Here is a 72,089-nt window from a genome sequence, read left to right as displayed (position 1 = left end):
AGATACCATATGTTATATCATAAAACACAATATCTCTTATTCAGTTCCAGGATCTCCATCATGGTATCGTGAGAATTTAAAAGATTTATGATGCATGGTAAAGTCATTTGGTTTACCTAACTTCTTCTTAACCCTAACATGTATATTAGTTCTTGCTCTTTAGTTAAAGTTGTATTTTCTATTTGTTTAATCTCGTATACATGTATTATTGGATCGTCTTTATTCTCTCCTAGAGTTTTATTATTGGTCTGTTTTTCTATAAAATTGTTTGATGTTAAATGTTCTTCTAGATTATGTGTGGGATGCATTTGAAGTATTTGATTTGTAATTTGTTATCTAGATACATCGATAAATAGATGTAATTGAAAATAATCTTCAATTAGATTCTATATGCCTTATTCATTCTTTATCATTTGTCGAATTTGTTGAGTTCAATAGCACCATCCAACCGCCGATTACACAATGTGTAGGCCGCTTTCATCGATGCTCCAAAGCCCTAATCCTGCATTCCAAAATCATCAAATCATGAAGTGATTAGCACCATACGACAATGTTAGAATACAATCCAAGCCTCTAATTAGGCAAATGTCAAAGAATAAGCACAAAATGTTAGAGCACTTAGTATAAATTTGGTGTGTATGTTAGCAAAAATTAGTGAAATTAACAAGGGGTTAGTATGAAATTAGAGTGTGTAGGCACACAATTAGCAAGATATGGTAGCAAATTAGGGGAAATTGAACACATTGCTTCATGCACACACATCCAAAATCCCCAAAACCATAACCACACAAGGAGAATTAATGAGAAAACCATTTGATTATGTCATAATTACACTAGTGTAGACCATCGTTCTCTGACAATGGCACCAAATGTTGGGGGTACCATCGTAGCATAACTCTAATGACCAACAATAATTGTCAATCCAGAGGGATGAGCTGTCCGGCTACAGCATGGAAACACTCTCCTATTAGTGAGCTAATCATGGCAGCACGAATGGCAACTCTATGGAGCGGGCTTCTCGGCCTATGGAGGAACTAAGCCACAAAGATTGGAAATCTCCACATCCACTTATTTTCACCTCAAATCAACCCAATCACACACACTAATGATCGCAAGATGCACACATCACTAATCATATCATGCGATACACTAATCACAAGCGCACACACATAGATGCATTGAGCATACGCACTCCAATCAAACCTACATGCACACACAAAGAATTCCAAATACCAGTAGGTGGTACGGTATCAACACCAACCATACCAATTTAGGCACCACGCCTCTTTGATGCCAAGCAAAGCCAAGGCAAGATCCCCGACGCGTTAGCCGTGTAGGTCATTCAACCCCGGACGCAATAACCATGTAGATGAGCCTAACAAAAAAGAAGACCTAGGCAACACCCCCGATCTAGCAAAATCGTAGGTCAGTGACCCTTTTGTCTAAGGCTAAGCGATATAGGTGATCCTAGTGTTGTAGCGATGCTGCACAAACAATCTTTTCCAAGCAATCAGATTGTAGAGGGTCTCTACCCTTACATGTCCACCATAAACCATCAAAATCACTTCATGATCTAATCCAAAGCCATAATCCATAATCCAATCACATCACATGGGTGAGCACTCTACCCAACTCAGGGTGATGCACATCCATTCCTGCAAGACCACTTTAGCTCATAACAAGGTTGCAAAAATTTCGGCAGCATGACCATATCCACACACAAAATCCAAGAGCCACAGTGACTTCCACAATCAAAATCACAACCATAATCCATGAGGGATCTCATCACTTGACCATAAACCACATTCCATATTGAACCAATCCCACACCTGGAGTTTGACATATCCACTGCAATCAAACTGAGCCCACACACATAGCCCTTAAGACATGACCCTTTTATGCATAAAATAACTCCGATCAGTGACTAAACATGATATCAAAGTCAAATTTTGACAATATCCAATCATGCATAAGTGATGCACTATGATTGCACTTCACCCCCCTAGCACATAGAGCTAGTTTTGACCTAAAAAGGGTGAAAAGCAACATACACATACACATGAGGCATCCACATCCACCCATGGGGTTTCATACATCATATGATATCATTCCATCAACATAAACATGATGCAAAACAACTCTCACACTTAGGTCGATCATAAACCATAACTTCACATATATGTAAAAAACAACTGTTTTCTATTTTTGGATGCACGCATAACACGCAAATGAAAGTGTTTGAACTCAAACCTATGCACCAAGATTAGATTCATAATATAAACTAACACCTTATTACATCACTTTGCCCATATGATACTCATGCAACAAATGGTAACACAAAAAGAAATCCACTTTATTCATATCTGTTCGTCCGATTCGGGATGACTAATCACATACCCCCATATATATTTATGGTCATCAAACACATGAAATCAACTTATCAAAACAAACCATAAATCATATATAATGAGCTTGTCAACTCATGACGTCATATGGTACCCCCCCTCGATAGCACCCTTACATGCGTAGGTAAACCCGGTTATGCAATCGTTAATAACTCGCATCCACGAAGTGATATCGGAGACCTAAATAAATTTATCATCAAGTTTAATCAAGATTTTTAGTTGGCTAAGTGGGTTTTCTCATTTGATGGATCTATATAGTGGTTCCTCCAAGGAGCCTGGGTCCAAAATTTTCATTGTGTAGTGGGCAACAAGCAGTTTTTTTACCATAACTCTTAGCTCATACGGAGTTTTCACATGACACCTAAGAGAGAAAATGTTTTAAATGATGTGTTTTATCTCCGGTTTAAAGAGTTCGACATGATTCATAACGGTTTGTGAGTTATGATCAAAACAATGTTCCGTGACATAAAACAAAAAGCGCTTTTTAAGTACACACATGACCATAAACACATCGTGTGCATAAATCAATGTGCTAAACATGATAAAATAAACATGGAGAAACGTCATACACACTAGGAAAGTCCACACATGCACTCGTATATGAAAAAGCAACCATCGAGAAGGTAGCTACTCAGAAAAACGATGGAGAGAGAGAGAGAGAGAGAGAGAGATGATGGCTATGGAGTTTAGAGCTTCTCGCCATACTTTAGGATTGATTAGGGTCTGTTGAAAGGCTTATTTCTTTGCCGCAAGAGAGTGGTGATGAGAGCTATGTAGAGGTTTTCACCACGAAAGCTGTAGGAGAGCACGTACACCGTGAAAAGAGAGAGGATATGTTAAGCAAGTAGAGAGAGATTATTATTCTTCTTCTTCTTCCCACGAACGAGAGAGAAGAACTTATGGACATGGTGATGAAGAGCTTGCACCACTCCGTATAATACGTACGTATCACCATGCGATAGTAGACGTAGCTGTCGGCACTGAAAACTAAGGACTCTAGGCTACTTTTATTGGCTCCTAGCTGGTCCAAAGTGATCCTAAAGGCAACAAGGGCGCCCCCTCTCAGCCAGGATTATCTCATGCTTTTTAAGAAAAGACTCCAGTCTTTTCTAGAAACGTGGCACAACTTTTGGTGGTCAACTATGGCCTTCACCCTTCAATTTTTGCAGTAGAAATTGATTAATTGAATGGTATCCGGGCAACTAATGTCGCCGTGACTAAACTATGTTGCATCATGATGCCCAACAAATTATGACTTTCCCGTACTGCCCGACGTATTTACAGGTCACCTTTTTATAAAAATAAGTTCCGTAAAAATTCCGTTTAATCACATATTTTCTCTGGGTGGTCGTTTTTAAATCCGGCAGAGACAAAAAATAATATTTTTATGTTTAAGTCATCCTAAAAAGCACGTTGATTTTTGAAAATGCTGAAAAGTACGAAAAGCTAAAAATAGCATAAAAAGCACACAAAAAAACATTAAAATTTTCTAAAATTGAACCACGGGCCGGGGTTCCCCTTGTCCACCGGAACAAGAAAGCGGATTCGCTTTTCACTAAAAAGCATTAAAAATCATGAAAAGCTAAAAATAACGTGAAAAGCGCTCAAAAAGCAGATTTTACGAAATTGAATCATAGCTTCCCATGTAGATTAAGGATCTAGATTAAGGATCCAGCCCTGGTTTTTGCAAAAAAGCATCGAAAAGCACAAAAAGTATGAAAAAGCTTCTAAAAAACGGAATTTTTTCAAAATTGAACCAAACATCTTGTTGACCTACTTGAACATGAAAACAACTTTGCTTTTCACATTAGAACCTTACAACACTGCCAAAGAAACACTCTTAACCAAAATGTGACGAACGGATATTGGAATCTATTTTTCTTATTTTTAAAAGAGACCCAAAAATTGGGGATCTTACAACAAGCCAATAAAGAATGTTAGCCCTTTTGCAGTTGCATGCTAACTCCCTTTGAGAACTGATATGGAACTTTCATGCTTTTGCAAATTTGGCTGAACAAAAAGACTAAATCATCATAACCTCCTTGTGCAAGTTTGCATGTGCCATGGAATGTTCATGCTTTTGCAAACTTGTTAGAACAAAAAAATTTAAGAATCGTAACCACACAATTGTTAAAAGAAAACCCTCTAAAATATATGTCACAGCAATGCATGCTTGCAATAGTGGATGTACAAATCACAACCCAAAAAACCTAGATTGCATATATTCTACTCAACTAGTTCTTCATTATGAGTGGAAACATTGCATAACTATTTGTAGTAGTTTTGCATATCTATAAAACAAAATTTCCCAACTTGTTTAGGACCAAGCGCTCACACTAATCTTTCCCTCTTCTAATCCCCATCATTCAAAAACTTAAAGATTCCAAAAAATTCAAAAAAAAACTAAGTTTAGTGTAATCCCACTTACAAATGGTGGGAATACACTAAACCTACATAGCGGAGTCCTACTGATATGATTTCATGACCTTACATAGTGCAAGGAAACTCTAAAGAAAAGGAAATTCTAAAAGAAAGGTAATGGAGAAGAAATGCGCTTGAGTATTTCTTTTATATGGAGATGAACAGTCTTTTGACTTTCCATTTTAATGGGCTTTTCATTTCCTATGACTTTTCATTTTCATGGGGCTTTTCGTTTCCTATACTTACCCTTCCTTCATTTATGCATTTGAAATGTTTTGAAAGGATTCTTTTTTTTTTTGAGATTTGGGGGGGGGGGGGGGGGGGGGGGGGGGGGGGCTATTCCCCATCATTCAAAAATAATATATCATCCCTTTGTTGGTAACATGGCATGCCACAATGACCACTAATTGCCAACAAACCCATCACTCAGTAATCTCTAATCCTCCTCCTCATTTCAATACCATTGCAACATCTCTCTATGTAGCACCTACAAAACCATGCTCATTTGTAGACCCCTATGAAACACCGTAATTCTTGCAGGACGTGCATTCTAAATCAACATTTAAGAATATTCATTTCAAACATCAAAAGGATATAAGTCACCAATGATGGAAAACATGAAACATTTCAAGCATCAAAAGGAGGTAAGTCACCAAACATCAAAAGGATATAAGTCACCAATGATGCAAAAGATGAAAGACCTAATCAAATATCTATACTTGTCCATGAGCAAGTAAGAGTATTTTTACTCCAAAAACACCGACATCTTACAGAGAACACACTACTTATTGAGCAACAACATTTGTTGCAACTAACACTGTTTTGTTGGAGCCTCAACACTATGAAAAATGTTGTCCTTGAATATGTAGATGTTAACAAAAATCATATTGCAAAGCTGATTTTCACCCATTCAATTCTACACCTCTTACTTGGAATAGTCTCAACATTTAAAAAGCGCTACTAGGTACCATCTCTATCCCTAACAACCATGATGGGAAACTCCTATACCCAGAGAGGAGTCTTGTCTCAACATATGCCCATTGGCTCTCTCAAAGTAGATTCATGCTGTTGTACAGGCTCAAGTGGTGAGCAAAAGCATATATCCCTTTTAGAATCGGCACGCATACACTACATGTATCCTATAATGACATGCACTACTCCACGATACATCATGCTAGTGTCGTTCATCATATGATTGACAATCCCAACTGCAAACGCTCCCACTACAGTTGTTATGTTGGGTCTTGACACTAAGAGGTTGTACATGAGAGTTTTGAAGGCTGAAAACAAATGCGTAATCTCTGCCAAAATATTTATAGCAATTGCATCAATGCCATGTGCAATGACCTCTACCAATCGATCCATGGTAGGAATCTCAAATCTCACTACATCATCATCAGAACTAGTCATGTATGGGTGCACCAATCTTGACTCCAGGGTAGTCGTCATTCTCATCATCCATAGGGATTGTATCCACATGTCCTAACATCACTATATCATCCTCTAGAATGAGCATGTCAAAAAAATCAAAATCGCTTATCTTTGTGGTATTATGCATCTTTGTTCTAAGAGGATGAAGTTGTTGTATCTTGCTAGAGCATGGCCGCTCCAAGTCTATAGCAACAAACACGTTGTGCAAAGCAATCCAAAGATCTGCAAAAGAGACTCGTCTTGTCCCTCGCTGACATGTCTGCAACACAATCAAGACTATGTCGTCTGATACATCAACTACATGCATAGGGTAGACCAAGCCACTCTGGGATCCTCTCACAATGACTAGTGAATCGCAATGCATTTGGAAGAACTACTCTCTAAGAAATATCTGCCTTACACTATCTCATCGAGCTTAAAATTTGTCTCAATTGAGGAACATATCGCACATGATGAAGTGTGTATGATACATCGTTGGGCAATGATAAGCATATGTCTCCTATGCCCTCTATGTCACATGTTGAACCATCAACAAGCCACACACAACCAAGTCTCCCTCTATAAAAACTACTAACCCACTCACGACATGGTGTGACGTGGAAAGCAGTCTCAAGTATACTGAAGGTGAAAAGTCAACCACTATGTGAGAGAGGTAAGAAGCCTCAAAAAAATTTGACAAAGTTTTCCCTGTATGAGGAGCATAAAATCAACTCAAATCTCAGCCATAAAACCACATCCAAGATTCCAAAGTGGGAGATGATCTTGACCACTACAAAGTGACCACAATATCTATCAACCAAAAGTAAGTAAATCTCGACCACAAATATCTCTAAAAAAGGACTCAAAATTATAAACTAGTAAACACTACTCAATGCCAATGAGTAGAAATGTAAAAAATGTCTCTACAATGTTACATACAATGGCAATCCACATTCAAAATACATCAATGAAGTGTCCACACATAACAAGCATCAAAGGGGTACAATCTAGAAGATTATATCAAAGTGATGCTCTCAAGACAACTCACTGGCACTCAAAAGTGCAAGCCAACATGCATGAACAATGGACATAAACCATGGGCCAGAGGCATTTGGATGCCCATCATTTGTACACACACCTTACTCTTTACTAGATAGAATCATAAGGGGCTCTCTCACATATTGTGGTAAGCAACTCCACCCACATCCTATGTGTTTTGCTTCTCTCTCTCCACATATGCACCGCATTTGTGTACTCAAAACAATATGAAAATTGCTGCCAATGACCATAAACCAAAGCATTTAATCGATGCCAAAGTGTCTTGTGAAAACCTTGCCATGAATTATGTGTCTACAAGGTCCAAAATCCAACAAGTCTATGCATAAAGATTAGAGAACAAAATCTCTTAAAAACCGCAAAGAGCATACATCAACACCATATCGGAATTGCTATCAAAAAATCTCCAAAACCTCAAAGAAGAGCACAAGTATGTCTATGTGAGCAAATAGAAATGCATGCCAATTAGATGAGTTTGGAGACATTTTGTATGCCAGACTCTATGAAAGAAGCTCCACCTGTAGTGTTGATGTAGAAGACTCCACCTTCAAAGGTGTGTGTACAAATGATGGGCGGTCAGATGCCTTTGGTTCATCCGACCAAGGTAAGAGGCACATGGCCTTTACCCCAACAAATAGTAATGCATTCACTTCTTGAGGTTCTTCTATGAGTAGCAGGTCATCTATGTCTCCAGTGCCTATGCTAACAACAACTCATCTAGGGATTATGTTGAAAAAGGCGAGAAGAAGATGTATTTTCAGTATTGCAAGGCTAATAATCACTTGAGCAAGAAATGTTCTAAGTTGAAGGCCAAAGAAGCCAAGAAGAAAGAGGCCGGATCTTCTACTAGTAGAACAGTTGCAAAATCTTCTGTAAGCGGAGATTGTGATGTTGATGTAGATGCAGAATGGGCATTTAGTGTAGTGTGCTTATGATCCTTCTATCCACGATGCATGTATGTTAATTGCTATAGAGTCACATGTTTGCTTCATGATAGTGGTGCTACAAAGCATGTTACTTTATGTCATAACTTGTTTACCTCTCTCAAGGCCATCCCTCATGGGAATACAGCTGAATATAGTCACTTGCGCCACCAATGCCTCTTATTTGGTCAAGAAGGTTGGAAAGATTGTGCTAATTGTTGCAACTGTTAGTTATTTCACACTTGTTGATGCACTTTATGTACCGAGGATATAATAAAACTTTTTTCTCTATCTACACTTGCAAGACTTGGTCTTGTGCTCAAATTTATGGATCATAGATGTACAATTCATGATCTCAGCTTTGGTGATGAAATTGTTGCATCTTGCATTTTGTATCATGGTTATACAAGCTCACTTTATATCACAAAAGTGGGGAGAATTTTGCAAATGTAGTTGTAGATTCAAAGGGTATTTCAGATGTAGGACTTTGGCATGCACGTTTTGGGCGTTTGAATTTTGCCTGTTTTTTGTGTTTGCAAAAATCTGACATTGCATTATGATAAATATGGACATTACGTGGACCATATAAGAATACCTAACTTAAAGGGATTAAGTCTAATATTGTGTATGGTTAAGGGGACATGTGCATTCATTAGGCTACTTTTTCATAGGCTTCTTTGGCATTTTTTAAGGCCCAAGTAGGGGGTGGAGCTAAGAAGTCATTTTCTCTCTTTACCTTTTCAGAGTGATGGGAGAAAATGTGGGATGGCATTAACTCCCCACAATCAACTTCTTCCCAAGTCTTAAATATGCGTGGAAAATAGACTTTTTGAGTTGTTTTTTCTACATTTACACACTCTAAGTCAGCAAATGGAATGGCTTATGATACATAAAAAAGCTTGGTGCGTTGTGTCTAAGACCATGGGTACATTTACTCTCCATATGTGGAGTAAATCCCAAAACGAAGGTTGTGTTGGGAATTGCAATTATGGCAAAAACGTTAGTGAGCCATTCATAATGTGATTAGTAGATCAATCACAAAAGAGATTAGAGGGAGAGGTTGACACTAACACAATTAGCAAATCATGATTAGACTGATATGAAAATGGTGGATACAAAGTAGGCTAGAGTGATGGGTAGAGCATGGATGTGATATTAGATACAAAGTGTAGCTTAAGCTTCTTTTATAGACTTGGGAGAGGGCATCCAATGACGTAATCAGTGATATCAAATGTGTAGGCTTCTAAACTAGAGGCGGTTCTCACTTGTGGTGGTGAAGATGTGTCACACACCCCAACTCTCTCTCTCTCTCTCTCTCTCTCTCTCTCTCTCTCTCTCTCTCTCTCTCTTTTCTCAGAGCTTGCCTGACCTTAGCTTATGCATGAATTTGTCTTTATCAACCTTCTTCAATGTATCTTGCACATTGGTGCTTCAAATCCATGGTTATTGGAGGTGGATAATCTCACCATAATGTATATTTCCACATATTTTAGTTCAAGCTGGATAGAAATATTTGAAAAATAGTACAACATATATTAAAAAAATTGTTTATTGTACAAATTGAAAAGGCAGACTCTAAAACTAAGTCAAGGCACAAGGTAGACTCATATGATGTTGGTTGAGTGGTCTCATGACAAAGGCCCAAGTTGTTAAGAATAACGTGACTCTCGTAAGGCAGCACAAAACTCTCCTCAAGCTCCCACTACATCAAGAACCACCATGCTAACATGAGGGTAGCTCTAGTAAGGGGCCAATCACTCTTTCCTAACATGGGGACACCCCTAGCTGTGATTGTTTATGTGATAAGTCACCCCCATCAGCACACTATGTCATAAAATGGATGCAAGAATTTTGATGGCACAACCCCTTATAAACTCTTCATAGATGTTTCATTTATAAGTTAATGAGAAGAAAGTTGTATTGTTTATTGTTGTGCAAGAGCACTCTAGCTCTGCCTTATTTTGAGCTTTTTGATAACGTAAATTAGATTTGTAAACTTTTTAAGAGAAACATTACTTTTTGTTGGCAATATTGTACATTAAAAAACATGATAGAGTAGAGGCCAATCTATAAATGATATCTAAGTAATAAACCTCAGTGAAATTCCCATCGTGCACTCGTGGAATCAAAAATAATCATCACGTTGTTGAAATAGTATGTTGCTTGACCACCACAAAGTAAGATCCCATTTTCATTAATATGAGGCCTTTGATTTTTGTTGTCGTGGTGGCCCCACAAATACAAGTGTTTGATGCATATTTGCGAGTAAATTTTACATAAATATGCCCCAAAATCAAAGAAAAACTCATTATGTGCTGCATTCATAGCTCACTCAAGAAAACAAGTGCTACGATGAATTGCAGGCAATGCAGCGACTATGATTTGATGGGCAGTATCATGTTATTGACGAGGCTACTAGTATAATCTCTGATCACACACTAAATATCTATGTCCAAAACCCTTGGGGATTCCCAAGGCCTGAGTTCCTTGGTGTCCAAAGTCTACTGCAATTGTACCCTATCTAGCCATTTGGAGCTTCCTTGTGGCTAGGGAATTTTTTGCAACATCTCCAAGCCTTGACTAGGCAATCGCAGTAGAATTTTGGTGAGCTTTTGACCAGGCAATCACAGTAGACTTTGAACATCCAAGGATCACAAGGTGAGGGATTCTCCAAGGGATTTGGGCATAGCTATTTGGTATCTGATTAGAGCTCCTATAAGCCAGCTCATCAAGACATAATATTCCCCATCAACGCAAAGCCTTTGATATGTTTCACACCTATGATATATATTTTTTTGTTTCAATCTACTATACATATATCAACTACCTAGAAACCATACATATATCAACTACCTGTTTCAATCTACTATACATATATCAACTACCTGGAAACCAGACCTCATCTCCACACTTATCAAGTTGAACTTAGTCTACCCAAAAACTTTATCCTTACAAGACTTTCTTTCTCTTCAATTGTAAGCAACATTTTTCCGTTGCACTTAAACCGATATGAAGGGCACCACCAAGATAGTCCACGTATACATTTTATACTAGAATGAACAATGGCAAGCCCACAACTGAGAAATTGTTTTGAGCCACCAAGTTTTGGTCTTGTGGGTGAAGGAGCAAAATGACTTCTGTGTACAGGCGATGGAGATTCAAAAACCCAGGAAGGAGAGAGCGTGAGAGGGAGGTCGACACAGGTAATTTTAGTCATGTGTTATGTGCATACATTTCAATTTTATTCCTTATTATTTGAGGGTACATGTTATAAGGGTCACTTAAGTGACCCTAGGGGTGGTTCACACCCAAAGTATAAGTGAGTATAATAATATACATGAGAGAGGTGGCCAAAGGGCCTTTAGACCCAACAACCTCCCACTTAAAGGCCCAATATGGTACCTTTAAGTAATCCCACTAAGTGTAAGCAATGATGATGTTGTGTCTTAGAAACACAACTAGTGAGAACATCTACATGGTTATCATGTGTTCTAACCTTTGTTAGTGTGACAAGACCATCATCCAAAACCTATCGTATAAAATGGTACCGAACATCTATGTGTTTGGTATGAGCATGGAACATGGCATTCTTAGCCAGGCATATGTCACTCTGACTATCACAACCAAGCACTAGAGCATGTGCTGGAAGACCAAAAGTCCTCACAAGACAACCAAGCCAAATGGATTCTTTTGAAGCTTCTATGACTAAAATATATTCAACCTCTATAGCGCTCAGTGCAACAATCTTGTGCAATCTTGAACACCAAGAAATGCTCCACCAGCTAAGGTAAAGATATAACCCCTCATAGATTTCCGAGTGTCAAGATCCCCTGCCATGTCCAAATTATAGAATCCCCACACTGACAACGTACCCTTTCCATAACATATGCATGTGTCATGTGCTCGTCCTGTGTACCTTTCAAGTACCTGAAAATTCTCTTCACTGCCTCCCAATGTGGTTTGCTAGGATTGGACATAAACCTGCTAACAACTCCCAATGCATAAGCAATGTCCGCAGCAACCATGACATACATCAAAGAACCACAGGCTGATGCATAAGGAATTATTTTCATAGCATGGAAAATTGCATCATCTTTTGGGCAATCATGTTTGCTAAGCTTTATGTGTGGTGGTAAAGGCACACCAAGAGGCTAGCATCAGCCATAATAAACCTCTCAAGCACTTTCTTGATGTACTTGTCTTGAGAAAGGAATAAAAGACGCTGTTGGAATTAGGGTTGCAGGAAAACAAACACAGCTTGGAGAAGATGAAGGAAGCTCAAGGCACATAATAGAGAGTGTATTACTTAGTGTGCACTGAAAAGATAGATAGCCCTAGAGTGATGGGCGTATATACAATGCACGGGAGAATAAACCTTCTAAAGAGGGAAAAAATGCCCCGGTGGTCCTAGTGTGTTCACACACATCGCTACCACATGTATATGGTAACAAATCCCCCCCGGAGTGATGCCGTGAACCAGAGCTGGCACATGAGTAAAGGGAAGGGCCATGCCCTGAGGACATGATCAGTCCACAAAGGGGAGTAAGCTCAAAGCCTTGCAAAAAGCTTCAAGCTCCTCATGATACGATGCCTTTGTGAAAAGATTTGCAAGGTTGTCCTATGTTGGCACATACGCCAAGTTGATCTCCCCTGCTGAGAGCCTCTCCTTGACATAGTGGTAATGCACCTCGATGTGCTTTGTGCAAGCATGAAAAATTGGGTTCCTCGCAACTGCCAATGCGCTCTGACTATCACTGTAGATAATGTTGGCAGTGTCCTGTCCAATACCCAAATCAGTCATAAGGCGTATGAGCCATACACACTCAATCGTAGCTGTGAAGACTACCCTGTATTCAGCCTCACAACTAGAAGTGGCCACAGTAGGTTGCTTCTTGCTCAACCATGATATACATGAACTGCCAAGCATGAAACAAAAACCACTAGTGTGCACTCGCATGTCAAAACAACCAGCCCAATCTGAGTCCAAAAAAGCATGTAAGTGTGGCGCCAATGATCCCTCCTTGGGATAAAACAAGCCAAGATGTAAAGTGCCACTAAGGTAGCGGAAATCCTCTTAACAGCCTGCCAATGCTTAAACCTTGGACTGTGCATAAATTTGGTGACATGTGAGACTGCAAACTGAATATCTGGCCTCGTGTTGCATACATAAATGAGGCATCCAACAACAGTTTGGTAAAGAGTGACATCTGCAGGATCACCAGCATCATGAAGACTCAATTTTAAACTTGTTTCCATGGGAGTGGCAATAGGTTTGCAATCCTCAAGTCCAAACATACATAGCAATGTTGCTATGTAACTTTTATGACACAAGGCAATACCATAATCACACTGCTTAAACTGTATACCCAAGTAATGATGCAACATCCCCAAATCTTTCATCTTGAAAGTAGCATCCAAATCAGTCTTAAATTCAGCAATATGTCTCTCATTTGGTCCAGTGATCAGCAAATCATCTACATAAAGAACCACAATGAGAAGTACATCACCCTCATGCTTTACATACAATGTGCTTTCTGTTATTCTGTTATTACAAAAGCCTCATTTGACCAAATGAGTGTTAGCTTTCTCATACCAAGCACGAGGAGATTGCTTCAACCCATACAAAGCCTTCTTATATCTACACACTTTGTCCTCTTGTCCTTTCTTGACAAAACCGCGAGGCTGCGTTACATAAACTTCCTCAAATATGTCACCATTCAAGAAAGCAGTAACAATGTCAGATTGATGTACATCCCAACCAATCCAATGTACATAGAAAATGCACAATAGTCATATGACAAGTGGGAGCAAAAGTCTCTTCATAATATATGCCTTTTTGCTATACATAACCCTTTGCAACAAATCAAGCCTTATGGCGATCAATCTCACCATCCGGCTTGCGTTTCAACTTGTAAACCCACTTCGTACCAATGGCCTTTTTGCCAGGAGGCAAATCACATAAAGTCCATGAGTCATTTTCTATAAGTGCATCGTATTTTGATTGCATGGCAGCTATCCAACTTTTTGGATTCTGTGCTTCATCAAAAGACAGCGGTTTCTCAGCATCATGTAAGCTAGACACAGCCAAAGCATAACAATTTGATGCATAAGATGCATGGCCAGAGCCTGAACGAGTACGACTAGACAAAGATGCATCCAATTTATTGTCGCACAATGTATGCACCAACCATTTTACCTCTAGCTTGCTCATTTTCAGCCCTTTCCTCATCAAGTACATCATGTATATCTACATCAGTAATAGGCTGATCTGTAACATTTTTGGAAACCCCCATAAGCTACATAGTTGCCTCGTTGGAATTTACATTCAAAATTCCACCACTGAAAAGAGGCAACAAAGTGTCATAAATGTCCTTTGAGCTTACATTACTGCCTCTAGTACATGACAGCAAGGGCTGAACAGAATCTTCCATAAACACTACATCCCGTTAAACCAGAATACACTTTGTTTGCGGATGATACAACCTGTAACCTTTGCTTTAATCACTATAACAAAAAAAAAAACATTTGATAGCCTTATCATTCAATTATCTGCATTGTGTTTGTGGCACCAAAGCATATGTCAAACAGCCAAAAACACGCATGTGCTCAATAGAAGGCTTTCTATCATGCCATGCTTCATATGGAGTAATAGCTGCAAAGCTTTCGTAGGACACCTGTTAAGTACATAAGTGGCACAGATGATGTCCTCAAGCCAGAAAGAATGTAGCAAAGCTTAACTTTTGACCATACATCGTGCCATTTTCGTAAGTGACCTGTTTTTCCTCTCAACAACACCATTTTGTTGAGGCATATAAGGCACTATACATTGGTGTTTTATCTCACCACTAGCCAAAAAAGCATTAAATTCATGAGAGAAATACTCCCCCCCTCGATCGGAACAGAGGGTGCCCATGGTACATTATAAGACATTTTTAGTTATAGCCAGAAATTGTTTGAAGGACATAAAAACTTTAGACTTCGCTTTAAGCGGAAATACCCATGCATTCATGGAGTAATCATCAATGAAAGTCACGAAGTAAAGGTAATTTCCCAAGGATGGAGTTTGCATGGCCCACAAACATCACTATGCATAAGCTGCAACCTGGATCTGGCCCTAGCTGAACCATCCTTTGGAAACTTAGAATGCTGCATCTTACCCAAAATACAGCCTTCACAAACATGTTTGATAGGAGCTTCAAGAGGCGGCAAAGAAGCAACCATATCAGATCATGCAAATGCAGCAAACGCAAAAAAATTCAGATGCCCAAAACGTGCATGCCACAGTTTTGCATCTGAAACAGCCCTTGAATCTGCAACTACATTTGCTAAATTTTGTCCATGCTTGTCATACAAAGTGAGCTTATATAGCCCACGACACAAAAGGCCAGATGCAACAATTTCATCACCAAAACTGGGATCATGAACTGTACATCTGTCATCCATAAATTTGACTACAAGTCCAAGTCTAGCAAGTGCAAATACAAACAAAATATTCTTCTTGATCCCAGGTACATAAAGTGCATCAACAAGTGTGAAAGCACTACCATTTGCAGCAGTAAGCACAATCTTTCCAACTCCCTGAACCGGATAAGAGGCATTGTTGGCACAAATGACTGAATTCCCATGAGGGACAGACTCGAGAGAGGTGAAGAATTCATGATGTGAGGTAATGTGCTTTGTAGCACCACTGTCAAAATACCACACATGTGAATCTGCATCAACTGACATGCATGCATCATGGACAGCAGGATTGTAAGTGCACTTTGCACTAAAAGCCCATTCTGCATCAACATCAACATCACAGTCTCCTTTACAGAAGACTCAACAATGGCTGCATTTGTAGTGGAACCAGCATTTGCAGTGGAACTACCCTCTTTCTTCTTAGCCTCTTTGGCCTTCAGTTTAGGACACTGCTTGATCAAGTGATCATTAGCTTTAAAATAATGGCAGCGCATCTTCTTTTTGCCCTTATCATCAGAATTTCCAGACGAATTGCTACCAGCAGAAGCATTAGGAACATGTGCTTTTCCACTCACAAAAGAACCATAAGAAGTGGCTGCATTACTGTTACCACCCTTTCTTTGAGAATCAATAAAAGCCTGTTCAATTGCATGTTGTCTAGTCCTGTTTTTTATGGAAAGTTACTCTTGGAACAACAATATGCACAATGCATCAAAATTGACACTTCAGGATTTCCTTGGGTCATAATTCTCCAAGTACTAGCAAAAGTATGGTAAGAATCTAGTAAGGCATCAAGAACAGTATGTACAAGGGAAATGTTTGAAATGACTTCAGCTACAGAAATAAGTTGCTCAGTGATATTCTTGACACCATCAAGGAAAGTGTCCATATCATCTTCCTCGTGCATAATCTTCGACTCCAGCTCTTTACGCTTCAATGCAGTTTTTACCTCATTGCGGCTTGCATAAAGACCAGCCAGAATATCCCAACCCTGTTTTGCACATTTTTGCTGAACGAATGTGAGGAGTAATGGTGTGTTTCACAGACAATGCAATCAAGGCATGAGTCTGCGCATCCTTTACATCCCAAGGAGCTTGTTCTACCGTAGGCAAAACAACTCTAACAACAGCAATCCTTGCAGCAAGACCTGCAAAAGCAAGACCTGCAACATCCTCAACATCGCGTACATCCTCAGAACTAGAACGTACATCAATGCCCTGCACAATATTCCAAACGCCCTTTGACACAAGAACATGTTGCATCATGTAAGCCAACATAGGGTAATTGTCCCCATCCAATCTGTCCTCAACAACAAACATCTTGAACACTTCTGTGTTGTTGTCAGCCATGGTAAATGATGCACCTGATGTGAAAACTGCTCGAAAAGAGGATAAACGAAGCCGGAACAACACGTGCTATATAACACAAACCGTAGAATACTGTAAGGGGCTTGTTATGCAGAAAACGACACTTACGAAATTTCTGCACAAAATGGCAAAATAGCATGTGCAGTACTGCATGTAGTGGAAACAGAGGCCAAAATGAGCCCGAATAAAAAATTTGAGGAGACTCCGCTCTACGAGCTTTCCCAAAAAATTTGTTGACCTGCAAACGCTTGCCAAAGCTCACTGAAATTGGAGAAAGTGAGTAGGCGTATGCTGGAGCTGCTAGCAACTAAGCCTGGGAGGATGCAACCTGCTTTGATACCAATTGTTGGAATTAGGGTTGCAAGAAAACACACACAGCTTGGAGAAGACGAAGGAATCTCAAGGCACACAATAGAGAGTGTATTACTTAGTGTGCAATGAAAAGATAGATAGCCCTAGAGTGATGGGCGTGTATACAATGCACGGGGGGAAAAACCTCCTAAAGAGCGAAAAAATGTCCCGACGGTCACATCACTACCACATGTATATGGTAACAGACACTTCTTTCTATCCCTTGCAATGCGCATACCCAAAAAGATGCACCCAAATATTTTATAGAGAAAGCTGAATTCAGCTCCTTTTTCAAAGCATTCAAAGTTTCCTTATGCTTGCTTGCAATTAGCATATCATCCACATATAGGACTAGCACAATAAGACTATCATCATGAGCCTTTTTAGTGTAAAGGCAGTGATCTGCATGACTGCGTTTGAACCCATGGTTAAGCATAAAAGTATCAAACTTCTTGTACCACTGTCTAGGGGCTTGTTTTAGCCCATACGAGCTACGTTTTAGTTTGCATACCAAACGGTCTTTCCCTGGAATGGCAAAGCCCTCAGGCTACTGCATGTACACCTCCTCATCCAAGTCACCATGTAGGAAAGCAGTGATCACATCTATTTGATTTAACTCCAAATCCAAGATAGAACATAAAGCAAACAAAACACAGAGCGTAGTCATCTTCACCACATGTGAAAAGATTTCTTGGAATTCTATACCTTACTTTTGTGCATAACCCTTGGCAACCAAACGTGCTTTGTACTTGGGTTTGTCATATACACATTTGACCTTATAAACCCACTTGTTAGGAATATCTTTCCTACCTTTGGGCAAAGGCACAAGCTCCCATGTATTATTTGCATACAATGATTGCATCTGAGATTGCATAGCAAGCTCCCACTTACTTTTGTCTTAACAAGATTGTGCCTCTTTGAATGTAAGAGACTCACCCTCATCAGTCAATAAAATAAAATCCATAGATGGTCGAAACCTCTCTAATTGCCTTCTAAATGTGTAGACCTTCTCAGCCAATCATCTACATTGACCGGCAATGGGTCTACATTATACGAAATGTACACACTATCAATTGGCGGTTGATTTTCAGCATTACCTCGTCGATGCAATTCATTTTCAACAAGTTGGTCCTGTCATATAATCCCATTTTATGCACCTATTTCCTGCCCATTCTCTTATGGCTGTTGCTCAATGGGTTGTTGCTCATTTTCAACATTAAAAGAGATCAAATTTTCAGCCAAAGGTGGCTTTATGGTTGGCCGATCATGCTGAAACTTGATGTCAATGTCTAATGTGTAGCATTTTGCAGCAATCTAACCTCATTAAAAACTATGTCTTCGATGCGTATTGTCTTCTTGTACAGAGGTATCCAAACTCGATAACCCATCTCTCTGTCATCTCCATATCCCATGAAGATGCCCTTGATAGATTTCATGTCAACTTTGGTCCTCTGATAAAAAAAGTACACGCACAAATGCATCGCAGCCAAAGACTCGTAAATGGTCATCTGAAGCCGGTTTGCCAGACCAAACCTCTTTAGGGATGCCATTATCTAACACACGATTTGAAGAGAGATTGTGCACATGAAATGCAGTATTAAGAGCCTCTCTCCAAAACTATTGAGGGAGATTAGATGTGGACAACATGCATCTCACTCTCTCACAGATCGTGCAATTATATATTTCAGCCACACCATTAGACGATGGATTGTAAGGGGCTGTCAATTCCCTCTTAATACCATGCATCTCACAAAATCTATTGAACTCCTGTGATACATACTCTCCCCCATTATCTCTGTCATGATAGCTTTTAATTTAAGTCCATTTTGTGTGGTCACAAATGCATGAAATTTCTTAAATGAGTTAAGCGCATCACTTTTACTCTTTAGTACATACACCCATGTCTTTCTACTGTGATCATCAAACAATGAAAGACACAAACTACCGTGCACCTCCATGTGAATTTGCGGGCATAGTGCAAACATCAGAATGTACTAAATCAAGAATATGTAATTTGCGAGCGACATAGAGGAATAAGAAAACTTCACTCGCTTTCCATAGATAGAATCGTTACAAAAGTCACGACTAGGGCCTTTTACATCAAATTTCCCCAAAGAGAAGAGAACATTAAGCCCTTTTTCACTCATGTGGCTAAGTCTTTTGTGCCAAAGCTCCTTGTGAGAGTGAACTTCAGCCACAACGAAAAACTTGCCAGGTAATGCCTTGCAATGTAAGTAATAAAGAGTTCTATTCTCGCTGCCCTTTACAATCAGCATTGAACCTTTAAGAACTTTCCAAGAGCCACCACAAAACATAGTGCAATAACTCTTGACATCTAGCTACCCAGCTGAAAGTACACTTTTCTTGATGCCAAGTACATACCTAACATCATGGAAAATCAGCTCTTGGCCATTTTCAAGCACCAAGTGTATAGTGCCAACACCCTCAATCTCACATGCATGGTTTTTGCCCAAGTAAACTTTACCCAGACTACCAGTAGTGTATGAAGCAAAGGACTCCAAAGATGGAGTAACATCAAATGAGTCACCACTGTCTACTATCCATGATGGTGACAGATCATCATGTGTTGCAAGTAATGCATCAATCACCTTTAGTTTTGTGATGTACATGTCACTTGCCATTCTCACACTACCATCATGAAATCATGAGTCAACAACAAGTGCATCATCCATGCCAACAATTTCTTCAATGGCCACACTAGAAGCCTTGGCAACTTCCTTGGAAGAATAGTCATGCTCATCACTTTTAGCATCATTATAATCTTCTTCTTCCTACCCTGCTATTTCTTTCTTTCAAGTTCCTTCTTGTAGTACTTGCAAAAATCGGGGTTTTTATGCCCTTTGCATCCACATTGATAGCAAGTAACATCTTGGGACTTACCCTTGATCTTACTCATGTTCTTGCCTCTATTGTTTGCATTATTCTTCTTTTCAGACCTACCTCTAACATTATATGCTGAGCCGCTACTTTCACCACTAGTCTTTCTTCTAGTCTCTTCATCGAGAACAAAACCATGTACACCATCGAATGTCAAAGCAGCATCATTGCTCAAAGAAACAACTAAAGCTTCCCAGGTGTCATACAAAGTCATCAATAAAAAAATAGCCTTTAGCTTGTCACCAAACGGTTGCAAACCAGGGTCTTGAAATTGACTCAAGATACCTGTGAAAGCACTCAAGTGTTCAGATGCAAGCTTAGACTCATCCAACTCCATGTTTGTGAGGTTACCATAAGATGCACTTGATTCACAAGAGTTGTATTCTCATACGTATCTGTTAGTTTCTTCCAAATAGCATAAGCAGTGTTAAAACGCAAAAATATGTGAGCACCTTATCAGACACAACCATGATGTAAGCAATAGCTTTCTTATTAAGCCTAGCCCAATCATCATCTGACAAAGCTGCAGGTTTTTGTTATAAAAGTGCATCATCACTGTCTTTCAAAAATAAGATTCCATGCATTCTATCCTTCCACAAGTCAAAGCCAAAGCTGTCAAACCTCTTGATTTCAAGGAGAGACATTGACTCACCACTTGTAGATGCATTAGAGGCCATTTAGGTGCAAAATGGGTAAATTTCAACAATAAAGTCTGAAATTTCAGCACACAAACAGGGCATACATTCCTTGCATGGATACTCCCACTTCAGCAGTAGAACCAAAGTGCATATGCAACAACCTCCATATAAAACCTACGTTTTCCAATAATTTTTTGAAAAACTAAAGAATATAGGTCACATTCTCTGCTCAAGCTATCCATAAATTGCAATACATTCACTAATGTTTGCAAATTATTGAAATTTTAGTGAAAGCCCCAAATTTTGACGGTCTAATTTTTGAAATTTCTGCAAATTGGGCAAAACCCCCAATTTTTCTCAACCTGTAAGTGAAATTTCAGCATGTGAAGCTTCAATGTGTTGTAAAAATGCTGAAATTTCAGCCACCTGTGAATTTCCCCTTTCCCCGTAATCGCTTTTGCTTGCTAATCCCTGCTGTGTCATGAATGGGAGACTCACAACCTCAAACTTCAAAGGGGAAGTATGGGCTATAGTGAGAGGAAAGAGAGAGAGAGTTGTTGACTGAAATCGAAGAGAGAGAGAAACCACATGTTATGTGCTGCCATATGTAGGCAAAGGCCTAACAAGGCTTTGATACCAGTTTGAAGGAGCGAAATGACTTATGTGTACAAGCGATGGAGATTCGAAAATCCAGGCGAGAGAGAGTGTGAGACAGAGGTCGACGCAGGTAATTTTAGTTGTGTGTTATGTGCACACTTTTCAATGTTATCTTTTATTATTTGAGGGTACATGTTATAAGGGTCACTTAAGTGAACCTAGGGGTGGCTCACACCCAAAGTATAAGTGAGTAGAATAATATACATGAGAGAGGTGGCCAGAGGGCCTTTAGACTCAATCTAGAGTTCCAAGCTTTGGGTATCCAAATGAGATGTCAGCAAGATAGTGAGTAGAGCTTATCAATGCTTAAAGACTTATGTCAATCGGCTATACATGTTACAAGAAGGGCCTGATAAGGAGCATTGTATAATTATAACTTGAACTTACTGTTACAAACTTTTTCCCAAAATCAAAAGCAAAAGGTTCTTGGGTCTTTTAATGTCCATGTGTAGTTTGGATACCATAAGTATGCAACATAGGGTTAGTATACAGATATCGGAATTCAAATGTTACACCACCTTTAAATATACAACACACACACACACACACACACACACACACACACACACACACACACACACACACACACACACACACAGAGAGAGAGAGAGAGAGAGAGAGAGAGAGAGAGAGAGAGAGAGAGAGAGAGAGAGAGAGAGAGAGAGAGAGAGAGAGAGAGAGAGAGAGAGAGAGAGAGAGAGAGAGAGAGAGAGAGAGAGAGAGAGAGAGCTTCATAACCATTGCAATCAAGCGTTAGTAGCAAAAGGAAACAACCAAACTCGATATGACCGGGGAGAAAAAGGAGTAGCATAGATCCACTCCTCCCTCTTTTTGTGTCATGCGCTTTGTGTGAATTCCCTTCGCCATAATAGAGTAGTATAGAGGCATGAAACATGTCAAACAAAAGTGACTGCATCAAAGATGATGCTCTCATGTGTCATCCAAAGATAATCTTTCTGGACCATCTCTTCCTATATAAATGCATTCGAAGGCAGTCCAAAAGATGACTCTCTCGCCAAGAAGCTCCTCAAAGAGTTTTTATGTTTTCAAAAGTCCCCACCTAATTGATAGATGCCTATCTATAATTTTAAGCCTTTGTTTATCCCTCTTTGTCTATCAAACATATCTCAATGGTCTATTATAACTAGATCTCTCTAAATACCTGAACCTTCTCATAAAATGTGTGTGTATGCACGTGTGCATGCACACCATCTATCTATCGATATAAGCGTGGAAGTAACTTATTCATTTTATATATGATATCTTTCCACATATCAACAATATCTTTGGCATCTTATATCGTTCCACATATCTATAAATCTATGTGAAATGTCATATATCTTAGCATCTAGTGGCATCTAGTGAATTATGTATATCCAAACTCCCAACCATTTAATTTGTTTATAGAAAAAGTGTTCTTTTCTAATATGCATTCACCTATCCACACAGCTATGAGCTTTCTAAAGGATAGAGCAACTTCAGCTTAGGGAGAGACCCGTAGTGATAATGCCATCATCGACGGAGTAGCATGCAAATAATTAAGGCAAGGTGGCATTGGTAGTTAGGGTAGGAGAGGTGGATGATTCCAAAGCTATTGAGCCTCAGAACGAACGTATAACAAAGCATTTGAGCCTCTAATTGAATGAAGCCGCTAAACCACATTACAATGGAAACTAGCCAAAGAAAAAACACGGTAGCCTAATAGGCATGATGGCATGTGGTAGTATTTTGAAATATTACCCACACCGACATGCTGAGACATCACTCCATTCCACTCCGAGTGGAGGCTCCGCCACGTGGCCTAACCTGAATTTGGCTCTGCATAAGAGAGCTCTAAGATGTTCAAAATGTTGTAGAATTTTCCTTCTCTACACATGGCTTTCACTTTTTCATAAAGGCGTGAAAAGGATTTAAAGCGGGTTCCATAAATCATTCGACCCATCTCCCCTCATCCTCAAGAGTATTTGAACTCCCAACGTATTTTACTCCAGCATTGCGTGCGTCACTGCTGCATGACATTGGAGGAATTCAAGAAGCAAGAAGCACCACTGCGCATAAGCTAAAGAGCGGGATTCTGCGTCTTTAATTTGTTTAGCCGTCGTCTCCAAATGGACGCACGCGACGGGGCGATGCAGGTAGCTGCGGAGCAATAGCATCCTGTGCGCTTCTTGTAATGGCGTAGTGAGCGCCCCCCGAGCTTTGCTACTCTGTATTTCGGTAAGCTTTTTGTAGTGTGTGAGCTTACGCATTTAGTGCTCTTTCTTTCACGAAGAGAGAAGAAAAGCAGCCAAGTTCTTCAGCATAGAGCAGCTGCTATCTCACTACTTAGACGGGAAGACCTTTAGCACCAAGGGGAATAAAGGTTGACGTTGATGGAACCCTCTCTCTCTCTCTCTCTCTCTCTCTCTCACACACACACACACACACACACACACACACACACACACACATGCACAGTCGCTCAAAGAGAAGTAAAGTTAGTTTAGGGCGTTATTATTTGCACAGTTTCACTTCCCATCGCCTTTGCTTTGAATTGATCATTGCGTTTCAATGCTTTGAAGAACGGTTTCCAAGCCTTCTTTTTTGCGAGACTGTTGATCCTACCCAAAGCGTCAATAAGCTTACTTTGAAAAGCTTTGTCTTTGTTTTTGTTTGACTACCTTCATCGATCAGGTAGCTTCATAGCTGTTCTGATCAGGCAGAGCCTCATTGATATTCGTTTGTTTCTTCTTTTCAATTCTATAGCGACTGTCTGTTTCAATCAGGCATGGCCTCATCCATTGTCTTCTATGCATTCTTTTTCATGTTGAACTCTAGAGTTTGATAAGTGAGAATTCATGTCGAGTCTCTCAACACACAGATGGTGAAAAGCGGCCTCTATACAATGCCATAATACCACTTTTTTCTGTTAGTTATATCAGTATAATGTGGTCATTTTCTTTGTGGCAGGTATTTTTGTATAAAACATTGGTTGCGACATCATGGACAGCACCATGAAAAGCGTCTCATCACCAAGAAGTCGGAGGGCTGGACTCTTAAAGCATCAGTTACATCTTGTCAAAAGACGAGACTGTGATCGATATGAGATTTCACCAATTGAAGAGCCACTTTCATTTGAAAAAGGCCTTTTTATATTCATTCGAGCTTGCCAGTTATTGACACAGAAAATGGAGGGGGTGATCATGGTTGGTTTGGCTGGTCCGTCTGGAGCGGGAAAAACTGTCTTTTCAGAAAAGCTCGTTGGCTTTATGCCTGGAATTTCCATTGTGTCAATGGATAATTACAACGATTCAAGTCGAGTCATTGATGGGAACTATGACGGTAACTCTATAGTCTACAAAGCACCTTTTAAGGCTTACTTTTCTGTTTTTCCATATCCTTTGCTTATTACACATCTTAAACAAGCGAGATCAAATCTGGTAGCTTTTTGGTAAATCAATCTGTGTGATGGTCTTTCATGTGATAGTTTTAATGTCTTAGTCTTTGATGATTAGAATAGTTCGTTTGTTCTTCTGACGATACACATATGTTGTGAGACTTGTATAATCTTCGTATGTTTTATACAATAATGTTAATGACAAGATTAAGTATTTTCACGAGCAATTTTGTGGACTTGTGAAAATTAAAATGGACAAATAAACCAATGGTAGAGTTTCTCTAGAAGGTGGAAACTCTGTGTTTGTCTTGTTGATAATCTTGGCAAGATAGGACGGGAACTCTAGCATGTAGCTGGTTATATTCTAATTTTACCACACTTTATTTTCCTGTGTGTCCTTTTGACCTAAGATTTAGTATGTTACATGGTTAGCCTGTTAGACTTACACCACTCTGCTGCTTCACAGGTCTAGGGCATACTTGTACGGCTAGTATGTCTCCGGGCTGGCCACCCATAGTCTAGGTTGTACCTGGTCCGGCCGCCCGAGTTTGGGGCTGGCCGCCCACTTTTGTCCGGGCGCCCACGTATATTTCCATATATCAATTTTCTGTTGGGTCGTGGGGATTTTTATAAGGCCTTGCCCTACCTCCCCTTGGGCACCTATTTATAGGGCCATGGGGTTACCCACTTCCATCATCTGGTCATTGTGTATTGGGTCTTCTGCTCATGGTAGTGATGGGGGGTTGATTGCCCCCTCTTCACCATCGTTGGCGTTTGTGTTCTCTGTCTCTGTCTCTCTCCTCTCTCACGCTTCCGCACACGTGCACTCTCACATGGTATCAGAGCTTCAAGCTCTGCCTATTCTGAGGCGCTACATTGCATCAGGTTCTTCTCCCAAGGGTTGGATCAGCCAGCATTTTTGCAACTGAAGCCAGATCTGCCAACGTTTTTACATCAGCCAGGCAAGTGCAGAAACGGGAGCCATTTCTATCGCGGAGGACCTCACCTCAATCTGCGTCTTTTTGCAAGAAACATCAGATCTGCTGATTTCCTTGCTAGCGCTACACTTCTGGGAACAATTTCGTCACCGGAAATGCCCCTCCTCCATTTGCATTTTTGACCTTCATCTGCGTTTTTGGGTTTTCAGCCCATTTTCGGTGGTTTTATTGGTCACTTTGTGTCGTTGACACCTTCCACAAGTTGCTGGGCACCTAGGGTACCCATGAAGCCTTTGTTTTTTCAACAAACAGAAGGTTTTTGGTGCCAAAAAGTGCAGCAAAAGTGGGCTGCAAATTAACCTGCGTTTTTGCAATAGGAGGGCAGCGCTTAGCAGCCTCAGCTTCTGGACCCCGGATCTTGCCACCACCTACCTGGCCTTGGCATCCGGTGCCTTGCCGGCGAAGTTCTTCAAATCTACAGATTTCAGCCAATACCCTTGCTGTTTTCTCTGTTTTCAGCCCATCTGGGGCAATGACAGTGATTCACCACCCTTACCTATACCCTTTGCACCGCTCCGGACCCTTCCGGGAGCGTATGAGCACGCTGAAAATCGCTGGACAGCAGCGTTTTCATCACCTCGCAGTTGTGTTTTTGGGTGGACAGTAGACACATGGCTTGTGTTTTTCATAGAGGATGAAGTTACCTCCTGCCAGGACACCATCCGGTGGTGGTCCATGCGGTCTCTCAGTGACTTTTGCAGTACACGGTATCTTCGACATCGGCTTGATCATCTACGGGAGTACAATCCTTGGGAGATCCATTCATTCCAGCCATCATTCGGCGGTTGCGCACTCGAGAGGGGGTGGTGACTTGTGGTTTGCTATGGACACACCTATGCACTCATCAGAGGAGTTCACACGAGATATGGCCATGCTCATGGCATATGGGATTCCGGCATTCCCAGAGAAGACACCACCATCGTGGGTGGACAGACACTTACCACTCGACCTTGAGACGTTAGATCACTTGCTTACACGGGAGCATCTACATGGACTTAGAGAGAGGATCTTGGATCTCTTCTTGGACAAGTTCATTGCTTGGATCTACAGACTGGAGTGGGACTTCAGTGCTTTGGACTCTCTTGGAGAGTTTACCCGCGAGATGCGGGAGATTAGGCATCTTGCGACTACATCCGGACTCACCCAGAGCTTGGCTTGGATGGTAGTGCAGTTGCTCTTCTACACTCCTGATCATTTAGATTGCTACCTTCAAAGTTGCTTACACTCACCCTCGGTAACCTTACAACAGACTTATCCCCCGACCTGGGCAGTAGGCCACTCCCAGCTCATTCACATTGAGCGCCACACCGAGTTGAGTTTTGGTGGCGTTGTTGGCGTGGATTCTGTTTTGGTTGACATCGTAGGATTGGAGGTAGGAGATACAGGCAAGACGACACAGACAGATTGGTCTGGCCTTTTCTCTTCTCAGAGGATTTTCACAGCGCAGACTGCGCAATCTAGTTTCCCTACTTCTACAGGATGATTGCGTGGATTCTGTTTTGGTTGACATCGTAGGATTGGAGGTAGGAGATACAGGCAAGACGACAGACAGATTGGTCTTGCCTTTTCTCTTCTCAGAGGATTTTCACAGCGCAGACTGCGCAATCTAGTTTCCCTACTTCTACAGGATGATTACGGTGTAGACAGTTTGGTCTGACCACACCTCTTCTCAGAGGCCCTTCGCAGCGCAGACTGTTGAGTCTGGCTTTCCCCTCATCTTGGATTACCCTATCTACAAGACACCATCCGGTGGTGGTCCGTGCGGTCCCTCGGTTACTGTTGCAGGTTACGGTAGCTTCTACAGTGCAAACTGTTTAGTCTAGATTTCCTTGATTCGGAGGACGTTTATGGCGCAAATTACTACATCTGGCCTTCCTAGAGTTTTCCACAGCTTAGCCACTTGGCCACACTTGGTTGCAGGTTCATGCATTGACGTGCTTCCGTGCATTCTCATGACGGTTCCTGGGCTTCTTTATTTTCTCCATACGGTTTGACTACAGACACCACAGATCCTATTGGGCAGGACACTTGCAGGTCTATAGGCACTTCTTTTACGACAAGGAGTTGTTTTCACACTCAGTTCGGGACCTTCACCCTTTATCCGCGTAGTACAACAGTTTGCTACATTGCTTGTGAGGGCACTTTACCACGGAGAATTCTTGGTGGTTAGGACACCCCAGACTGTTGCTACGCTCACGGAGTTTGCTGGAGTATTGTCCTTCAGTGGACATCGCAATAGACATCTTCATCATTTGCCTCACATCTTCGGCTTCATGCGGTTTGTTCAGCATTCGGTGTTGAGAGGGGGTGTTAGACTTACACCACTTTGCTGCTTCCCAAGTCTAGGGCATACTTGTACGGCTAGTATTGGCCACCCATAGTCTAGGTTGTACCTGGTCCGCCGGCGGCTCGAGTTTGGGGCCGGCCGTCCACTTTTGTCCGGGTGTCCACATATATTTCCATATATCATTTTTCTGTCGGATTGTGGGGATTTTTATCAAGCCTTGCCCTACCTCCCCTTGGGCACCTATTTATAGGGGCAAGGGGGTACCCACTTCCATCATCTGGTCATTGTGTATTGGGTCTTCTGCTGATGGTAGTTATGGGGGGTTGATCGCCCCCTCTTCACCATCTCTGGCGTTTGTGTTCTCTGTCTCTGTCTCTCTCCTCTCTCACGCTTCTGCACATGCGCACGCTCACATAGGCTACTTTCAGGGGCCAATTTATCACTCGACAAGATCCTATTTGGATTTGTGAGTTCTGCAGCTTACAATGCTTTTGCTGGTGGAAGCATTTTGACACTTTGACCTGGGTCAAGCGATAGAGTTGTAGTTTCTGGCCAAGTTGTTTGGTTGTTACAGTTTCTCAATCACAATGTGGGCTTTAAATCCGATAGAAAGAGTTGAAATATACTTTAAAAGCACTGTTAGACTTGTGCAGAAGCTGCAAGATTCTTGGACTAAAAGCCATATGGAGGAATGTTAAGAATCCAAATGCAGATGTACATGTTATTTGTTGCTACATTCTCTGGCATGCTTTCTGGAGAAGGTGCAGAGTCTGGAGTACCGTCTTGTACTGTGTTGATGCAATATAAAGAAATACCGAAAGGGGTGCCAAGGTTTGGGGCCAATACTCTGTGGGGTGGAATTCTGCCACTCCGTGTCGCGTGTCGTCTGTCTCAGTTCAGTTGTTATTGAAGTGCTAAAAGTCTGTTCAGTCTGTTCTTTTCTATTGGCACGTGGTGCCCGTCTTGTGATAGAAACCTCAGTAAATTGCCCTACATAGACTTTGACAAATAAGTGAAATAAATCCCCTAAAGCCAAAATAAATATTGGATTCACATTGGGCAGTTCACTTGAGATGCCTAAACTTTAACACCCTCTGTGCAACTCATAGTGGACATCAATAGTGAAACCAAGTCGATGAAGAAGCTACCATGGACACCCCAACAGCTGTAGACTATTGGATACACCTCGATGTTGCTCTCCTCAACTTTGTACTTGAAAGAAATGCCATCTTGAGCATTAGTTGCCTCTGTAGAAAATCTGAATTGTAGACAAGACTACGTCCAATAATCCCCATTCGTGAACTGTGAACATATCACGTGCAAAATATCACACACCAAGATAATGAACTCTGGAACACATCCTGTTCATGATCCGACTAACAACAATGAATTGGCGCGCACATCCATAGTGTCTTTGATACGCTTGATTGGTTCCCTGCGAGATGCATGTGCCTTGAACTCCGACCTACGGGTCCAAACACCAATAACTTGAACTCCTACACAAGGGTCCAAATCAATCATAGGGAGCACTGCTTGCCCCTCTCTGCCACTCACAAGCCTCTCTCTGGCTGAAGCTCGTGATGACATCGATCTGTAAGTGACTAGAAGGCGGGAATCTGTGCCAGTGTGGTTGTCACCACACCAGCAGCCTCTCTTTAGTCCTTCCCTGGGTCACTATCACTGCTGTCCTCCTGTCGCTTGCTTTTATTTTGTGCTTTGCAGAATCTGTCTTTGCCTTTGGATCTGCAATCCTTTGCCAAATGACCTCGCTTTCCGCACTTGTAACAACGGTACTTTGTCCTTTTTCTGGAATTCGAAGTAGCATGTGCCTTGCCATGTGTGTCCATCGTCTCAGAAATCCGAATTTGGCCTTGAGTAACCAACACGGCTTCCTCCTCAATGAGAAAAGAGCTGAGATCATCAAATTCCAGCTTTTCCTTTAGGACTTGTAGCCATAGGTTTCTAGACACGGTTTCATACTCTGTAGGCAACTTCGTAAGGACCAAAGCAGCTAACTGGGTATTGGTAAGTGCACTCTTCATATTTGCCTGTTGATCATGCACAACTTTAATCTTCATCAGAAATGATTGCATGGAACTTCCTCGGGGGAAATGGATTTCAAATAAACTGTCCAAGAAGGGTGATTGCTCGCATCGTGGAATCTCGATCAAACATTTCGACAAGCTTGAACCACATTTCGTTGGTAGTCTTCAAGGTCTAAATGGCTGGAGATAAGTCCTTCGTAAGAGATTCTGCAATGGCCGATATTGCCTTCGCATTGGACGCATCCCGATCAACACGATATTGGAGGTGCTCTTCATCTTGAAGGCGGGTGTACCTATTGTTGGAATCCCTGTGGGACGAGGCTCTGTGCCGTCGACAATATCCCATAACCCTTTTGGAGTAAACCAAAGCCGCATAATCAAATTCCAATGAGCGTAGTTGCTGCCGTTCAATTTGTCATTGGCGCTCGAGCAAGGGGGAGCCATCGTGAAGTTGCGAACTCTTGGTATGTGTACCGTCTGGCACTCCAAAATCTGGCCGCACAAATCCCAAGCCGCACAAGTTTTTCCCTCCTTTGCCGCTCCCACGCCGCTCCAGCAGATCCCTCTTTGCCGCACCAAAACTGCCGCACAAAAACTCCTCCTCCAATGCCCTTCTCATGGGTCTTCCCGCTGCGGGTTTCCTTCAAAAACGCTAGGCCTTCAAAAACTCTGCTGGCCGGTTTCCGTCAAAAACACCAGGGCAGATTTTTCAAAACGCTAGGCAGCAGAGTGGGTTTCCGCACCGAGAAGATGGTAGGGCAGCAGGTGGAACTCCAGCAAATGGTGCGTTTTTGAAACGGTGGCACTGCTGGGCAGTTTCACTCTGAGAAGAAGGTAGGCAGCGATAGTGGGCTGCTGGAAAACGCAGGCAACCAGCAGGGCAGAATTCAGCGCTGGGCAGAGGGCAGGGCAGTTTGCAAAAACGCGAGATTGTGTCAAAAACGCTAGCAGCAGAGCATGTTAGAAATCTGAAAACGTAGGGCAGCCCTTCTTCGTCTTCTCCTCTGGGATGCCTCGCTCCGCCAAGGTCTATGCCGTCTCTTGCTCTGATACCATGTCAAAGTCGGCGATGCGGAAGCATGCACAGAGAGAGAGAGAGAGAGAGAGAGAGAGAGAGAGAGAGAGAGAGAGAGAGAGATGCATTGAACCAATCAACCAAGGCAATGAGATAACAAATGATAATACAATGGGAACTGAGGGTTTCTTTTATAGAAACCTCAGTAAATTGCCCTACCCAGACTTTGACAAATAAGTGAAATAAATCCTTAAAAGCCAAAATAAATACTGGGTCACACTCGGCAATTCACTTGAGATGCCTAAACTTTAACAACTGCTGCTAGAGCTGTTTTGCCTACAACTGAGCAGGTTCGTTGGGATGTTAGAGATGCGCACTCATGCATTAATTGCATTCTCTGTGAAGCGCACTATTACTCCTCACATTCGCTCGGCTAAATTAGGTAAACGGACTTGGGATATTATGGTTGGTCTTTATGCAAGTCGTAATAAGACTAAAATTGCATTGCTGCGTAAAGAGCTGGAATTGAAGATTATGCATGAGGAAGATGACATAGACACTTTCCTTATTGGTATCAAGGATATTAATGAGCAACTCATTTCTACAGGCAAAGTCATTTCAGACAGCTCTCTTGTGCAAATTGTTCTTGATGCATTGCCAGATCCCTATCAGACTTTTGCTAGTACGTGGAGACTTATAACCCAGGGAAATCCTGATGCTGTCAAGTTTGATGCATTATGCACATTGCTGTTGCAGTAGTCACTTTCAAGAAAAAACAGGGCTAAACAATGTGCAATTGCGTAGGCTTTTACTGCTGCTCAAAGAAAAGGTGGTAACAACAATGTAGCCACTTCTCATAGTTTTTCAGCGAGTGGCAAATCACTTGTTCCTAATGCTTCTGCTGGCAACACCTCGTTTGGGAATTTTGGTGGAAAGGGCAAAAAGAAGATGCGTTGCCATTATTGCAAAGCTAATGATCACTTGATTAAGCAGTGTCCTAAATTGAAGGTAAAAGAGGCAAAGAAGAAAGAGGCAGGTTCTACTACAATTGCAACTACTTTAGAATCTTCTGTTAAAGGAGATTGTGATGCTGATGTAGATGCAGAGTGGGCATTTAGTGCAGAGTGCACTTATTATTCTTCTGTTCATGATGCATGTATGTCAGTTGTTGGAGATTCACTTGTGTGGTACTTTGACAGTGGTGCTACAAAGCACATTACCTCACATTGTGACATGTCTATCTCTCTTGAGGTTGTCCATCATGGGAATACAGTCACTTGTGTCAACAATGCCTCTTATCCGGTCCAGGGAGTTAGAAAGATTGTGCTTATTGTTGCGCATGACAGTTCTTTCACACTTGTTGATGCACTTTATGTACCTGGGATAAAAAAGAATCTTTTATTTGTATCTGCACTTGCTAGATTTGGTCTTGTTATCAAATTTGTGGACGATAGATGTACAGTTCATGATCTCAGTTTTGGTGATGAAATTGTTGCATTTGACATTTTATGTAGTGGGTTGTATAAGCTCACTTTGTATGACAGGTATGGGTAGAATTTTGTAAATGCAGTTGTGGATTCAAGAGCTGTTTCATATGCACATGCACATTTTGGGCATCTGAATTTTGCCAATTTGCTGCGTTTAAAGGAATCTGATATGGTTGCTTCTTTGCCGCTTGTGAAGCATATTGTGAAGGCTGTATTTGGGTAAGATGCAGCGTTTGAAGTTTTGAAAGGATCGTTCAATTGGGGCTACATCAGATTGCAGCTTGTGCATAGAATATGTGCATCGCATTGTGTTCGATGTTTGTGGGTCCATGTAAACTCCGTCCTTGGGCAATTACCTTTACTTCGTGATTTCATTCATGATTACTCGAAGCATGTATGGATGTATCTGCTTAAAGCTAAGTCCGAAGTGTTTATGTGCTTCAAACAATTTTTGGCTATGGTTGAAAATGTCTCTAAATGGACTATAGGCACTCTGCGTTCAGATCGAGGGGGGGAGTATATGTCTCATGAGTTTAATGCATTTTTGGCTAGTTGTGGTTAAAAAACCAATGTACAATGCCGTATACACCTCATAAAAAATGGTGTTGCTGAAAGGAAAAACAGGTTGCTTACGGAAATGGCACGATGTATGATCGAGAGTCTAGCTTTACCACATTCGTTTTGGCTAAAGGCCATCATGTGTGCTACTTATATACTCAACAGGTGTCCCACGTACGCTTTGCAGTCTATGATTCCATATGAAGCATGGCATGATAGAAAGCCTTCTATTGAACACATACATGTTTTTGGTTGCTTAGCTTATGCTTTGGTGCCACAAACGCATCCAAAAAATTGGATGATAAGTCTGTTAAATGCATTTTTGTTGGTTATAGTACTGAAAGCAAAGGTTACAAGTTGTACCATCCGCAAACAAAGCATATCTTGGTTTCACGAGAAGATGTGTTTGTGGAAGATTCTGTTGAGCCCTTGTTGTCATGTACTAGAGATAGTAATGTAAGTTCACAGGGACATTTATGACAGTTTATTGTCTCTTTTTAGTGGTGGAAATTTGAATGTAAATTTGAATGAGGTAAATGTATAACTCATGGGGGTTTCAAAAAATGCGACAGATCAGCCTATTACTGATGCAAATGTACATGATGTACTTGATGTGAAAAGGACTGAGGATGAGCATGCTAGAGGTATGCCAAATGGCTGGTGCATACTTTGCGTGACAGTTAATTGGATGCACCGGTCTAGTCGTACTCGTTCAGATTCTCGCCATGCATCTTATGCATCAGATTGTTATGTTTTGATTGTTTCTAGTTTATGTGATGTAGAGGAACCTCTGTTTTTTGATGAAGCGTAAAATTCTGAAAATTGGATGGTTGCCATGCAATCAAAATATGATGCAATTATAGAAAACGACACATGGACTTAATGTGATTTGCCTCCCGGCAAAAAGGCCATTGATACGAAGTGGGTTTACAAGTTGAAACATAAGCTGGATGGTGAGATTGATCGCTATAAGGCTCGACTTGTTGCAAAAGGTTATGCACAACACAAAGACATAGATTGTGAAGAGACTTTTGCTCCCACTTGTCGTATGACTACTGTGCGTTTTCTATGTGCATTGGTAGCTCATTTTGGATGGGATGTACACCAATCAGATATTGTTACTTCTTTCTTGAATGGTGATGTATTTGAGGAAGTTTATGTAATGCAGCCTCACGGTTTTGTCATTAAAAGGCAGGAAGATAAAGTATACAAATGTAAGAAAGCTTTGTATGGGTTGAAGCAATCTCCTCGTGCTTGGTATGAGAAACCTGACGCTCATTTGGTTAAACAAGGCTTTCGTAACAGTCCAATTGAAAGCACTTTGTATGTAAAGCTTGAGGGTTATGTACTTCTCATCGTCGTTCTTTATATTGATGATTTGCTGATCACTGGACCCAATGAGTCACATATTACTGAATTTAAGGTTGATTTGAATGCTACTTTCAAGATGAAAGATTTGGGGCTGTTGCATCATTACTTGGGCATACAGTTTAAGCAGTGTGATGGTGGTATTGCCTTGTGTCAAACAAGTTAACATAGTGACATTGCTATGTAAGTTTGGACTTGAGGACTGCAAACCCATTGCTACTACCATGAAAACAGGTTTGAAGTTGAGTCTTCATGATGCTCGTTATCTTGCCGATGTCACTCTTTACCAAACTGTTGTTGGATGCCTTATTTATGTATGCAATACACGGCCGGATATTCAGTTTGCAATCTTATAGATCATCAGATTTATGCATAGCCCAGGGTATAAGCATTGGCAGGTTGTCAAGAGGATGTTTCGCTACTTGAGTGGCACTTCGCATCTTGGCTTGTTTTACCCCAAGGGGGGATCATTGCCGCCAGGTTTACATGCTTTAGATCGGGCTGGTTGTTTTCACACGCGAGTGTCCACAAGTGGTTTTTGTTTCATGTTCGACAGTTCATGCATATCACGGTTGAGCAAGAAGCAACCTATTGTGGCCACTTCCAGTTGTGAGGCTGAGTACAAAGCAGTCTTTACAGCTACGATTGAGTGTGTATGGCTCAGACACCTTATGGTTGATTTGGATGTTGGATAGGACACTGCCAACATCATCTACACTGACAGTCAGAGCGCATTGGCAGTTGCGAGGGACCCAGTTTTTCATGCTCGCACAAAGCACATTGAGGTGCATTACCCCTATGTCAGGGAGAGACTCTCAGAAGGAGAGATCAACTTGGCGTATATACCAACACAGGACAACCTTGCAGATTTGTTCACAAAGGCATTGCCTCGTGAAAAGTTTGAAGCTTTCCGCAAAGCTTTGGGCTTACTCCCCTTTATGGATTGATCATGCACTCAGGGCATGGCACTTCCCTATACATTATGTGTCAGCTCTTGTTCACCGCATCACTCCTAGGAGGGGGGGGGGAGGGGATTTGTTACCATATACATGTGGTAGTGATGTGTGTGAACACACTTAGGACCGTCGGGGCATTTTTTCCTTCACTAGGAGGTTTTTTCCCCGTGCATTGTATATAGGTCCATCACTCTAGGGCTAACTTATCTTTCCATTTCACACTAAGTAATACTACTCTCTGTTGTGTGCCTTGAGCTTCTTCATCTTCTCCAAGCTGTGTGATTCCTTGCAACCCTATTTCCAACAGGATGGATGACGGGCATGCCGGCTTCTGATTGGGCAGGCTGCTGCTGGTAAGCGACCCATCGGGCGAGCGGATGTGGAGGGGGGTACACTAAGAGCAGCACGTGCAGAGCCTTGGGGGACCAAACGAATACAATGCGATGCACATATTCTCTCTCCCTGTCCCCATGAACAAACCAGACTGTGGATGTAGAGAGAACCTGAGATCCTGCTACTCTTCATCCTTACCCACCGTCCACCTATGTATGCCATACTTGATACTACACCCCCAGTTTGGTGCCGGGTGGAGCTAGCTGTAACAGACTAGGACACCCCAAGTTGGGAATCTGGTACGACACACGCGAGAATCACTTAAAAACTCTTCACAAATTTAATCACAATTCACTTGAGTCGACACGGCCTGGTGTAGTTTTGTGCCTAGAGGTATTGGCCCCAAAGTTTGGTGGCCCTTTCGCTATTTGTTTTTATATTAATGCTTGAGCAAAGTTATAGAGTCCGGGGATCCTCTCTGCTTAGCTTGCTCGTTAGCAAAACTGAGGACAGAAGGCCCTCTCAAAAAGCAAATCATGAAAAGCTTCAACTCAAAAGCCTCTTTCCCAAAAGCTGGCGCTGCCCGAAAGCAATTGCGCTAATCGTGGAATTCCGTACAGCTGGCACGTCATTAGTGATCGCAAAACACGGAGTGTCCGTACAAGTGCCACGTCAGCCTTCACACGATCTCTCTTTTTTTTAATTCCTCTTGTGTTCCCAAGGCCCCATCGGACGGGACCCTATATTCCAACTTCTAACTTTGAATCTCGTCAATTTTTGGGCGGACATGCCATGTCATTATTTTGTGACACTAGTTAGCCGTTTGTATATCATGGTTGTACTCCCCTATGCATGTAGTTCCACATACATTAGAGTTAGAACTCCATCCACCTCATCCCTTCTTTACATATACACACACTCCCATGTCAGTCTATTTTGTTTTGTAGCAGGTTTATTTTCAGCACTTTCGTTTTTTTTTACTGGATACCCAGAGGACACACCTGTACTCCATTTTTGCAAATAGGCCAAATCTCGCCTCTAGAAAACATTGATGAAGGTGTTCTTTCTTTCTCCCTCTCTCTCGCTCTCTGTGATTAACAGGTCTCGAGTTCAAGACCCATTTGGATAGAACTTTGAAGTCTCTTGGGATTATTTTAACGATGATATAAAAGCCCCCCCCCTCTCTCTCTCTCTCTCTCTCTCTCATCATAAATGTTCGCCCTGTATATGGATTTTTCTCTTGAAGACTTGGTCTAGAATAAGGCCTTTGATTCGATTAACCGGGTAGTGATTTCTTTCTTGTTTTCTGCAGATCCTAGACTCACAGATTATGACCTTTTGCTTGAAAACTTAAATGATTTGAGAGCTGGAAAGGATGTAGAAATTCCTACTTATGATTTCAAGTCAAGTCAGCGGGTGGGTTACAGGTGACAATCTAGCTGATTTTGTTGGAAACTATTTTGTTTTGTCTTTCCCCAAGTTCTGGAGTATGGTACATACTATGATTTGTCTGATACTATTTCTTCCCAAGTTTTCAAATATGGCCGGTGTTTTGTGTAGGACTCTCAAAGTTCCATCATCAAGGATTATTGTTATTGAGGGGATATATGCCCTCTGTGAAAAGCTCCGACCTCTTTTGGATTTGCGAGTTGCTGTCAGAGGAGGTGTGCATTTTGATCTGCTGAAAAGGGTTCTTCGTGACATCAATCGGGCTGGTCAAGACCCTGAGGAGATTATTCATCAAATATCAGAGACTGTGCGTGCTTATTTTGGCTGAGTAAAGTCTAGAATTCTGGTTTTGTTCGAGCATAGTGTCTCTTATGTGCATATTTCATTGTGCTGATGGGAGGTCAAGCTTCCAACATAGTATATCTTCTGCAGGGAATTTTTGTGCAGAAATATAACATGTTGATGCTTTTGGCAGGTTTATCCTATGTACAAAGCCTTCATTGAGCCAGATTTGGAGACAGCTCACATAAAAATTGTTAACAAGTTCAATCCTTTTTCTGGTTTTCAGAATCCAACCTATATTCTTAAGGTAAGATGGCTGGTTGACTTTCAACTTCTTTTAGAGCTTAATTTGCAGTTCTGAGTTTTAAGCTTGGTTCATAAGTGTCAAGTGACCTTTATGGAAGACAAACATTGGGTGTATTCTTTTGTTACCAACTTCTACCATGGCAGGAGTGAAGAAAAGTGCTCTATCTTCTCTATCCACAAACAATGACTGAAATTGATCTGCAACAATTTGAATAACGAAGGGTCGGAATTGAGAGAGTTTGACGCAGGGAACTTGAGGGAGGCAAGTCGATAGCCTTGTCCGCTGATAGACGTTGGTCCTCGTTCCTCTGCAATCAAAAGTGGTTGTGAGCAATAGAAAACAAAGCAACAACGCCTCTGATACACGACTTAGAGAAATCCATCCTTAGTGTGGTACCCTCAAGAAAGCTCCAATCCCCATGATTGTTGTAATGTGCAGCGGAAGTGATTGATGGGGAATGTTGAGGATGAGCGCTCAATGCATACTCAAGGTTCCTTGTACTTCATGAGAGAGTTCCTTTTACTTCATGAGAGATGTGCGAAGACTAGAGAGAGAGGAGAGAATGATATTGTGAATGAAGATTCTGTGAGTGAAGGAGGGAGAGAGAAGACTTAACACCAAATGGGGTCCCAAAACCCCCCCCCCCAAGGGCCGTCCACTCTATCGCTAGAGAGGTATTTTCTTTAGATGGCACAAATGCTGATACAATGGTCCTAGATGCTGAGATGTTGATGGGATCCTGTTGTAGGTGCTTAAATCTGCTAGGCGAAGGGAACGCTGGGGCTGATCTGGTACTTAGGCTGAAACTGAAAACACTGGGGTTGATCCGATGCTTGAGCTGAAATCTGCACTTTTTGGGCGATGAAGCTAGGGATGGAATCTAAAAACGCTGGCTGATTCTGCTGCTAAAGTTGGCGATGGGCTGATGGCTGAAAAACGTTAAAGATGCTTGTGCTCGGGTACTAACTTATGCCTTAGAAGTGACCCTAGGGGTCACTTATATATGGGATTAAAGCTGGGTCGGGCAATCTCATAAAAATTCCCACGATTTAGTAATTGCTGGCTAAAATGTCACTTATTAACTTAGTTAACCGGAACCGGAAATCGGATTGTGGAACGGGGAACGGCAACAGGCGCGAAATGCCATTCCGTGTTACGGACACTCATGTCTGAAACATGGAATGGGGATTCGGAACGGGAAATTGGAATGGAAATGGGGAACGGAGATTTGAAAATGGACATTACTTGTAACTATGCTTATTAATAAGTTGATGTACTACTAATAAGAGGTGCTTCGTATGCAGTGATTACCTAGGCTTGGTACTAATGGGGTTGTATGAAGACACTCCCCAATGCCTATACCTAGCAGTCAGTGGTTGTGCTCATTTGCAATCAGAGGGTATGCAGCTGGCTCACAAGGGTGCCAGAACACTTCCTAGGTTGTCCTAAACATGAGAAATAGGAGTTACAGCGTTTCCACATGCACATAGGGTTAGATGTGCATGTGACATCCCCCCTTTTTATGGTGAGGTATTGGTACCGAGCTGCAGGGCTTCCTTGTAGTCCACTAACAACTCAATGTAATCTGTGAAGAAATATTCGCCGACCCACTCTGCTGCGTGGGTGTCGCAATACTTGAACTTCAAAAAGGATTGCAGTGCTTGCTTCTATGAGTCGCGTTGAAAGCGATGCAGATTAATCTGCTCCAACTTCATGTCTTCAACTTTGTCTACGATCTTGGGTTCGTCCTCTTTTGGAATCTCTTTTGGGGGATCTCCGTGAAACAACTTCAACCACAATTTCATGTACACATCTTTTACTTTTCAGATAACCAAAAAAGCACCATGCTTCTTAAAAGACTATGGACGGAATGTAGATGAAAAATGTGATGAAGTGCCAAACCTTCCAAAGAGTGCTTGCAAAAAATGCGATCGAAAGTTGACTTTTCTACCTAAAGTTATTGACTTTGACAAACCACAAAGGGAATACCAATGCTTTATAGACAATTGTGCTAATGCTTGTGTTGTGATTGTGTCTTGCCAAGGAATGAGTATGTCACAAACTGGTGACGTGGCATGGTGACACATCAGACACACTCTCTCTGGCAGGCAGTCTGTCACAAGACGGACACCAGGTGTCAATAGAAAAGAACAATCTGAACATACTTTTTGCACTTCAATGTCAACTCAAGTGAGAGAGAGAGGGAGACGACGCACGACAGGGAGTGGCGGGATTCCACCCCAGAGAGTATTGGCCCCTAACCTTGGCGCCCCTTTCGGTATTTCTTTATATTGCATCAACACAGTACAAGCCGGTACTCCAGACTCTGCACCTTCTCCAGGAAGCATGCCAGAGAATGAGCCCTAACCTCATATTTGAAGACCCTTGGCCCGAAAAGCAATTACAATAAAAAGCCTTCAAAACTCAAAAGCATCTGGTGCAAAAGCAATGCCAAAAAGTTGCCAGCGTAATTTACGGAAATCCGTATAGTCCCGCCACGTCAGCACTGCCAACGTGAAAAGCGAAAATCCGTACAGTTCTGCCACGTAAGCAGTCAACGGAATTTGCGAAAATCAGCCACGTCATCAGCTGCTACGTAATTTTCAGTGTATGTGTGGGGGTCCTGCTTTATTTTAATCCTTTATGTCACTTGGGGCCCCATCGGACAGGGTCCCCATAAGTTGGTAGGACTTCTTCTTCTGTTACTTGTTCTTCTTAGGGTTTAGGCCCCTCGGTCGGTAGCTCTGTTCTTCAGTGGATCGACACGTCAACAGTTTGTTACACAGTCCCGGTAAAGGCGGCAGAAATGTTGACGTGGCAAAAATTTAGGAATTCTCGCAAAGTTGCTGACGTGGCAGGATTGTACGACAGCCTCCGCAAATCGCGGCGCAAATTACGACAACTGTACGAAATCCTCAGCTTTTGCGTTTGAAAAAGCAAGGAAAAATTCCTACGCAATTTTTAGGCTTTGCTTTATTTGAGAAGCTTTTGGACTCAATTGCTTTATTTTGGAAAAGCTTAAGAGCTTTTGATTTTCAGCTTTTGGGGCTCTGCTTTTAGCATCCCTTGTAAACCTTTATAAGTGTGGGCATGGCTCCCACTTTGCAGAGCATCTGGACGTAGAGTCTGAGAGTGAGACCCTCCCACTCCCTTGTACTTTGAGCACAGATTTAATACAAAAAGAAATATGGAAAGGGGCGCCAGTCTTTGGGGCCAATATATCTAGGCACGGAACTCCGCCGGGCCGTGTCGAATCAATTGTGAACTGTGAATTGTTTTGAAGTGAATCTCTGTTGTGTCGCGATAGAATCTTGACTTGGAGTGTCCAAGTTTGTTACAATGGTATCAAAGCGCGGCCGATTTCTCTTCTACAGGGAAATTCGATCCTTTTCTCGCGACACTTATGGATTCAAACAGAGATCAGTCGACTTCCTCTGCAGCTGGAGATGCGGGAAGAGATCATGAAGAAGATTCTCACGAGGAGTATGGCCCGCCTCGGCCTACTAAGGCGGAGATTGAAGAGATGAAGCGTCGACAATTGGTTGACGATGCGACAAAGATGATGATCAACATTGCGAAGGATCCCAAATTTGCAAAATTTTTGACGCAGACATCCTTCGAAGAAGTGCACTCTCAGTGGCGGAAAGCCACAGAACCCCACCCCTCAAACCGGCACTCAAGAAACCTTCTACTCTGAGGATGTTTACAGAGCAAGAATTAGAAGAGGTGGTTGATACATAGATTACCCAGCTTTTTGACGCAACCAACAAAGCCAAAAAGCACGGCAAAAAACAAAAGAAAGGAACCGACTTCTCGGTTATTTGGGTCGTCAATTTGCTTTTGTCGCGGCAAGAAAGCAAAAAAAGCATGTCAGATTTGAAGGAGTATCCAGTTCTTCTTTTGACAGTTCTGCTAGCTCTTTTGACTCGAGCAAAGAAGACGGAAAAGGGAAAAAGCGAAGCAAAAAGCAAAGCTTCGGAAAGGGCAAGAAAAAGGCAAAGAAGCCTAAGTTTCGCCCAGTTTCTGACAGTTCTACAGAGGACTCATGTTCAGATAGTTCAGACTCCGATGATCACAGATTTTATGCAAAGAAGAAGAATTTCTATAAAGCCAACTAGTATGACTTTCTGGAGGATAAAAGCAAGAAAATTCGAGAATTTAAAGAAGGTGGATAGTCAACTAAATTTGACACGTGTTTTGGATTTCGAGATGCTTCGAGGGCTTTGGCCTTCATACAGCAGTTTGACATAGCTTTCTCTGGAGGGCATTACTCTCAGAGCACTCCAAGATTCGGAGGGCTACCTCTTACTTCAAGGGAAATGCTCGAACTTGGTGGTCCACTCTTTTATTGAACAAGAAAGCGCCAGTTAAAGGGGCTTTTTATTTCTTGTTGGTTGACTTGGGAGTACGAACGCGGCATACGAACTGCTGGGAACCATCTTTGGATGACCAAGAAAGATACCTTGGATGCATATTGTGAGAGAATTTGGAGCTCTTTTCTACCCGCTTCTTCATTTAAGAAGATCTCGTTTAAAGAACAGATTGAGCGGTTTACCTTGGGACTTCCTACGGAGATCCGAGATCACTGCTTAGAGCAAAAGTCAGATTATCCAAGAATTGATGAGTCATGCGAAACGGGGCTTTGCCATTCACTCAGGCAATTTGACCTACCCCACATATGAGATCATGACGTAGAAAACAGAACAAACTTCTAAAAATGAAAGTAGAAAGAAGAAGAGCCCCCAAGATCAGAAAGATAAGGATGCACGACCCCTGCTCACTCCGCGGGAGAGAGCCAACTACATCAAAGAGGGGAAGTGTTTTGGATGCGAGGAACAAGGACACATCTCCGTGAAGTGCCCTAAAAAGGCACAGAAAGATCAAGATGAAGAAAGGCCAATGAGTTCAAAAGCAGTTGAGGAACGTGGACGAAAAGGCAAGATAAAAGCAGGACTGGTTCGAGATTGCATGGGTATTGACCCTAGCACGATTGATGAGAGTACAGAATTTTGCCGAGCTTGGGTCAAAGTGAAAGATCAAGAAGCCCTGATTTTCTTTGATGGAGGAGCCAAGGCCAACTTCATTTCACCTGAATTGGCGGCGCGGCTCGAGATTACACCCGATCGGATGGGACCACTAGCAAAGGCAGTTCTAGCGGCACCCAGCAAGGACGTAGCCATTACACTTGTCATTGGCAAACTTCGGTTGCATTGTCAGGGGTATTTGGGGCACGAGGACTTTTACATAATGTCCTTGGAAGGTTGCGATGTCCTCTCGGGAATTCCCTCGTACCATAAGAACAACGCCATGGTTGACTATCAGGCAAGAAAAGTGACTTTGACTACAGAAAAGGGCCAAACCATTGTACTTGATGTAAAACTTAAGGGAGAGTCTGTCCCTATTGTATCGGCTTCGGCCGTTTCAAAATTAATGAAATCGAGTTTGTTTGTTTACTCGATCTTTTTGAAAGAGTTGAATGATGATCATAGGTCAAATATGTCTGATCTAGGAAAAGGACACCAAGATTTTCTCCACGCTCCTGCCCATTGCTTTTCTGAGGTCCTGTCAGGCGAGTTGCCACCAGCTTGTTTTGAGGATCATACCATTGATCTGATACCTGGAAACACACCACCGAATCTGTCACAAAGTGATGATGTGGCGGACAATAGAAACCCTCAAATTCCTGCAAACCCTAATTTCTGCCAAAAACCCTAATTTCCAGAAATCGAGGAGGTGAAAAAAGTTTTTTTTTGTTTTTTGTTTTTTTTCTTTGGTGGAAATTTTGAGCGACGCAAATCTCAGCTTTTTGCGGAGAAAGAGAGAAAAAGAGAACTTGCTTTTTACTGGCTCTCATTGAGAGAGAGAGAGAGAGAATCTGCTTTTGCTTTCAAGCTTTTGAGGCTCTGCTTTTGGGCATCCCTTGTAACCTTTAAATTAGTGGTGAGGGCCTCACTTCTCAGAGCATCTGGACGCAGAGTCTGGGAGTGAAACCCTAGCCACTCTCTTGTACTTTGATCTGATTAATATAAAAAGAAATACCGAAAGGGGCGCAAGTCTTTGGGGCCAATATCTCTAGGCACGGAACTCCGCCGGGCCAGTGCAAATCTATTGTGATCTGTGAATTGTTTTGAAGTGGTTATTTGGTGTTGTCGCGGTTGATTCTTGACTTGGAGTGTCCAAGTTTGTTACAGAATCGGCCACCTTACCGTGCGAGCCGAGCCCAGAATGAAGAGATTATGAACCAAGTGAAAGAAAGGGTCTTATCCGGCTGAGTACTTCACCTTACTACTCTCCGGTGTTGATGGTTTTGAAGAAAGACGAATCTTGGAGAATGTGCATCAACTATAGAGCTCTCAACAAAATCACCATCAAGAACAGATGTCCGATTTCTAGGATCGATGATATTCTAGACCGACTACAGGGATCCTCTTGTTTTAGCAGGATTGATTTGAAGAGCGGATATCATCAGATTCGAATCGCGCCGTGAGATGTCTACAAGACAGCTTTTCAAACGACTTTTGGTTTATTTGAGTTTTTGGTGATGCCTTTTGGCTTAACCAATGCTCCAGCGACATTTAACCGAATGATGGACATGATTTTTCGAGAGTACAGACTATTTGTTGACACTTTCTTTGATGACATCATTGTTTTCTCCAAGGATGAGGCAGAACATAGAGAACATCTGCTACAGGTCTTTCAGGCATTACGAGATCACAAGTTGGTGATTAATGCAAAGAAAAGTGAATTTTTCTACTCAAGATGCACTTTTTGGGACACATTGTCTCAGCAGCAACAGGAGTGTAGATGGACCCGGCCAAGATAGAGACTATCCGTGACTGGTCCGATTTGAAGAATGTCCATGAAGTTAGAAGCTTCTTGGGCTTATGTTCCTACTACCGGCGGTTCATTAGAAAGTTTCTTGGGCTTATGTTCGTACTACCGGCGGTTCATTAGAAAGTTTGCAGAGGTTGCTTCCCCTTTGCATATTTTGACACAGAAAGGAGTCCCTTTCTTGTGGGGACCCACAGAGGCGAGTGCCTTTCGAAAACTGAAAGAGAACTTGACTACATGACCAGTTTTGACTTTGCTCGATTTGCAGAAGTCATTCCAAGTATATTGTGATGCTTGTGGTCGTAGTCTGGGTGCGGTGCGGTCTTAATGCAAGAAGGCCATGTTATTGCCTGCAAGAGCCGATTGTTCTCAAGGCCGGAATTGACAGCATAGATTTATGAGAAAGAGCTTTTGGCGGTTATCCATGCTCTTACTCAGTGGCGACATTACCTACTCGGAGCGGATTTTATTGTCTTCACAGACCATCAGAGTTTACGCTACTTCTTCTTGTCACAGATTTAGCTATCGGAAAAGCAGATGCGGTGGGCGAACATCTTGTCATAGTTTCACTTCCAGATTGTCTATGTGTAGGGACAGAAGAATTTGGTGGCAGATGCTTTGTCTCGGAAACCTTTAGTTCTGGCTTTTCCGCTATACAGCATAGGAGCTTCGAGGATATGGTCGATCGATATGCCACAGATACAGATTTTGCAGATATTTTCACTCGGATATGGAATGGGGAGGTAGTAGCGGGATATTCCGTTCGGGATTGGCAATTGAATGACGGCAACCATGCCATTTGGAAAGCGACCATGATGTCGGTCTTCGACTCTCACGAGCTCGGAGGCTTTGGTTTAAGCTATTTTTAAAAGCCAAAGGATCATTCATGATGGGAGCGTCTTAATGCTCAAATGTGATCTTTCATAATCCTCAATAGTATTGTCATTCACATCCGATTGATGAAGGACATGAAGTTGATTTGGGATCGACTTTCGATCAAGGCCTTGGATGTGAAGCACTCATCCATGAGGGATCACATCAACAAGATGTAGGAGTTGCAAAAGGAGATACTTCATATGGGAAAGCTTATCAATTCAGAGGACATGGCCATCCAACTTTTGGTCCAGTTACCTCCTTGGTATACTAATTTCTGTTCTTCGTTGATTACCAGTGTCTGGTTGAATACTATTTCTTGGGACGAGATTGTTTCAATGGTGTTGGACCGGTAGGAGAGATTCAATACGGGCAAGAAGCCAGGCTCCGAAGCCTTGATGGAATCTTCCAACAACAACAACAACAACAATAAGAAATAGAAGGGTAAGAAGAAAAGCAACAACACTCCAAAGAAGAGTGATGCTGAAAAGGATGCCTTGAAGGCGGATCGGCATTGCAATCATTGTGGGAAAAAGGGCCATTATTGGGGGAAGTGTCCAAAGCGAGTTGGAGATGCTTTGATTTCTACAGCGGTGGCGGCATAGTCACCAACCAGCCTTTGTTCATTTGGAGATTCTACCCTCCGAGGATTCTTCAGGGACATCGGAGGTTGAGACGACTGTTGCAGTTCGAGATGGTGGATTGTGGATAGTGGTGTCTCATGGCACATGACTCCTTCGAAGGATTTTTGGTCCAACATGCGGCGACACTGTGGTACCATTGACATTCCTATTCGCAGTGAGGGTTTAATGGAGTTGATTCTAGATGGTAGAGGGGATATACATGCCTCCAAGGTATGCTCCAAAATTGGAATTTCACCTTATGTTTGTGCACGAGGTGTGCAAGTTGGGCATGGAGGTGATTTTCACAAAGGATACAATGTACATTCGGGAACGAGACTCCAACAAGGAGGTCAGAGGGGGGCAAAGTGGAGAATACTCTCTACAGGCTCCATGCTCTTTCTTCAGCAACAAGGATACCCACAGGTGATCTATGTCATTATAGGCTTAGTCATTTGAACAATGATGCTCTTCGGCTTGCTTTTCGTGAGCAGATGCTTAAAGGGTTTCCAGATGTTGGGAGTAAGCATGGGAAATGCATTACTTGCATTCGTGAGTCGCAACATAGAGAGGCTATTCAGAAGCACTCTACACGCCGAGCTGCTGCGACTTTGGAGACGGTTCACACTGATGTTGTTGACCTATGCAAAGTCCTCCCCTAGGTAGAGCTCTTTACTTCATGTTGCTGGTGGATGCTTTCAGTCGCTTTACTTGGGTATATTTTCTACAACACAAGTCGGAGGCATTTGGTCTCTTCAAGGATTGGCATGCTCTTGTGGAGAACGAGAGCAATGAAGTGCTGAAGACAATTCGATCGAACAAACGTGGGGAGTTTACCTCCAAAGCATTCATTCAGTTTTGTGCAGACCATGGTTTAAGCGGGAGCTTGCGAATACCGGATAGCCCTTAGAGAATGAAGTCGTGGAGCGGAAAAATAGGATAGTGGTTGAGAATCGAGATGGTGCGGACTATGCTTGAGCATCGAGATCTGCCAAAGTCTTTATGGGCGGAGACAATTGTGACGTTAGTCCATACCATAAACCGATCTCCGACCTCTTCAGTTCCAGGGAAGACCCCATTTTAGGCTTACTTTGGTAGAAAGCCCAATGTCTCTCAATTTCGGATATTTGGGAGTGATGCATACGTCCATATACTGAAGGAGTAGAGAGACGCGTTTGACCCCAAGTCCAAAAGAATGTTTTTTGTTGGCTACAATAGTCTTTCGGAGGGATATTGACTTTATGATCCAGAAAAGAAGGACGTTGTACTCGGTCATGATGTCGTCTTCGACGATCATATTCCTTCAGAGGGGCTTTTGCTTCCAAGTCTTCCACGACAATCCCATATTTGCTGATACTTGGAGATCTAGATGGTGATTTACCTCTTGAGGTCAATGAATCCTCTTCTCCTACCCGTCTCTTAGGCTCTGGAGGAGCCCATTGAGATAATGCAGATGATAGGTTCTCACCATGGTGCAAAGATAGAGCGAGATGTAAAAGTAGCTCCTTCTATGGGCATCAAGTGAGACAGGTTACCGAAGTGGTTATTGGAGACCTTGCGAGATGCAGCTACTTTAGATTTTCCACTAGATTGGCGTGATGCCGGTTCGACACGACGTTTTCAGCAACTTTGGATTGCTGAGACAGATGGGACGTTATTATAGGTGAACTATGCTATGCTGTTGATAATGATCAAGGACAGAGACCCTTTGACAATTGAAGAGGTACTTGCACAATCAAAGTGGAAGTTGGCCATGTAGAAAGAGCTTGATTCTATCAAGAAGAATAATGTAATGGGAGGGCACCACGTGCCAACGGAAAAGAACAGACTAAACAAACTTTGGACGCGTCAAAACAACTGAACTTAAAGAGATACATTGCACATGAGACACGGAGAGGCGGAGTTCCATCCTAATAGAGCATTGGCCCAAATTGTGGCACCCCTTTTGGTATTTCTTTATATTGCTTCAACTCAGTACAACGCCGGAAACACTCCCTTGCATCTCCACGTGGAAGCATGCCAAAGAGTGAGCCCTTAGCACATACTTAAAGGCCCTTGGCCTATGAAAAACAATTTACATGAAAAGCATCTGGTCCAAAAGCCTGTGCCCAAAGCTGCCAGCGTATTTCATGGAAATCCGTACAACTGCCACGTCATCAACGTGAAACGTGTGCATCCGTATAGCTACCACATCATTAGTTTTTACGCAAGATTATTTGTGTGTGTGTGACTCTTTTATTTGTGTGTATTTGTGACTCTTTTTACGCAATATTATTTGTGCGCGCGCGCGTGTGTGTGCGACTCTTTAATTTTTAGGCCCCATCGGATTGGGTCCCATAAGTTGACGGGGATTAGGATGAAAATCCTTAATATTTGGGCCACTAGACGAGGGTTTGTAAGTTGGTGAGAACTTTGTCTTCTTCTGCTTTTGCTAGGGTTTAGGCCCGTTGGCTGGGATCTGCAAGTTCAGTAGGGTTAGGCTCGCGGAGCCCTAATCCTTTTGGTCTTCAGTGGCTTGAGCTTTTATACCAAACTGGGATTAATTTGGGGTTATGCATGGGCATGTAAGTAGCATTTGCATTTTCATTTATTGCACAATTATGTCTGCGTAGAATGATGTTATGTTTGTTGTATATGAATGATTGGATAGCATTTGAGGCATTTGTCGTTATTTACATTAAAATTTTAATGCTTTGCCAATTCTTTCAAGGCAAGCTTAGGAGCTCATTGACATTTTCTCTCTGTTTGGCCACTTTTTTTCAAGCTCGGCAGAGATGTAAAATTCTCGCTGAGTAGGAGACTTTGAGTTTAAGACTAGTTGATCAAGGCTCATTAACAAACTTTTGTTTCCCAAATAGAGAGAAAAAGGTCATACTTGAAACTCTCCTATTTTTAGGTAGATATTTGAAAGTCTGAAATTTGGCACGACACACGAGAGAATCACTTAAAATATTTCACAACTTTATCACACTTTAAAAATAGAGTCGACACGGCTCGATGTAGCTCCTTGCCCAGAGGCTGGCCCCAAAATTTGGCGCCCCTTTCGGTATTTATTTTTATATTAATGCTTGAGCAAAGTTACAAATCCGAGGGTCCTCTTTGCTTAGTGATCTCTGGCAAAATTTGATAGAGAAAGTACCTTTGAGTACGTATTTATAGGCCCATGGCCTTCAAACTCAAAAAGCAAGTACATGAAAATCTTAATACTAAAAAGCATTGGGCCCCAAAAAGCAACGAGTGTGAATCGCAAAAATCCGTACAGCTTGCGATGTGGCACGACGCAAAAAGCGGAAATCCATACTATTGCCATGTGAGCATGTCAGCGCAATTTGCGGGATTCTGTACTGCCGCGTCATCAGGTTCGAGCTGCCGCGTCATCAGTTTGGACTGTGAGAGTATGCATGTGCGGAAAAGAAAGAGAGAGAGAGAGAGAGAGAGAGAGAGAGAGAGAGAGAGAGAGAGAGAGAGAGAGAGAGAGAGAGAGAGAGAGAGAGAGAGAGAGAGAGAGAGAGAGAGAGAGAGAGAGAGAGAGAGAGAGAGAGAGAGAGAAGCCCACAAACGCAAGATATGGTGAAGAGAGGGCGATCAACCCCCGATGACGACCATGAGCAGAAGACCCAATACACAATGACAAGATCAGATAGTGTGGAAGTGGGTACCCCCCGGGCCCCATAAATAGGTGCCCAAGGGGAGGTGGATACTACAAGAAATATGAATACAAACACAAGGATGCAAATGGGATCCTGTACGTAACGCTTGATGCTATTAAGCAAGCTATGTTGGATAATTTTCATTATGCAGAGAGCAACCCCCCGCCCCCCCCCCCCCCCCCCCCCCCCCAACACACACACACTTTTTTTTTTTTTTGTAATGTTAGATTGAATTACAAATGGGAAACCTCAAGGCGAGGAAAACCCATAGAAATATTACAAACGGTAACTGAGAAACAATCAAAGTAGAGCTGGTAATGGCTAATTGGGAGCTCGTCCAAGTCATAGGCAACTTGAAGAGACCGTCTAAGAGATATCTTGAAGAAAGAAACATATTTCACTTGAATTTGCTGGAACATGAGGGAATTCCGTGCTCTCCACATTGTCCATAGGACCCAAAATCTAACCCAGTCGAAAAAGTATGCATACGATGGAAGCAATGGCAGAAGCACTCCAAAGATCCAAAAAAACTTACCAAATTGTAAGCCAGGGAAACTCGAGCGAAGAACTGAAGAGATGCTATCCACAAACTATCGCGTACGAGAACAAGACCACAATAGATGTGGAATATTCTCAATGCTTGCGCCACAACGAACGCATCATGAAGAGGCCAATCTCCTAGAGCGTAATAATTTGCCAGTGGGGAGAACCCCAACATTACATCTCCACATAAACAATCGCTCCTTGAGAGGTAGCTAAGCATGCCACACTTTCATAACTATACTCCGCCACCAAGGAACACTCTTATTCATATTCCATACCTTGCTACAGTGTTCTTGGATCCCGGAAGATGATTGCTAATGATAGTACACTTTATTTGCAGATATCGTACCAATATAAGAACCAACGTAGAGCCAATCGCAAATTCGATTGTCTTCAACCAACGACAGAATGGGAGATATGGAGTCGACCAACTCTTAATGGTGTCCCGCATGTGCCTGTAGTGTAACCCAAGTCCAAAGGTAAGGACAGCTTGTCTGAACGAGAGCACCCGTCCTTCAACGTCTATCACATCTGTTATCTTGTCAATACCTTTGTGGGAGAGAAAGTAAGCCTGTCTAGGAGAGCGTTGAGCAAGAGTCGGATAAAAAACTCGACTCCAATGCAAACTCTCCAATTGAAGTAAATTTCCACAGGCGTCATCTCTACCATTCCACAACAATTCCTTCGTGACCAACTCCACTAGACTGGAAGCAAAGGGACATCCCGAAATTGTAGCTTCAACTTTACCAAAAACCACATCCCAATACGACGGCTGTCAATGGCCGAAGGTTGGCGTGGAAACCGCGTGAGAGCACAAAAACGCAAGCATTTGTGTCCAGGGTTGTTTTTGCTCAACCAGCACCAACAACAAAGTAGCCTTCCTTGTTGTAACATGAGAACACAAATGAAGGATATTCAGACCACCACAACGTTTTGGAGTACAGAGCTTATCCATCGCAAGCAATCGCAAACCTTTTTTTGTGAGAGGAAGTGGACCACAAGTGCTCTTGAATCTGAGACATGAAATCTCGAAGACGACGGGGTGGCCAATGAAACAATGGTAGGAAAATTTTCATGTATGCCACCAAAATAGACTGCACTATTCTGAGTCTTACATGGAGCGGCCAGGTAGACAATTCCAATAATGCAATTTAGACCTTAGTTTATTCTCAACCCATTGCAACAATTTGCATTGTTAATCGACCAAGCCAACGGATAACCAAGATGCCTCACACTTTGATTAGGCTTCACTATCTCACTTGGCCATAACATAGCATGCCAATCCATTTGATGCAACGACAACAATTTAGATTTTCGGAAATTCACTTGCAGACCTGCAGCCAACCCATAAACATGTAGTGCTTCCATAACACAACGAACACCCTCAGGTTGATTTTTAGGCCAAAACATGGAGTCATCCGTATACACTTGTGCAACAAAATGATCATGAGCTGGCAGTTGCAATCCATGTAGCCGACCAGATGCTGTTAAGGAGTCTAGATACAACAACAGATGATGTGTAGCAATATCATACAACATGGCACTCAAAGAGCATCCTTGCCTAACCGATTGACCAAGATCCCATAACCGAGTCAGCTCACCGTCAAGAATTCCGGCAGATTGGCTGTGTTCATAAAGGAAATAGACCACCCGATGCCCTGGGCCCAAAGCCCAAAGCCGTCATGATCTGAGCAATGAAGTCCCAATGAACAGTGTCAAATGCTTTCTCTATATCAATCTGTAGGATAAGCACATCTTGTCCTGTATATTTTGCATACTCAATTCCAATAAAAGCATTAGCAATATTATCCATAATTTGCAAGCGAAGGATAAATCCATACTGAGCCGGATGTATGTTGGAGAACAAATGGTAAGCAACACGTGTAGCTATCATTTTTGACAACAATTTGTAAACGACGGGCATAAGCGTTATTGGACGCCAATGTGAGAAGTATTCACACAATGCTTGCTTAGGCATCAATTTCACCAGTCTTTCTTTCCACGATTGTGGCAAAGATTGCGTGGTCCATGCATGATTTATCATGAAAAGAAGAGGTTGATTAAGGGATTCCCAAAAGCGAAGGAAAAATTCAACTGTAAGCCCCTCCCATCCAAGCGATTTCCAACGACCAAGATACAACAAACTGTCGTGCAACTCATCCTTAGTAAAACTGGCCTCAAGGGTAGCTACATCATTCATTGTCAATATAGGATGTACATAAGACAACAATAACTTTCTAGCTTGAAAACCTCACTCGAGGGAGCCTCAAGCTTGGCAAAAACTCGTTGAAAATGATCCACTTGAGTCTGCCAATTGACTTTTTTTGGTCGTCCATTGCCCAGTCTCGTCTTTAACACTTTTGATAGAGGCAGATGTCGTCGAATGATGCAAATGCTTAAAGAACTGTTTCGATGAACAACCTTTATCCATAAAAGCGTATTGCCTAGATCTAATTTTTCATTTTTCAAGTTTCCTCTTATCATTATGCATCAACGAGGTTTTAGCTGCGCATAATTCCTATTGTTCCGAATCAGTAAGCCTTCTAGTACTTGCAAGACTTCCTAAAGCTTGACAGGTGGCCTTATCTTCCTGCACTTTATTTCTCAACTCGTACATGTACCACGAACCATAATCCTTTATGACTGCTCGGATGCGCATGACAAAACGATATCGGGCCACATCCACATCCACATCAATAAACATATGAGAGACAAGTGGAGGAATTACCGCTTCAATCAAAGTTTGAAATGCCCTATGTGAAAGATATGCATTATTAATATGCAACAACCGCTTACGAAGGAGCGGGAAATTTACATCTAATGCCTCAAAATAGACCCAGAGCCAAAGAGGAAAATGATCAGATAAGGTGAAAGAACGGTCAATCCTCATATCACATGCAAACATATCATATTGCGGAGTGCCCAGTACATACCAACGATCCAATCGTGCTCTATATCCAGAGTGAGTATTATGAGTTGATGTATAACCCCACTCTGAAGAGTGCGTGCTGGCCCATAGATCCAAGACGCCCGTATTATTGACCATAGCATCCCAAGAAGAGCGTTCATAGCTCAACAAATGCGAATGAACACACACACACACACACACACACACACACACACACACACATACACACACACAAAAACAAGGTGAAGCAAAAAGTATTGAAGACTTTTTGAAGCGGTTTGACAAGGTATAGGATGATTTATAGAGTACGTTCAAAGCACGAAATACCTCTTTACAAACCTACACCTACTCTTGGGCATTGACGACGTGAGTAGCGATGCCACGTGGCTTGACATGTAAGCAGTTTATGACAATAATCTTATTCTTCCTGTTTGGACAAGAAGCAAGTTGAGGTCACATTTTGTCAAGTTTGGATCTGTGTACTTCTTTGGTTATTTTCAGCCTCTTCTTTGTAGGTTCATAGTAGTATTCATTTCTAGTATTTAGCTTACATTAGGATTTAATTTGAAGTTGTTGTGTGGAGTCTCATTTCTACGATTAAGTTTTTGAGATGTCTTGTTCTTAGTTTAAAGTTGAGTACTTGTTTCAAGTTTTAGTCAAGTAAGGTGCTTCAACTTAATTTGCTTATGCCTTTTCTAAAAACATTTTTAAGTGAATAGTGGTTTGCTTTATCTAGTTTTGTTTAGTAGCAAATAAAGTGACTTAGTTTAGTTTTTTTTTCTCGTTTTCTTGTGTCCCTTGCTTTTATAGTTTTATGAGTGTTTTATCCCTTCTTACAATTCTTAAGTTCAGACTATTCTGACCTTATGAAGGTGTATATAAGAGGATTTATACAAAGAGCTAGATTCAAGACTTCCTCTTGCTATGGTGAAGAATGATTGTCTCATTGCAGGAGTAGAAAGTACTCCACAATGGAAAGTAGAGTTTAAGAAATAAGCCATGTTTGATGAAGCAGTGAGAGTATCACAGAACAAAGAATGGAAGCGTCAACAAATAATGCAGGTGGGCATAAGAGAGCCCGTATAGTAAGTAATGAGGGGTGGGGAGTTAGATTTGGCTTCATCAAGAGATGAAGCAATTGTTGCAAATATACAAGTAGTGCATACATATCCACATATTTTGCAAATGGCGTCTTTGAGTTAGGGGATGTTTCTCAATTAGATGAAGCTGGAATGCACTTTCTACAACAGTATCATAATTGTTTTGAGGACCCTCTCTCGGGGTGTTACTTTTTGTGAAGAGAGAGAATCACGAGGTTCCTCACTTCTGGATCTATCTTTACAACAATATCATGATTGTTTTGAGGACCCTTTCTTGGAGTGTTACTTTTTGTGAGGAGTGAGAATCATGAGATTCCCCTTGTTTCTGGATCTATCTTCTCCTAATAAGGCTCTAGTTGCCCAAGTTTGGGCAGCAGGTGTGCAAGCTGAGGTGGATCCCACACGGTCAAAAATTGTTGGCAGCGCGTGGCAATCAGAACAGGAAGCTGAGAGTGCCTGCCCATTAACGGGTGAACCATTGTTGGTGTGTAAAGGGGAAGCCAACAAGATGAAATCTTAACAAGATAGAAATGTAGCTAGTAACCCTAAAAAAGTAAGACCTAGAAAATAGTTGCTTAAACCTCAAAATAGAGAGAAAGCAACTCTCTCTCTTTCTCTCTCAGACATGGTATTAGATTCACAATTTTGTAGCAGTTTGGTCTCATAGGTCATTTTGGCCTTTTGAAGATTGAAGACGTTAATATAACATTTCATTTCATTTCATCTCTCTCTCTCTCTCTCTCTCTGTGTGTCTCTCTCTCTCTATGCTGCGAGGAGTCTTCTCCCTATTCAACCATTCATGCCATTCCACAGCCCTAGTTTGGTATCGGATGGAGCTAGCTAGTCTTTTGCAGGTCATGATGGTACTCCCTTGTGCACATCCATTAGAGTTAGAGCTCTATCCCCCTTCTCCCTCATACATATACACACCCCCATGTCAGTCTATTTAATATTGTAGTATGTCTTTTTTTCAATGGACACATGCAAGTACATTATTCCTAGAAGACATTGCTAATAAATCTCTCTGTCTCTCTGACTCTCTCTCTCTCTCTGAGATTGGTAGATTCAGAGGGATACCAACAGACAACAGGATATGCCGCTTATGCCAGCTAGAGCTAGAGATAGAGCTACATTACATATGTCATTGCACAGTGTACTAAGAGATATGGGGCCGTTTCCACTGCTTATTCAGAGAGGGTTTCGGTCCTTTCTCTGGGGTCATGAGTTATGAGGATCAGAGATGTCTTGGGCTATATCTCCTTGAGTTACACAAATATAGACACTTTATTGGGGAGAGATAGGGAGAGAGAGTCCCAGAGACAGATTACAGATTTCTTTTCACTAGATATGGGACAGCCAGAGGAGCAGCCATCACTGCAGAGCTCGGCCCACACTCATTCGACCACTACCGACATTCTCATCGACCGAGCACTGAAGCTACGGCGATCTAGACGGCCACGATTGAGGAGAGGGGCTACATAGCGTCGACGGAGACTGTAGTAGAGGATTCGGGCCATACTCTCTCGACATCCAGAGTGCATGTGAGGATGGATTCTAGTAGTAGTATCTTTGTTCTAGTTCTTTGTACCGAGACATGGTATTAGATTCACTATTTTGTAACAAATTGGTCTCATAGGTCATTTTGGCCTTTTGAAGATGTTAATATAACATTTCATTTCTCTCTCTCTCTCTCTCTCTCTCTCTCTCTCTCTCTCTCTCTCTCTCTCTCTCTCTCTCTAGGCACTACATAACATAAGCCCATAGGCATCACAGGATAACCATAACTGGTAGTGAAAAACTCCCTGAGATAATAACAATTACAACAAACGGAATAAGAAAACCCACTAGTGATACAAAGTTACAAAAGATAGGTGATACATCAAAGGCTAGAGACCAAAAGGAAGGATGACTACAGCACAAAGCTGAAGCAGAAACCGGCCACCTAGACTTGCGATGAAGAGGTGGAGCTAAGAATCTCCAAGAGTAGACTCCGGATCTCCAAGGCCAAAAGGCGCATAATAGCAGAATCGACATCACCACCGCACGTCCTCGCGGCATCAAAACTCTGGGGGAGAGAGAACCTCAATCCATCCTTGGCAGCAATCAATAGGGCTATGATGCTCTTCAACCATCAACTTGCAGAAGCATCCGCTTGGAAAGGACAAAATTGAAGAAGAGACTGGAGACCCCTCCCACCAAAACCTCCATCTCCCCCCACCTACCTCATAATCGTTTTTTTTTTTGTTGAAAAACTCAATTCTGAGTGAGTTATATTAAACAACTCAAAAAATTACAAGGTCTTGCCATGCTCGTGTTGAGCCATGACATCATCCAGGGACCATAATTACATCAGCTATCAGGGCAGCCATCCCAACCAGCTCGTCCCCTTATCCTTGAGATATAAGGTCCATTATCATGTTTTTCTGAGATCTTTAAATTACCGATAGCCAAGATTTTCCCCCATCCTAGACATACCCTCTACTGACAATAAGGCATAAGTAGTCCTAGACCAATCCTCCGAGTGTTGCTTGCACCCGAGCGTCCAGATTAGCACTTTGCTTTCTTGTATAATTTCTGCGAAGCTTGTTACCTCAAGACCTCCTTCAAACACACGGCGGTTCCTTGTCTGCCATATATTATGCAAGAAGAAGTACCTGACGATTTGAGTGTTGATGAGGATGGCAGGACCACCTGAATTCTTCCCTCCAAGGAATAGATCAGTCTTGTAAAAACCAATTTTCCATGTTCTTTGGACCCACTTGCATAATTTCCCTGATGGGCAATCCATGAAGAGGTGGGCCAGATCTTCATTAGCCAACCTGCACCCCAAGCATCGATTTGACCCAATCCCTCTTTCCTGAATCTTCACCCCCGTCGGTAGAGCACCCCAAATTACCTTCCATAAAAATACCTTCACGTGCTGTGGAACCTTTGGCTTCCAGATGTTCTCCATTACTTGCTCCCACCTTCCCTCCGGCCATAGTTTTTCCCATATCTTGTTAAGGGGGCTAGACCAATTCTTCTTTTGCATCATTGTATGGTAAATGTCTTTAGGATGGGGTTTCCCTAAGAGACTGCTTCCGGGCAATTTCCAAGCGTTCCAGTCAAACCCCGAATCACAGATAGGCATCACTATATTGTCAAGCTCTTTCCTCACTTTGTGGACCAGCAAGACCTCCAAGCTATTCAATTGGAACTGGGTAACCAGAAGATCAATGGTTTTCCAACTCTTGTTGTCACTGTCCTAGAAGTGCCCCAATCGATTCAGACCCTTATTATTCAGCTTCTTGGCTGTCTCTATCCAATAGGGAATTTGTGGCGGATCTACAACTTTGGAAAGCCAAGGGGACCAATGCAAAATGGAGTTCTTGAAATACTTGGTTTTTTCCCTCCACTTTAAGACTCCTGTTGCTCTGTTGCATTTTCTTATTAATCTTCCTGATCTGCCTCCTAGTCTTAGGGTAGTCCACGTCGGGGCTAACAACTTGTCATGAACCTCCACCCCTCTCCACTTTCCACCTTTTGAGCCAAGTTGAGCTGCTTCTATCATATCTTTGATCATGACAGCCCAAACTTGATCCTGTTTAGCCCAAGGAAACAACAAATTTGGGGCAGCAAGCTTCTGCATGGGCCATAGGGTTTAGAATTCCGAGGCCTCCTTGATTCCCTGGCCGAGCAACTGATTCCCAACAGGCCCATTGCCATGGCCTGGAGAATTTCGTGTTGTTTTTCCATAAAAAAACTTTTTCACTGATTTTAAGAACTCTTTCCAGTGACACTTAGCCATCTTGAGAAGCGGGCTAGTGAAGGCAATAATCAGGAAGCATAAAGGCATTTATCACTTTTATCCAACTTGGGAATGGAAGAAGAGCATACTCCCACCTACTCATTTTTGTTTTGATTTTTTCAAGCACCTACTCAAATCTTTGCTTGTGAGTTACTCCACCCCCAAGGGTGACTCCTAGATGTCTGAAGATATTCCCTTTTGTGACAATCTCCCCCGACCAGTCAGAAGGGCAAATAAGTCATTTTTCGATAGGGAGATCAGCCTTGACTTCTCTATATTACACTGGGACCCCGAAGCTACGGAGAATATTTGTACAATCTCCAGAGCTTTCCTGATGACCTGGGGGCACGCCATAAAAAAGAGGAGAGAATCATTAGCAAAAAGTTTCGCTACGAGTTGGCTATTTCCTGGCAAATCAAAGCCGTGCAACTCCCCTCATTCCGCACTAGCTTCGAGCTTAGTGATTAAAGGATGTGATCCTATGGTGAACAGCAGGGGGGACCAGAGGGCATCCCTGCTTAATAGACCTTTGACCTCAAAAGAGCCCACAATTCTATTGTTGAATAGGAGCTCTGATTGGCTTCCAGCTCCCAGTACACTTTATTGCATGCACCTTCGGAAATTCGTTGTTTGGGAATCTATTCCTCCACAGTCTTTTCCTGCATTTTTACATCCATCATACCTTTTTCATCCTTCCCTGCATTCGCTCCTTCGGTACTACCTCCTTGCTTCTCCAACCCTTCCATCTGGGTTTCCATTTCACTGGTGGCCTGTGTTGTTGGAGCTGCAGTACCATTAGACTTCAAGAAGCAATCCTTGGCGAAGTGTCCAAAGTTGTTGCATTCAAAACATGCTCCAAAGTATGTTCCAAAGTTGAGCGGAATAGTAACAAGCCCAGCTTCGACATTGATTACCATGCTCTTAGGTGGTGTTTTAGACACATCCCAGCCTATACAAACCTTGTTTGAGGTTCTGCTAAACCCTCTCTTGCTAGGTATAAATAAGGGAGTGCCCAGTTGACTAGCGAGCATCCTGAGATTATCCCACAGCCAGCTAGGCAGTCCCACAAACTCAATCCAGACCGGATGAAACCCTTATAGAGATTCAACTGAGTCGAACACCGGCTCCCAAGGCATCACACAGACCGTAGTCCTATTAAATACTAGGGACCCTCATCGGAGGCCTCTTTGAATCTCACTGAACAAAACCCTTTAGCTAGGTAAAATGTACTTTCAACTGCTCCCCCATGACCAAAAATTTGAGGGCCCTGAAGCCATTGAATCATCTCAAACCTGTTCGGGGATTCTTCCACTGAACCCAAATACCAGCATTAGCTGGGCTTGCCTGGCTAACTGTTTTTTATAAGTGTTGGTGGAATCGCTACAGTAATAGCCTTGGCAACCTCCACCTGCTTTGGCAAAGGCTTTCTTAAAGCAGAATAGGTTCGATCTGCCAACCCGTCTTCGACCAGCCCACTGTAATCTGTTTAGGAGCACGTTCTTTTGTTGTTGTTGGCCGTCCTGAATCATTTTGTTGACTTCCATGAGCTCTTGCTGAAGTCTAGCTCTTGTATTCTGCAGTTTTCTGATATCCCCTTCACCCGACATCCCTTCTGATGAGCCTTTTTCAGAATCCTTATAGTTAGGCTCCTTGAGTATGCTAGCAAACGAGATGCCTGGCCTGCGAGCTGCAGATGCATTTGACACTTTATTCACGTTTGTACAGATGGGACCCTGAGGGACCTCGTCTTTGAGGGTTTTTACCTCGAATTTGAACCCTTGAGCCGAGGCCATTTTCTCCCTTGTTTCCTCCAAGGAAACTTTTCTGATCGAGACAGTTTTGTTCTTTTTCGTCGGTGAAGCTTTTGGCGAATTGGGGCTCGTCATTGTCGCATCATCCAGCGGTCTCAAGGCCAAGCCGTCGCCTTCATCCATCGGCACGCCTAGCTCCATTTAGGGTATTTTACCCGCTGCTAGCATCTTTGAAAATTCGACAATATCGGGTTCCATTATCAAGTGACTTGGTTAACCTCAAGACCCTAGGAGGAACAAGGCTTTAAAGCTCTTAAACCAAAAGCAAGGCCTTTAATATCTTATCAATTCCAATCAAAGGCTTTGGTATGGAGAAGGTAAATAGTGAGAGGGAAGCCTCAAGAAGAAAGGGAAAAAAAAAAAAACGATTATTTTGGCACGAGCACCAGACTTAGGAGCAAACCAACGATTATTTTAAAATGCAAACGACGATTATTAACTTGGTTAAAGTAGCGATTATTAAGGCGGAGTGCGTGCAGCAGAGAGTGATGTAGACGCTGGTCGAACTCCACCTGATGCGCAAAGCTTAACCAGGATTTCGATCTGTAGAGACGATCACTGCTCCGCCAAGCTTGTGAAGACCGGAGCTTAGCAGAGGCTTTGGTAAGCAAGAAGGGAATAATAAGCGCCTTCGAAAGCGCAAGCGGAGAGAGTACTGCCTTGCAATGCATTGCCCCTAGAGGTGTGCGTGCAAGCTCGGAGGTGGTGAGCGAGAGCACCGCTCAGACTCGAACGCCACTACCACAAGCCCTTCCTAGACCCGCAACATACCCTAATCCCTGCATCACGTCCTCACCCATTTTCTAAAAAAACCCCCAATCAAACCTACCTCATAATCTTAACCCAACAGTCCAAATACAAAGAATTTTACAAAAAAACATGCAAAAACAAGCATACACACACGCACACCACTAACATCCAACCACTCAACCCCATGCAACAACATACAAACACGGAGAAGAAGACAAGCAACAGAGACAAATAGAAAAAGGCGCAAGCAAGCAAAACAAACAAGTAAGCAGAAAAACAAGAAATTCAAGAAGCCAACCTGCATTAGGAAAGAAAACAAAACAAGAAATTAAAAAAATGCCGTGGGTAGAGAGAAAGGCAGGGAAATGTTTTTTTTTTTTTTTTGGGGGGGTGTGTTGAGCACGAAGCTATGGCGGGTGATAGCTCAAGCACGCCATGGGTGGATGGAGAGAGAGAGAGATAGAGCATTAGAAGATAAGCCATCAGATGGCCAAAATAGTGAGAGAGTTAATCATTAGGTTTTTTAGACCTTATAAAGGCTCTTACATCTTGTTCACACGGTATGTGGCTGGGCTGACCCAATAATTGCCCCTTCAGCCAAACTTGGCAAAGTCATCATGCGCCCCCTAAAACTGGAATAATCACTCTCATGACACATAGCGTTTAGGTTTACTCCCAATCATGCAAGGGTTTTAGGTGTACCCATTACTCCGGTGCTTTTAATGAGCTACCAATCACACGGGGTTTTCGGTCTACTCCCAAACCCTAGAGTTTTGGTTTACTCTAGCTAACCTCGTTTAGGTTTACCCAATAACCTCATGAGAAGTGATCACATTAAGCAAAGTCGGGCTTCGCATTGGGAAGGCCTTACCACCGGTCTCTTACTTTCTTAGCTGGGGCAGTGTCTAATCCCATACAAATTGTTGATAAACAGATAAACATGGTGAGACAAGGTGGAGAACTCATGTGAAGAAGCTCCAAAAAAAAAGAAGAGAAGGCCATGCGACACTTGTAGAGGACGTCTTGAAATGTTGCAGCATTGCAGGGCTGGATAGCAACAATAGTTGTAGCATTGACATAACATATCCTCACAAAGAAGTTGATAAGAAAGAAATGTGACGGATTGGGGTCATGGCTCATTGATTGATGTTGAGGCTTTATCAGATCGATGTTGAAAGAGGAGGTGGCCGTGGGAAAGGGCTCTTAGTAAGAGTGAGATTTTTGAAGCTTGATAGAAATCTACCGGTCGCAGGTTTCGTGGCGAAGCAGTTTGCCTGAAATCTGCCGGTTGCAGGTTTGATGGTGAAGCGGTTTGCCTGGCGGGTTGAGCAGAACAGAACAGGAAGCGCAGGTTATGGAGGTGATGGCGTGGTGGACAGTGCAGGAGTCGAGGATAGCACCAAGGGGGTGGCTCGGAGTCGGTAGGCGGTTAGGTGTCGGTGACGAGCTTGTAGAGCAACTGGGAAAATGTGCACAAATTTCAGGTGCTTATGAGGATGACGAGGACCAGCGCTGGTAATTGCCGGTTTGCCAGTTCTTGACGTGACCTGTTGGTGCTGCTCACGATGACACATGCAACAGCTTCAATTTGTCAATACAAACCTCACAATAGGCACACAGATTTGTCAAGAATCAGCGAGCCTTTGAACAGTTGCCGCTTAAGTAGACTGTTGAAGAGATTTGATACACGGCGACTCCACAACTCCAATGTCTCCCTATCCTCTCGAGCTCTAAGCTCCTTGTGCTCCAGGAAAGTAGCCTCGAGCTCTGATACCACCTGTCGAGCACAAAGCTATGGCAGGTGATACCTCAAGCACTCCATGGGTGGATGGTGAGAGAGAGACAGAGGATAAGAAGATAAGCCGAGAGATAGCCAAAATAATGAGAGTTAATTATTAGGTTTTTTAGGGCTTATAAAGGATCTTACATCTTGTTCACACGGGATGTGGCTGCCCAAGTTGGGCTGACCCCAACAGGGCGCTCACAAGCCAACAAGGCTTGCGGGTGCATAGAGTAGAAAGCACATATCTCCTCTTGGCAGAAGACCTGCAGCAAAGGAGTGCGCAGATGAGGCGAAAGCATGGAAGCTCATGGCCAGGAGCAGGGAGGAGGTCGTCAATGCCAGACATGCGCAGGAGACTCATATTTGTCACAACAAACTCTCTCTCTCTCTCTCTCTCTCTCTCTCTCTCTCTCTCTCTCTCTCTCTCTCTCTCTCTATACCTGAAGCACATGGTACAAGAGTTGGGCATGAGGATGGCTTTTTATAGACCAACTAACAGAGGATGGATATGTGATCAGACTGGCCTATTTGGACACTCATTTATCCTATGGGATACAATGTGCTATTGGTCAGCTGCGCACATCATCGCATCAGCTAGAGATTGAGACTGGCAGATTTAGGAGAGTACCAGCAGAAGCCAGGATATGCCAGTTATGTCGTTAAGAGCCAGAGACAGTTACATCACATTTGTCATTGTCCGGTATACTTTCTCATTTGTCATTCTTTACATCACATTTGTCATTTGAAGACATTTAATATAACATTCCATTCATTTCATTTCTCCCCCCCCCCCCCAACTCTTTAAATTGAATTTTGAAGGTCTTCTAACTTATTTCTGTTTTTTGTTTTTGTCTTGTATTGGTTTTGGGTTTCTTTCCCCCTGGTGGTTTTAGTCTCCCCGAATTGTCACAGAAGAGCAAATAAGGCAGGTGCTCAGTTCGAACCATGTAGAAGTGTGTGAAGAGACTTATGATATTTATCTTTTGCCTCCTGGTGAAGACCCGGAGACCTGCCAGTCCTACTTGCGAATGCGGAATCGTGATGGGAAATATAGCCTTATGTTTGAGGTAATAGACATCGGTGCTCTCTTTTTTGTTATTTTTTGGTCTGGCTCATTGTTGCGGTGTTTACTGATGAAGCTGGCTATTTGTCACCTTTTGCTCAGGAAGTTGTCATGGATGACCCGTTTATCATATCACCAAGAATCACCTTTGAAGTGAGTGTCCGTCTGCTTGGGGGTTTAATGGCTCTTGGATATACAATAGTAACTATATTGAAAAGAATGAGTCAGGTGTTCTATGATGAGAAGTTGTGTATTAAAATCGACAAATTAGAACAGCTTGAGAGAAAGTATGTGCAGGTACAATTCTGAATCAGAACAGTTGGTTTTGATAGCCGAGTGTTTGTGGTTTGATTTTGTTGAAATCCTATTCAGGTGCAGGGAAAAGACAGGGCTGTGGTTGCAGAGGCTGCAAAGACTATGGGCCTTGACGGCTCCTACATACCTCACTCATACATTGAACAAATCCAGCTAGAGAAGCTGATCTCTGGTCTCATGGTATAATCTGTGTGGCTGAAGCTAGACTCATAGAATTTTGGAGATGCAATCTCTGCGTTAAGCGTTCATGCAGACATCATCAATTAAGCTCCAACTGAAAGTGTTTGGTCACCTCTTTCTAGGCACCTTCAGAGGATTTGAAGTCAAAGCTGAGCCTTCATGAAGATGCCTTGAGCCCCCGTGTTCCTAATGACCTAGCAACCAGCAGAAAGAATGGAAGCAAGAATCCATATAGCAAAAGGTATTGAAAAAAACACAGTACATTTTTCATAATTTTAGAACTCATATGTTGCATTGTTAAACTGAACTTTTGGATTGTATACGCTATCAAATTTTACTGCACGTTGCACTGTGTTTCTCAAATGTAGCCCAACATAGAACATTTACCTTACTAATAGTTCGTGATGATGATTATTTGTAAATCTAGTTATTTTGCAAGTTTTAATCACCACATTTGCTCAAATTTGCTCTCAGTTTGAGCTGGACGCGTGATCAAACCAAAGGTTTTTCTTCCAGGTGCATTGTGGCTGCCACTGACAAAGGTTTTAGAAGATAGTACAACTTGAATCAAGTAATAACAAAACATATCAAGCTAATTTAAGCTATTCAGTGCAGTTTACCCATATCACATGGGAGCTCGCAACATCAGCAGCGTAAGTTTGTAAAGCCAGAGCTATCCTTGTTAAAGGGGAATGGGACCTGCTTTGAGGACAAGCCACTTAACTCCCCAGCCACATATCCGGGAGAAGAGGTAGTTTTTATGCATAGAAGCATGCATTTTTTACAGGATTGATAGAAAGTCTTTTGTTGACCCCTCTCTTGTTGGATAAGGGGTTCTCACAACTGCTCGAGAAGCTTTCAAAATTGAATGAGAGGCTGGAAGACATCTTGTCAAGGCTTGGGGATCTTGAGACTAAACTAGCTACTGTATCCACCATGTCTCGTACACCGTCACATCAAAACATGTCTTTACAAGTCAGTACCATGGGTCGAAGCCTCTCTCATAAAAATATAGCGTTGCAAGGTGGTTCGGTGGCTCATGGAAATGGTTATGCCAATGGTCCAGCCTCAGCTGTGGGAGTATTGAATGCAGCAGATCCAATGCTTTTAGAGGAGGTAAACTTTATCAGTAAATTCTTTGCCAATCCCTATGGTCCTTAAGAGTGCTTTGATTATTTCTAAGCTTGGGTTGTTTGTTGCAGGTAATTGATCTTGGTAGAGGGCAGCGACATCTTACTCAACAACTGGACATGATTAGTGGCTGTCTTCGTGACTCGCTGAATGAGAGAGAACGGCAGAGCAAGGCCGACACGGAAGGACTGTTGGATTGTGTCTTGGGGAGGAAAACAATGTATTCCAAAGCCACTCTAGGGCTTGGAATCTTGAGCCTGGGTTTTATGCTAGGTGCGATGGGTGCCAGAGCCTTTTACAATAAGTGAAGTTATCCTCTCCCAAGCCAAAGCCTTTCACAGTAAGCGAAGGTCTCTCAAGCCAAAGCCTCCAAAGTATTATTACAGCAAAGCCCAATAAAATAAGACATTACTATGTAAATGATCACATAAGAATCCGCAAGAAGGAAAGAAAAGCACTTAGGAGGTCTTCAGAGGTTCTGGGCTCAGGCTGGAGCCATTGACAAGAAGGGAAACTCCTTTAGGCCAAAGCCTCCAAAGTGTACGCCTACTGGCTTGTGTACATATTACAAAGTTGCTTGGGACATTGTCTTGTAAACGGTCACATTGTGTTTGTAAATTAGTAGTGCATGGTGTCGTGCTCCTTTGACTCGTCAATCAAAAACAGAAAAAGCACCAATAACAAGAAGTAGAGAGTGGATGGTACATAATGGTTTTGGCTTGGCTACAAGCAGAGCCAAACTTAACTGATACTTACCAGGTAACTGTCTATATGTTACTCTCCAAGAGGGTTGCTTGGCTCCACAACTTGTCCTCTGAATCTTACATGTCTTCAGGAGTATATAGCATACCCAACAACAACCCTAAACCCTAAACCAACATTGTGAAACTGCTTCTGGCTGCCAAAACCCAATTGGCAGTGACATGCTCTTTTGTTTGACTTCATGCATTCTTCTAGCTCTTGATTCACGAAGGTTTCCAAAATCCACTTGCTGGTGATGCTCGACTGTGGTGGCATTTTCTTTGCTAGCATGGCATTTGCCTGTGGTACATCTTTGCATTTTACATATTAAAGCTGTCAACCATAATCCATTTGATAGAATGTTTGGATATTGCTAAATGATGATCTGATATCATGATCATGCTCAGCTAAATTAATGGGACTAACTAACGAGCCTTAAAATGCCGTACACATAGATCTAGATTGAAGCTAAAAAAAGGAAAGAGATCTTCAAATTGCAAACTATCTGAAGTCTAGTGCGACTTATCCCCTGACTAGATGTACAGAGCAGGATCTTGTTCTTGCCGTAGTGCATCTGTTATCCACTCTATTCATATCCTTGATGTCACAATTTTAACACTTTTTGCAAAATAAATCTGTGGCATCTTCTTTGGCCTTTGTAGTCGCCCTTCATTCTTTTCTAAATCACACATTTAATGTGTATAAATGGAGTTCCTGAATCTTCACACTAAGGAGTATGCATCAAGTAGGAAGTGGAAAAGTTAGAATGAGTAAAGCTCAACTAGAACTGTTTGTCAGGCTGACCCTACAAACATATGCCTACCTGGTTGTTTCCATAATCCTCGCATCAGACAAAATCTCACTTGTTAGAATGTGGTCACCCAAAGCATACATAATGAGTAAAACACAATTCGTGCAACTATCTGAAAGTAGGCATGGTTGCAGAAGGCTTGCATAGTTGCATAAAGGACAAGTAATGAATGCACGTGTGTTAATGCTTGAGATATAGTCATCTTAAAAAGTAAGTACATTTCCTTACTTTGATATCTACAAACAAATTAATCTAGGTGATGGCAGCAGGTGTGTGGCCGTCGTCGACAGGGAACCATTTTCACCCTTTGCACCAGGATTCCTTCGAGGAGCCTCCGTCCACCTCAACTTCACCGCCGCCAGTTCCTCCCCTTGTAGTAGGGCTACACAAGGCTTAACTTGCATGGCCACCTTGGTGGATGTGCTCTAGAGGACATTCTCTTCGAGTTGGACCATACTTGGTCGGGCGTCCTACCACTCGTGCACGGTCCACAAATGGGCGCCCAATGTGGATAGGTTGGTTGGCCACGGTGGGGCTCGGACCACCATGGCGAGAGAGCTAGCATTTATCATACAAAGTGTGGCCACTCTAAGGCCACCCTTTTTAGAGCATTCAGAGCTACCAAACAACAATTTTTTGGTTGGCCAATGAGCGATGTGGCCTAGGGTTAGTGGTTGTCCAGTCGCCAGCCAGGCGGCTAGTGGCCAGACTCATGAGGGGCTTCCCTAGGCCACTAGCATTAGATATTACAGTTGCCCATGAGTTGCTTGGGCTACATATTTCTAGTAGCAGCAGATGTGTGGTGGCCTCAACTTGTGGATATATACAGCATGATGTGGATAGACAGTTTGGAGAGTCTCGAAAGAGTCTTGCCATACACTTGCCTTGTCTGAGAGTCGATTGTGTGTGTCACATTCTGGAGCACTTGCCTTGCACTCTTGGGTAGTAAGATGAGCTGACTTGGCATACACTAAGGTCCCCCCCCCCCCCCCCTCCCCCCCCCCCCCCCTAGTTGGCAGACCAAAAATATCTAGTGAGAGCATCAAGCAACCCAACCACATTTCCAAAAAATAATAGAATCAAGCATTTCATTTTTACCTTTGAAGAGATAATTAACCATGGCCTAACATGTGTGTCTCATGTGTGTATGTGTACGTGTGACAACACCACCGTCGAAGGCGATGCGAGTGTCCACAAGTGCCCATAGAGGCTTGCATCATTTAACTGTATACTACATCTAGAGCACCCCACAACTAGAGAGCACTATGCACCATTTTCATCTACAACTACTCTCTTTTTTGTTGGCACAGCTCTATCGGGTCTGAAGCTAGCCTAGTCATCTAGGAAATGAAATTGAGGAAGGTTAATAGTGTGGCCACATTCTAGGGTGCCCTAGGCATCTATATTCACTCCGACCACCTGCCCTAAACTTTAGACTAAAATTTAGGAAGCCCCACTTTTGCATCTATGCATGCTTATTACTCGCTCTAAGTCAAGTGCATCATGTTTGAGACTGCAAAAGATAGTAGACCGCAAACGATAGTGAAAGAAGAAACAACACCATAGCCACATAATGCAGTTATTTCCTCGGCATTGGAGCAAGCATACACAAAAGCCAGCCCTACAAGATATGGATCGCTCTAAGTCAAGTGCAACACGTTTGAGACTGCAGACGATAGTGGAAGAAGAAACAACACTGTAACATTTAATGGCCTAATAACTTATGTGTAGCGGAAATTAGCATGAACATAGTGGGCATTTCATTAGAATAGATTCCTAATGAGAATTACAAGAGTGCTTGGGTGGAGAGAGCAACAAATAGCATAACACCTAGTTAGATAGCATCGACAATACTTTCAAAAGAGAGAGAAATTAAGCTATTGACAACAATTGAGGACCGGACTTTCATGGAGCTGATCCCCCCTCCAAAAGGCTTTGTATTATGGTTTCTCCCATCAAGAGAGACATTGTACAATACAATTCTTTGTGTTCCTTCAAGACTAGCTAGTGCAATGAAGATGGAAACTTCATGCACTAAGCAAAACACTTAACAAACACAACTTGAATTATCCCCGTTCTCAGACCCAAGACCTCACACACCTTCGAAGATGGTGAGAGCTAGCAGGGTATGAGAGTAGATCGAGAGGAAGAAGGAGTATCTTACGAGAAAGATGTACATCTCCTCACATAATCACTCATATGTAGCATAGCTTAGCTTAGTAATTAGCTTGGTAGAGGAGATGAGCATGCATTGAAGCTTGGCTCTTGGTTGGATTTGCATCCACATGCCAAGAGAGTGTTGATGTAGGCTTCTATCTCACAAGCTTGGAGTAGGTGATGAGTTCTCCATTAAAGCTTGGGAAGAGATAGTCTTCTCTTTCTTCACACATGAGCTTGTGTGAGTGTGTGTGTGTGATAATGCCTTGCAAAAATCAGCCCCCTCTCTCTCTTGGGCGAGCCCTCTTGCTAATTGCTCTTGCTGAAGCCTCATTGGCCCTCCCCAAGTCAAGCCAATTACAATTAAGCAGCATAAGTGATAGCCTTTTGACATGTGTCCCCCTTTCCCCTTTTGTGAGAGCTTTACGTAATTAAATAATTAAACTAAACTCTCATTGGACCCCTTTGCCTCCTGGCCAATAGGAATCAGGCAAGCCATGGGGCTCCTGAATGCTCATTGGACCCCTTGGGAGACTGCCCAATAATCTTCTAGGAGACTTAATTCTCATTGGTTTCTTTTATTAAATGTTTTTAAATTAATTAAACTAGATTTACTTTAGCTTAATTCTCATTGGTCCACTTCAAGGGTCATCCAATAGAAATTGGGCACACCTTGTGGGCATCTAGCCTAGGGAGCTGACATGTGTCCCTCATTCCCTTTGTGTAAAGGGAGCCTGTGTGTGTGTGTGTGGCTTTCTCTCTCATCCCCTACCTTTAGGGATCGCCCCCTCCCATGTAGGGATGTGCAAAGACTTTTAGGGCACACACAAAGCATCCAATTTTCCCTAGGGTTGACCTTTGGACACAACCTTTGAATTTTGGAACCTTAGCATTTTGGAAGTCTTAATGGGCTGAACCTTAGGGTCTTTTTAGCCCATTGTTGCACATGGCTCTTTTGCAGATGGCCCCCCCTTTGGATCCCTATTTTCCCTCCTTTGGATCCCTACTGTGGCCGGTCTGCTAGCTTAACCAATATTCTAGCTTTTTCTCCCCTAGCCTTCCCCACATTAAATGATCAGTTTAATATGAGAAAATCATTTAGGAGAATTAGATATTGATTATTATGACATTACCTCTCTCTTGAAATCATAGTCGTCCTCGACTATGGTGTAGAGAAGATAAAGCATGTTCATGAGTCCTTTCTTAGCGGGTAGAGGATCCCTATGTTACCCTACGACATCATTCCACAATGGATGACTAGTCCATTTGGCGCTTGAGAGCCTGAGGCTGCCGCAAGCATGTCTGCACATTAGTCCTATCAGTCTTCCATAGTAGAGTGACAAGCTCTACTTGGTGTTTGGGAGACGTCGTCTCCGCAAACTTGATCTAAGCATGCATACTACTTCATTTTTGTGCACAAATAAAGAAAAAGAGAGTCTTATAAGACAAAAATTTTGTTCATTTTTAACATTTTGTACATTTGCTTACTCTTGGGAAGCATTGTAAGCATTGACAAGGTTTAGGTTATCCTTTAATTGTATGCCTTGCATCCATCTAGCATCTTCAAAAGGATAATTCTTAAACTTAATAAGATATCGTCGGATAGTCTTACCGCCTCTTAGTACCTTGTCTTCATGTCGGAGAATGGACTCGGGCTGCAACACCTCTTCTTGGTCCTCGATCTCCGGTGGGTCTTCAATAGTTGGTTCTTGAGGTGGCTCTCCTTTGTAAGGCTTTAATAGGCTCACATGAAAAGCATTGTGTATGAGCCAATGATTGGGCAACTTGAGTTGATAGGCCATCTCATTGATTGGCCTAAGAATCTGAAAGGGACCATAGTACCTTTTTGCTAGTTTAGCATAGTACTTTTGGTGACCCGTAGGATTCTTGCCCGTTGTGTGCCTTAATCGAGCCTTGGGAAACTTTAACAAGACCCAATCGTTTTCTTTAAAGGCTTGGGCTCTTCTGTGCTTGTCAGCAGCAGCCTTTTGCCTTTGCTGTGAGATAGAGATAGCATCCTTAATCTTTTGGAAAGATTCTTGTAGGTCTCGGCTATACTCATCTGCAGCGAAGATCTTCCCATGTACCTTAAGTAGCAAGGGACTTTTTGATCTTCCCTCAATTACCTCGAAAGGTGCTTTTCCCGTGGAAGTATGTACAGTGTTATTGTAAGCATACTCCACTAAGGGTAAGTACTTCTCCCATTGGGATCTTTGATCTACTTCCGTTACATAGGCTTTTAGTAGATCGAGAATGGTTAGGTTAGCTATTTCACTTTGGCCATCAGTTTGTGGATGATAGGCCGAAGAGAAGTTTAGCCTTGTTTCTAAATTCTCAAAGAGACCCTTCCAGAAATTACTGGTCATTCTAGGATCTCTATCCGACACTATGGACATGGGCAAGCCATGGTACTTGAAAATTTGTGAAATAAAGAGGGTTGCCATTTGATGGGCTTTGATAGTCTTTTTGACAGGTATAAAATGAGCTTGTTTACTAAACCTGTCTACTATCGTCCATATTCCCGTATTCCCATGGATAGACTTAGGCAATCCAAAGATAAAATCCATGGATATGCTCTCCCATGGTGAATTAGGGATTGGCAAGGGTTGAAGCAATCCAAGTTGCTTCCCTCTATCAAATTTTGTCTTTTGGCATACCACACATTTGGAAACATACTCTTGTATGTTCACTTTCATGGTAGGCCAATAGAAATATGTTTCAATTCCCTTTAAGGTAGACTGAATCCCTCTATGCCCCGCATAAGGTGGAGCATGAGATTCATACATTACTTTCTCACGTAGTGAGTTAGTAACGCATAGTCTATTGCCATAGAGAAGATAACCATCTTGTAAAGTAAATGGTTCTTCTTTCTTCCCTAATGCAAGGGCTGAAATCACATCTCTAAAATCGGGATCAATAGCATACTCATCTATCATTGAAGATAGATCATTGTGAGTTGCTATGGAAACCGCATTCACTCTCGGCCG

At 42.4% G+C, this 72,089-nt stretch overlaps 1 protein-coding gene across 2 annotated transcripts; it reads left to right on the top strand.

Moving 5' to 3' along the window:
• Positions 1-23,564: 23,564 nt before the first annotated feature.
• Positions 23,565-66,333, top strand: LOC147447764 (inorganic pyrophosphatase TTM1-like). 2 transcript variants are annotated; one of them, XM_086523480.1, is made up of 13 exons: positions 23,565-23,804; positions 24,537-24,908; positions 37,323-37,437; positions 37,571-37,766; positions 37,935-38,048; positions 63,598-63,771; positions 63,870-64,064; positions 64,140-64,262; positions 64,385-64,503; positions 64,737-64,778; positions 64,878-65,013; positions 65,094-65,378; positions 65,465-66,333. In XM_086523480.1, the coding sequence occupies exons 2-13, from the start codon at positions 24,569-24,571 to the stop codon at positions 65,699-65,701; spliced, it is 2,076 nt and encodes a 691-aa protein (XP_086379606.1). In that variant the 5' UTR covers positions 23,565-23,804; positions 24,537-24,568; the 3' UTR covers positions 65,702-66,333. The 2 variants fall into 2 exon arrangements, with proteins under 2 accessions (XP_086379606.1, XP_086379607.1); XM_086523481.1 differs by lacking the exon at positions 23,565-23,804 and adding an exon at positions 24,076-24,260.
• The last annotated feature ends 5,756 nt before the right edge of the window (positions 66,334-72,089 follow it).

This window comes from Adiantum capillus-veneris, chromosome 11, assembly GCF_014529385.1.
Source record: "Adiantum capillus-veneris isolate H3 chromosome 11, ASM1452938v2, whole genome shotgun sequence".
Lineage (NCBI taxonomy): Eukaryota > Viridiplantae > Streptophyta > Polypodiopsida > Polypodiales > Pteridaceae > Adiantum > Adiantum capillus-veneris.
Note: the sequence above shows the minus strand (reverse complement) of the source record. Positions and strands in the feature narration are given on the sequence as shown.

Bases quoted from the DNA above. Each gene is read 5' to 3' on its own strand.
- LOC147447764 (XM_086523480.1), top strand. From the start codon at position 24,569: ATGGACAGCACCATGAAAAGCGTCTCATCACCAAGAAGTCGGAGGGCT. The intron at 38,049-63,597 runs GTAAGATGGCTG...TGGTGGTTTTAG, and splicing joins ATCCAACCTATATTCTTAAG to TCTCCCCGAATTGTCACAGA. The intron at 64,263-64,384 runs GTATAATCTGTG...ACCTCTTTCTAG, and splicing joins AGCTGATCTCTGGTCTCATG to GCACCTTCAGAGGATTTGAA.